The sequence below is a fragment of the Artemia franciscana genome, chromosome 12 (assembly GCF_032884065.1).
Source record: "Artemia franciscana chromosome 12, ASM3288406v1, whole genome shotgun sequence".
Taxonomy (NCBI): domain Eukaryota; kingdom Metazoa; phylum Arthropoda; class Branchiopoda; order Anostraca; family Artemiidae; genus Artemia; species Artemia franciscana.
Window position 1 is genome coordinate 29,113,817 of NC_088874.1, and position 59,941 is coordinate 29,173,757.

At 36.1% G+C, this 59,941-nt stretch overlaps 1 protein-coding gene across 1 annotated transcript; it reads left to right on the forward strand.

The window, feature by feature from the left end:
- Positions 1 to 12,769: 12,769 nt before the first annotated feature.
- Positions 12,770 to 57,292, forward strand: LOC136033964 (transmembrane protein 120 homolog). The gene is made up of 7 exons (XM_065714991.1): positions 12,770 to 12,972; positions 24,374 to 24,492; positions 30,061 to 30,234; positions 33,820 to 33,912; positions 42,305 to 42,522; positions 44,549 to 44,772; positions 54,267 to 57,292. Exons 1-7 carry the CDS (start codon positions 12,898 to 12,900, stop codon positions 54,663 to 54,665), a joined length of 1,302 nt encoding a protein of 433 aa, XP_065571063.1. The 5' UTR covers positions 12,770 to 12,897; the 3' UTR covers positions 54,666 to 57,292.
- Positions 57,293 to 59,941: the final 2,649 nt, after the last annotated feature.

Below are 59,941 nucleotides of genomic sequence, written 5' to 3' on the forward strand. Positions count from 1 at the left end.
TTTAAACTGAAAGTAAGGAGCGACATTAAAACTTAAAACGAACATAAATTACTCCGTATATGAAATGGGTTGTCCCCTCCGCAATCCCTCGCTTTTTACGCTAAAGATTGACTCTTTGCCACAATTCTACTTTTTAAAACAGTTAAAAACTTTAGTGTAAAGAGCGAGGCGCTGAGGAGGGGACAACCCATTTCATATACGGAGTAATTTTGTTCGTTTTAAGTTTAGCTTTAAGTATAGCTTTATTGCATTCAAAATCCAAAATCTGGGACTCATTTACGAACTGGGTATCATGTACACCGTAACAGACAACTAGATACTTGTAATTTCTAGTTTTTTCACTTCCCTTCGGATCTATTACTTCAACAACACGTACAGGCTATTCAGGGAAACCTCTAAACCTAGCCAATGCCAGCATATGAACAGTAAGTTTAGCCATCTGCTTAACTAGCCAGAAATTAAATAGAAAAATAAATAACACAAAGAAGTTCGTACCTTTTCGTTGGGTGGTTGAACCGTAGACTCAAAAGTCAGCCAAACTGTCCTTAGTAATGTGTCAAGTTGGACAAAATTGAACAATAGATCAAGTAAATCTCTCTTTAATGCATAAACTTTCATCAATTAATTTTCTCGATCCAAAATCATATTTGAACTCATTTCACAATCACTTACTGAACTTGTTATGCAATCTATCGAAGTCCGAAGCAAATGCTGTATTTAAAACCAATTCTTTATTTCAAAGGCAACAAAATGTCCGTTTTCAGATAAGTGTTATTGCTTCGAACTCTCATTCAATACTGTGACCTTATTGCTGACAGCCTTGGTAAAAGCTGAGTCCACTACTTAATTTATTTTCGTTTGATGCCTGTGATTTGTTTATTAGTGTACTTTGTAGTGTTTTGATTTTAACTGAGTAACATTGTTTTCAAAATAGTATCTTTTCTTGCTTGAAGAAAAATGTCCTATCGAAGACTTGGGAAAGTAACAGGCTCTCTTTGCTTTTTAACCGCTTGGTACACCCTCCCCCATAAGGTGGAAGGGCGCATGCACAAGTTGTCCCAGGATCAAGTTGGGCTGCTATATATTATGTATATTTATTAATTCAGTATAAGTGCGACAATATTCCTTGGCTGAGAACCAGCTTTAAAAAGCAGCAAAAAGTGGAACAAGAAGAAGAAGGTATTGACAAAATATTTGATTTTTCTTAATTCTACTTTCTCTTAATTCTACTTTTTAAAACAGTAAAAAAAAACTTTAGCGCAAAGAACGATGTGGAAGCAACCCTTTCATATACGAAATAATTTCTGTTCGTTTTAAGTTTTAATGTCGCTCCTTACTTCCCGTTAAAAAAAAACTTTTTTATATTTTATTTTATATTTAATTTCTGAACGTTTTTGAATCAATGCATGTTTTGATGTTGGCTCTCCGCAGAGGAATAATTAAAACGAAATTTGCATATATTTTTTTCTGGCTAAATGGCATTCTCTTCATTTTGATCGAATTATTTTGAGAAAAAAAGAGTGGGAGAGGAACCCTAGTTGCCCTCGGATTTTTTGGTTACTTAAAATGGCAACTAGAACATTTAAGTTTTTACGAATCTTTTTATTAGTAAAAGATATACGTAACTTATAAATTAGCTTACGTAGAGAACTTTTGTATTCTCATGCTCTTATTAAATATATGAGGGGGTTAGCCCCGTCGTCAGTAACTCACTCTTTACACTAAAGCTTAAATTTTGTCCCAATTCATTAAGAATGACCCATAAATCATAAATAGTTGAAATTACTAAAAATACTTTAGCGTAAAGAGCGAGGTATTACGAGGAGGTGAGCCCCTCATATGGGTAATAATTTGTGTTTGTTTTAAGTTTTATTATTGCTCCTTACTTCCCGCTGAAAAAAAATTTTCATATTTATTTTTTCATTGTTTTTTTTTAAATAATGCTAGTAAATCCTGCAAAAAAGTAATTTTTGTAGATAGGAGCTTGAAACTTCTACAATAGGGTTCTCTGATACGCTAAATCTGACGGTGTGATTTTTGTTAAGATTCTATGACTTTAAGGGGGTGTTTCCCCCTATTTTTTAAAATAACGCAAATTTTCTCAGGCTCGTAACTTCTGTTGGGTAAGACTAAACTTGAGAAACTTATCTATTTAAAATCAACATGAAAATGCGATTCTTTTGATGTAGATATTGGTATCAAAATTCTATTTTTTAGAGTTTTGGTTACTATTGAGCCGGGTCGCTCCTTACACAATAACAAAAAGTGAATACAATAATAACAGTGAAAGCAGCTCAACTTTGACCAAACTTATTATCAAACGTGATCCAATGAATGGTCCAGTCTCAGCTTTGGCTTATGTTTGTGAGTGGCCCTTTCAACAAAGAGACTTGAATTTCCTTAGACTAACTGGAGAAAATTAGAACAGAATCATGAGAATTTTAGTCATTTTTCAACCACATTTAGGCTAGTATTTTCCGCATGCTTTCCAACAACCCTATCCCCACAAGTTGCTTTAGAGGAGGGAGTTGAGCCCCGAACGCCCAGAATGCAGAAATTTTACGGGCGCGAATCTGAATTAAAAAATCTAACATTTAAATTCATTTTATAGTTTTTGACATTTTATCGTTAAAGCAGAGATCGCAGTTGGCAGTAAGTTTCTTACTATAATACTTATATAATAATACTTTATACTTACTGTAAGCATAAGCAAATTGAATACGCCAGAACCACCACTGCTTTCCTCTAAGGGATAGCCCTTGCCCTTTGACTATCCGGATGTATATCTCCTCTTGCCCCACCAATAAAAATCCTGGAGCTTTGCCCCTGACTACAAATCAAACTCTAAGGTCTTTGAAAGGTTTATACTAAAAAAAAATCAGTTAAGTGATATTTACATATTTTGACTTCTAGATCCTTTTCGCTGTTTAGAAAAAAGGTAAATTGACCATCCAGCGAGAATTTCTTAGAATATTCATTTCTGAATAGCGACCAGAAGTAATACCTTTCAGTTTCCACACATAAACTATCTTTCTTTTTTTTCAATTTTTGCCATTTATAAGGTTAATAATTGCTTCCTCTTCGCGGGGCAAATGATCGACGTTCTACTTCTATTCTACTACTCACATGACATGATAAAATCTCGTCGACAAATATTTCAAGGCGATTTTCTATGCATTCATCCACGCCAATTAACTCATATCAAAATAAATGAAAAGATTTAGAGATGAGTTGACTGAAGTATGAGATTCTTTAGGTGGCAAATTTACCATTTCTAGGAAAACAAATCCTAGTTCGATCTATTAATTTTTACTTTTGGTTTCATTATATTCTTTGACAAGAGTGATGTTATACGCTTCCGACCTGAGAGACACTAATGAGCGATGAGCTGTTTCTTGCCCTTTTTAAACCTTTTTCACTTTGTGGTGATTTCAATCGCTCGCCGACAGATCGCGTACCAGACCTGATATTCTGTGAAACTCTTTATTTAAAAGCCTTCCCAGAGCACTCCGTGTAGTTTAGAGGATTCAAAATCCGCAGAAACCGGTGCAATTTATTTTTTTGCCAGGAGTAATGCAGAGCGAACATTCTAGCAAACTAATAGCAGAGACCACAACCAGGCATTGACGAACGACCCCTGTAATAGTCCATTTCAAGACCCATTTGTCGTGGTCCAAGAGTAACAATATAGCAGTCAATATCAGAATACACAAATGAATTTTTATATTAGTCATCTCACTGAATGGGTAGAAAATGACATGTAATCACAGCCAAACCTGCTGTTATTGCTAGAGGATCCCCCAATTCACTTCTTAATGTTAACTGTCAGAGCTCCAACTACGAGGTGTTGACTGGAATATATTGAAGGTACTTTATACGATAGTGGCAAATTTGTTCGTAAGTGGTTTTTCATTCAAGATCTTGTAGGAGGGGGACGTTGCTATTTCCAACTCTTGATATTTCAACGAATGAAGTGTAAATAAATATACAATTTTTTGACGGGAAACCGCAGGGATAGTTGGCAAAAATAAAACAATTTATGCCAATGGTGCTTCCAACGCTTCGACCATTGATTATATTATGTTTAGAACCGAGAACATATCTCATATTATCGTCAAAAATGATCTTCTCATTGTCAATGGGAGAACTAATGTAAATCTAGCCCTATTCCATTGATTAGTTAAAGTGGAATGCATCATTCTTTTGAGCGGAGATTTTTCTATTGATAGTACAACACAAATCAGTAATAATACCACATTCCTTGTATGGTAATGTGATGAATAAATATTCACCCGAGTTCATCGATTCTATCCATTCCTCACTAACGAGTGGCCATTCATTTGGTCTCACTTTTCTATTTTATGTACGATCCTTTCTCAGGATGGAATATGTTAATTTTAAGAATACATTCGACAAGAGCAACTTCATACCTTGCCTCGAATTTGATGGCGGGGGAGAGTTTTGTCCAATAATACTGATTTTGTTCAAATCGTCATAGAACGGATCAGACACATTGCACATTAATCTATATCTATCTATATATATAAAAATAAGTTGTCTGTGTGTGTGTCTGTCAGGTGACGTCATGTTTCTGTGTCGACTGACGTCATGAAGTTAGTTGTCGTCATTTTTGCTATGACGGTGACGTCATTAAAGATATTTAAGACATATATGTTCACGTAGAAATCTATTAATGTTTAAGTTTAAAATGACTGATGAACTTACAATGGCAAAAGCCGATGAAGATGCTCAAAGAGTCTATGCCAAAAAACTTGCTGCTGATAGAGAAAGTCAAAAAAGAAAGCGTGCCGAGGAATCAAAAGAACAGCAAGGAAACAGGCTTGAGGCTAAAGAACGCAAAACCGCGCAGTTAGATGAAGGTCCACCTGGACAGCGAGAGTCAAAACATATCAAAACTGAAAATGATAGCGATGATGATTGGGTTTGGGATTTTGACTTGGATAAGGTCATCAATGCCTACCAGATTTTAGTTAAAAAAACAAAGGTTCGGCGATAATTTCTCAAAGAGAAATTACAGACCGGGACACAAATGACGACCGGGACAGAGGGTATATAAATAACGACCGGGACACTCAAAGAGAAATTACAGACTGGGATACCGGGACACAAATGACGACCGGGACACAGGGAATATAAATGACGACCAGGACACAGGTATTTAAGAATATCGTTCAAAGACAAATTTTTAATTGTAAGAAGACCGTTGAAAGAGAAATTTCTAATTGTAAAATGACTGAACAACCTACAATGGCAACACCCGAGGAAGCTACTCTGAGAGGGAAGTCGAAACCCTTTGGCAGCACATTAATATTGCTTGCGGGAGATTTCAGGCAAACATTACCTATAATACCTAGATCAACTCCTGCAGACGAAATGAATGCTTGCCTGAAAAATTCTAATTTATGGGCACACGTAAAAATATTAAAATTAACTACAAATATGCGTGTCTGATTGCAAAACGATGACTCTGGTCAAACATTTTCAGATCAATTGGTGGCAATTGGAAACGGAAAGCTCCCAGTAGACTCAATTTCAGGACGTATACAACTACCTGCTGATTTCTGTAATTTAGTGACGTCCAAAAATGAATTGATTGAAAAAGTATTTCCGAATATTCTAAAAAATTATAAAAATAATAAATGGCTAAGTGAAAGAGCGATTCTCGCACCCAAAAATATAGACGTCCACGAAATCAACAATATTGTTTTGACCAAGATTCGAGACCAGGCAGTCCTTTACAAGTCAGTCGACACAGTTTTGGAACCAAATGAAGCGGTTAATTATCCATCTGAATTTTTAAATTCCATAGATCTTTCAGGGTTTCCACCACACTTGCTACAACTAAAAATAGGCGTACCAATAATACTTTTAAGAAATATCAACCCACGAAAGCTTTGCAATGGCACGCGACTTGCCGTAAAAAAAACAATGGAAAACCTAATAGAGGCCACAATCTTGACAAGGCCTTTTGAGGGTCAGGCTGTTCTTATTCCTCGCATTCCCATGATTCCAACGGATCTGCCTTTTCAATTTAAAAGATTGCAATTCCCAATTCGATTAGCATTTGCAATCACCATTAACAAAGCTCAAGGTCAATCATTAGAAAAATGTGGTATAGATCTTAATACTGATTGTTTTTCCCAAGGACAATTGTGCGTTGCATGTTCGAGGGTCGGTAAACCTGACAATCTATTTATATGCAGCGACAATTGGACAGCGAAGAATGTTGTATATTCGCAAGTTTTACGCAGTTAATTTGTATTGTATCTATCTATCTATCTATCTATATAAAAACGAGTTGTGTGTATGCATGTTTGTTTGTTTGTAAAGAGAGCGTTTGCATATGACGTCATTTTTAGTACATACGGCTTTGTATATGCACAGACAATGGGAAAGCCAAGAATGTTGTATATTTGCAATTTTTATGTAGTTTAACTCCTGCAGACGAAATGAATGCTTGCCTGAAAAATTCTAATTTATGGGCACACGTAAAAATATTAAAATTAACTACAAATATGCGTGTCCGATTGCAAAACGATGACTCTGGTCAAACATTTTCAGATCAATTGCTTGCAATTGGAAACGGAAAGCTCCCAGTAGTGGGAAAGCCAAGAATGTTGTATATTCGCAATTTTTACGTAGTTTGAAACACATATAAATCTATCTATATTCACAGGTGGGACACAGGGACACAACTACAATGGCGCGTAACTAATATGGCGCGTAACGACTTACGCGCGCGGGGGGACTTGGGGGGCGCGAAGAGCCCCACCAACTAGGTGTTGGGGTGGCGCGAAGCGCCACCCCAACAGCTAGTATATATATATATAAATAAGTTGTCTGTGTGTGTTTGTGTGTGTGTCTGTCGAGTAACGTCATGTTTGTGTGTTGACTGACGTCATGTTTGTTGACTGACGTCATTATAAGGATTGAGCTGTATGCGTCATGAAGTTGTTTGTCGACTGACGTCATGTTTGTCAACTGATGAAATTACATACCGGGACACAAATGACGACCGGGACACAGGGAATATAAATGACGGCCGGGACACTCAAAGAGAAATTACAAACTGGGACACCGGGACACAAATGACGATTGGGACACAGGGAATATAAATGACGACCAGGACACAGGGACACAACTACAAGGGGGATGTTGGAGGCACAGGGGAATATATAAATGACGACGGGGACCCAGGGAATGTTCGATTAGCAATCACCATCAACAAAGCTCAAGGGCAATCAGTAGAATAATGAGGTATAGATCTGAATACGGATTGTTTTTCCCATGGACAATTATATGTTGCATGTTCAAGAGTCGGTAAACCTGACAATCTATTTAATTGCACAGACAATGGGACAGACAAGAATGTTGTATATTCGCATGTTTTACGTAGTTAAAAACATATGTATATATCTATCTCTATTCACAGGTGGGATACAGGGACACAACTACAATGGCGCGTAACTAATATGGCGCGTAACGACTTACGCGCGCGGGGGGCTTGGGGGGCGCGAAGCGCCTCCCCAACAGCTAGTGTCACATAAAACAACCATTAGGCATTATGAACGTCTTCAGTGGTATTCCAATAATCAAAATCAGAGTTGTATCCTAGCTGACAAACAACCAACTCTCTCAAGGTCTTGCGAGTTTGACTCTTTAATATTTCTTCAATTTGATACATTCCAGTGCTTGCAACGTTTTGCAATTCTTACTCGTAAAAAGAACCCAAGAATCTCTTCATCTTTCATATTACGTAGAAGATACGGCACAAGTCTTAGTGTTTAAGACTTTTGAAACTTTAGAAGGTTCAGTGAGCCACAAGTAATTCCTCTTTTCAAAAATACTAATTGTTTAATTGATTCAAACTGTATCACCAACATTGAATTTTTTCCTTCACAATCTTTTCATTGGAATATTGTTTAAGAAAAATGTCAATTGTGTCGTTACTGTAATGAGCTTCAAGAGGAACATGACGGGACAGGGATTGGTGAGGGCATTGATTATAAATCAACATGATTTTATCTAAATCTTCAATAAAAATAGAAGTGTTTTTTTTTAATTTACAATGTCTCGAGATTAAAATACGAATTGTTCTTATCATAAGTTCGACCCATGCTACCTTTATCGGACTATGACAAAGATAGAGCATTGTCTTATATTTTAATAAAACTTTTTTTTACATGTGGATCAAGAAATTCAAATTCCGGATCTGTTTGAGTTTTTTTATTAGAATTTTGTTCAAAGATAAATTCAAGGCCTCTAGTATCCTTGTCACTTCTCCTTGAACGCAATAGAACAGCATATGCTTAGCAACTAAAACATTGATCGCAAATATACTTGTATGGGTTATTGTGACATCTTTGAATCTCGTCTAGAGTCAAAAGATCTGCTTGAAATATTTGCAATGGGAGAAAGGCTTTGGTTTATCGCTAATAATTTTCACAAACTCTATGATTTTGAAAAAAGTGTAGCTGGGTTCATTCTTTAAATACTGTATCGCCAACTTCTTTTCAATTCCAGTGACTCGAGCAAGTGTGGTAGGAAACTTAAACTTCCTGCTTCGCCAATATTTTCATAAACATATTTGAAAACTTGAGCCATTTTGAACGTAAGCGGGGTGGAAAATGTCCACTACCCTTTTGCATGCTAAATTTGGTGGAAAGAAGCTTACGTTTGATACCTTTTAAATCATCACCCCCTTCCTTGGTGTGCTCTCCGAAAACGATGTATGTTTTGATATGTCTCCATATTCCCATAATCAATTTAAAATACGTTTATTCCCAATAAGACTTTTTGGGAAATTTGATGACTTAAAAAAATTTCCAGACTGTCATATGATTCAAGTCTTTTACGATTTGCAATCATATCTGATGCCAAATATATTAAATTTTTACTCTTGGAGAGGATTATAACTTCATTCTTTTTTTCATCAATTTGTACACGTTCACTTTCAGAGAGATATGTCGAGAGTCTTTTACTTAGCTGAAATTAAGATTGAGGCATTAAGGACGGCTCAAACAGCGTTCGTAAAGTTCGTAAAGTCGTTCGCAAAGTTCGTAAAGTTGCTTCGTTAACCTTCCTTAAACCTTTATGTGAGCAAGCATTAAAGTTAAACTTTAGTTACCTTTTTTCGTAAAGTTCATAAAGTTGACCAATAGGGAAAGAGTTCCAGAGTTCCAAGTCTTTAAACGGATTTGGAAATTTGGAATCAAGAAACTGAAGATATACTGATTTCTCTAGTCCGAGAAAAGCCTGTCATATACCAATCTTCTCAAGGAAAACACAAAGACAGGATCTGCGTTGAAAACATATTCAAAGAGATCAGCAATGTTATGTTCCATAAGTTTGGTGATCAGTTTACAGGTGAGTTGAACACTACTTTTGTTGTTTGGTTGGATTTTGTTGGCTTGAGCCTGAAAACAGAATATGTAACAATTCTTATGCCTCATTAAACTATACTCACCGCCCAAGCTCCTTATTTCTTTTAGATTTTTTCTCCGAAATATGAAATGCTTCAGAAATTTGAATAGTTTACTTCTCAAAACACACGTAAAGTCAATTACTAATAGGGAAATCCGGCTTAAAACGAACCAGCCCATAGTGACCGAAGTTATTTAAGAAACGAAGATGGACATATTTGGGTCATGTTCTAAGCATGCCCGAAAACAGACTGCCAAGACGAGTCCAACCAAAAAAACACACTGCAGAGGCAGTATAATCAGGATCTGAAAGAGGCCTACATTTCCCTCTCTAAACTATAGGAAGATATAAATGCAGCCGCACAGCTTCGTGATGAATGGAGAGGCTTTGTCGATGCCCTATGTGCTACTGATGGTGTGCTACTGATGGAGGATCTAAGGTTTAAGGTCTAAGGTAATCTTCAAAGTGCTATTTTGGCGGAAGCGCGAATTCTATTGTCACCAATTTGTAAAGTTTAGCCATCTAGAGAATAGCGTTTAGAAGTCCCGTGATTATTGGGAGTAACAATGAAAAGAAACTACCACCCACTTGAACAAGCCGTTTTCTTTTAAAATCTTTTCCGTCATTTTTACAAGCTAGGATACTTTGTCTGTTGCCTAACTACTTCTGGCAGTTGAACATTGCCAAGCAAAGCTCAGGTCCCGGTTCACTGAGATATATTTTCTTGTTTAAATATATAAGGGGACTTGAATCACGAACAAATCGATAGATGATGTAGTAAGTACAATTCATAGCAAGTGTTCTCATACATTTGCTCTGATGAAATAGATTATAGAGTGTAACGTTTATGGAAATTTTCTCATAACGAGATCCGACTGTAATCTCCTATGACTTTTCTTCGATGGATTTAGGTAAATCATGGATAATCAACCACGAGTTTGTTTCAAAAATATCATACGTCAAGTTCCCGTATGAATTTTATTTCTGCTGTAATACTCTTTAATTTATCATAGGACTCTTGCCCTACACTATTGCAATGATAGACATTTTCGGGTTTTCTTAAAACTTTTTATCACGATTTTGAATTATTTTCGATAAAAGTGTTGTTTTGTCAGACATTGAAGGTCCGCAAAGAAATGATCTGAATGGAGAATTAAATTGATACATATTACTCCTCTCGTTGTCAAGACACAACTAACCGAACTTAGTCTCAATCTGTCGAACAAATTCTTGAAAAAATAAAATACAAAGTTTCTTTGATGAAACTAAATGCATTACATATTTACATAAACACTAGTCAACAACATGAAATAAGCACTTGGAAAAAAACCACATACAATAGAAACTTGAACATATTTATTGGGGCAATAATCAACAATATAAAAAAAACACTTGGACATACCAACGGATTGGGCGGCCGGGACGGAAAACGCTGCGACCGCTGTGGGCCTGGGAAAGGGCCAGTTGCGGGTAAGACAATAGTATAATATTAAGTATTTTTAAAACAACGATTCGGCTTTGCGTAAAAAAAATATAAACACTAGAAAAGAACCAGAAAAAACACACACTACTGAGCTGGAGACTGATCGGACCCTTCTCCTACCAACTATTGAGCTTTCTCCAGACCGAGACGCCGTCTGTGCTCTACCCATATGCCTCGATCTGAAGTAAGGTAATGACCGTGTGCTAGTACCCTCAAGCCGTCCGCGCTAACAAAGATTCTAGCGGATATAAAATGATTTCAGTAAAGCGCAAATGAAGCAGTCCTGAGGGCTGTGGGGGACACTGTATACCCAGAGGCTTAGTAACAAGACTTTTTGACTGTTTTGAACAAAAACACTTTTGAAAGTCTTGATCAGTGATGAGGGAAAGGAGCATCTAAAAAGGACTATGGAGCTAGTTGCCCTTAGATATTTCTTCAACATCTCTTTAAATTTTCAACATAATACCCTCTGCCGTTCCATCGATACGTTTTTCTGACAGTCCCCACACGCAAAGTCTGTTTTATTGTGTTTGGCACATACCCCTCCCCTCTCAAAAGCTGTAGGTGGTTATATCATCCCTGTAAGCATAGTTATTTGAGCTTCTGACCATTTTGAACAAGAAGTCAAAATACTGACCGAACGTTTTTGGAGGCAGGGCGACAACAAAGGAGGATAGAGGGGCTGACAGCCTTCCAATCACTGTTAAACATCCCCTTCAATATGTCATTAACATTTCGACTCAATATCTTCGGTAATTCTTAAAATATTACAGATCCAACTTTTTGATAAACTGGTGCCATTTGATTCAGTATAATATACCCTTAAACATTATCCGAAGAATCACCTTAATGCCCTTGGCCTTTCCAGATATACCCAGAATCAAATATTTCCCCTTTTTCTAATGATAAATCCTGAATACAAACAATGGGTAAGTTGCATAATTTACAATCCTTTCACAAGAGCTATGGCAACATCACATCCCTGGAGGTATAGCTATTCGGCCTTTTTCACTAGTATTCACACGAATCCTCTTTTAATAATCTACGACTTATGGTTCAATATTGACACAATTGAAGAAGAAAAAACACACCTCCATTACAATGCTTCATTAAAAATGTAAGAAAGTTTTTATTTTGTAAATATTGGTTTCAGGCTGTCATACACCTCGTATTTCGATGCATAAATCTCCTCCAGACTGCACACCTTGTTTGGCGAATTTCATCCATATTTCCAAAATTATGCAAATTGGCATTTCGTAATACTTTCGCCTACTTCCTTACTCTGAGATTGTTACCCAGGAATATTTGAAATAATTAAAAACCTAACCGTTAAAGCTGTTCTGCGTAATTTTTGTTAGCTAAAATTTTTTGTCGAGATAAAGGGTTAGAGTGACAGACTAAAATCACTGATAAATAGAAAACAATAGATTTAGTCAATAACTTGCCTATTGTACCAAAATTGATATGCAAACCCAATAAAACCAATAACAGAGGTCAAATCCTTCGGAATGTTACTGGCCCTAAGTAACCCTAAATTCTTAATGTTGAAATCATGGTCATAATTTAAGGAGATTAGTGAAATACCAAAAAATTGCTATAACTATTCTTTCCAAGACTATACAGAACCAAAGTAAGCACTAGCCTAGGCTTATTGCAGTACGACCGTGACTTTTACGTTTTTTCTAAGTTTAATTTAGTGCGATCATCCCAATTAGTAGCAAAATGTTACCACCGAGTTTATTCTATTCTCTATTTCCTTGACTATAGCGCTACCTACAATTACTTCCAAAAATAGCCTTCTTCTATCAATTTCCCTTTGCTTGCTATGACATCTAAAAGTTTGTTTCGTCTTAGCTGTATAGATTAATTAACCACTTAAGCCCTATTCTACAGGCATTTTTGGTAATTTGCTTTGAAGATGTATTTAAATTAAGAAACTGCAGATTGATTTAAAAAAAAAACTCGAAATAATGGAAATTTTCGGAAACATCGAATCTTGTGTCAAGGAATGGACTGACCTTACTTTGGATTACAAGCAGCTGGAGGTAAATTTAAGATAGGCTACCTTTATTCCTAAATCACACCATAGCCTAGTTGTGTCTGTGGCATAGATGTATGAGCAGCTGGCCACATATAGAGGCATGTTAAGAAAACAACTCTTAATTTATGATATGCCCAATCATCCTAGTTAATATAGGCTATTTGCAGCAGCAAAATCTTTATCTTCACTCATTTCCTTGTTTTTTTCAGTTTTTCTAGAAAATTTATAAACTTCTTTGAACCTATATAGTAACCAAGTATATACCCCACCCTCCTAACATGCAAATATAAACCCAGAATTGCATTCTAAACAGCCTATAACCTTCATCTGCATTACAAATAAGCTTCATCCCCTCCCACATGACATCCAAATGTATATCCTGATTTGGATATATTTAGGTGTGTAGGTAAACTTCACTTGTGACACAAATGAAAGTTATATTGGTCAATGTTCCTATTAACTGAACAATTGTTTATTAGGGTCATGAAACTATTGTTAATAGATGCATTTTAACTTTTGGAACATCTTTTCTCTCTTGCAAAACTACTGCAAACTCACTGTTATGGAGTTATTCCAGCCTAAATATTCTTGTATTTACACATAGAATTGCAATCATTTCTGTTTTTGTTGTACTCTTAGCAAGCTTTTTGAACACCTCCTACTACCTCATATCACTAAGCTTGCTCTAAATGATGATAATCAATTTGGTTTTAGATCTGGGCTAGGCTGTCAGCATGCTCACTGTGCTTTGACTTCTTTATTAAAAGATGCCCATCTCACTTGTCACATACTTCATTTTGTAACCCTAGACTTGTCTAAAGCATTTGAAAGTATTTGTCATACTCAAGCATGGACAGCAATATGCCAGAGAGGAGTAAATCTGTCAGTAATTCATGTGCTTCATTTTTGGTACTCGCATTCTTACCTTCGCCTTAAGTCATTAGATAATGCTTATTTTGGTCATATCCCTGTTTGTTGTGGTGTAAGACAAGGGGGAGTTCTTTTGCTGTATATTTTTAATGCTTTTATTGAAAATGTATTATCAAGAATATTGACTACATGCCTACTAGGACCATCTGATATCTCATATCTGGCTTATGCAGATGACCTTCTTCTAATTAGTCAAACTGAGTCTGGTCTTGCCCGTTCAGTGAAGTCAGTTACTTCTGCTTTCTGTGATATTGGCCTGTACCTAAATATTGACAAGTGCAAGTTTCTTGTTTTCAATGGTAATAATTGTTCAGAATCACTATTCTGCAATGCTTTTAGTATTCCTTGTGTTAAATCGTTTTGTTGGCTTGGTATAACAGTTTGCGATTCTATGAATGCTCTCTAGTCTTGCACTGTCAAAGATATTAGTGATAAGCTGAGGCTTGGTTACTCTAAGATTGTAGCAAATCATGGACACTATAGGAGAAGAGTGCTAACTCAGCTTTACTCAAATTTTTGTGATCATTCTTTGCTCTTCTGTTCTGGTATTAGGCCACTTCTGTTGACTGGTGATCTGAAACGTATTTGCATATATTATTACCAGTACTGCAAATTTCTTTTATATATACCTTGTTCTTACTGGAATGCAAAACTGGTTAAAAAGTATTGTGTGACAGATATCACTGGTGCTTTCAAAAAATTATGTGCAAAGCTAGCTATTGAATTGCTTTATAGGCTAGGATATTTATATTGCCTTATCCATCTTTTTTCTGTATGTGATTGAATTTGTTTCTTTTATATTACTTTTGCTGTTTTTCTTTTGTATTTTACTCCACTTAACCTCTGTTTTGTGAAGTGGGTGATAAATAAACTATTATTATTATATTTGAAATTGCAAATCTGTAATAGTTTAGAAACAAATTTGGGCTATATATTTGCACATTAGGGGGGTGGGGGTAAAGCATAGCATATATGAAATATGTAAATTAACCATTGCTGTATTTAATATATGCTATGCTTTACCCCCCCCCCCTAATGTGCAAATATATAATAACTCCATAATGGTAAGTTTGTGGTAGTTTTGCAAGAGAGAAAAGATGTTCCAAAAGTATAAATGCATCTATTAACAATAGTTTCATGACACTAAACAATTGTTCAGGTAATAGGAACATTGACCATTATATTTAGGTTCAGAATGCAATTCTGAGTATTTATTTGCACAATTGGGGGGTATACTTTCTTGGTAAATATTTTGCAGTTGATATAATTGATCTACCAATAAGGTAAACATTCCACTAGATGCCTTTTTTATGTTCTTTGTGAATACAATAATTGCTTCTATCACAAGTTAAAATTTAAGTGCTTTTTGTACTCTTGAAAATAACCAAAATATGGAGCATAAAAAGGGCTTAAAACATTGGTCTCAAACTCTAAGACATTTGTCTCAAACTTACTGTTTCATTATAAATCCATTTTTGTAATGTTATATAATCCAGAACCAAGGATTTTTCACAATCAAGTTGGATAAATAAATTCTGTTCTGCCATTTATGGTGTTATTTCTTCCTTGGTGCTGAATTTTCAATTAAAGTATGTATTTTTGGTCAATCACCAGTTTTGGTGATAAAATAATATTAAATTTTCTCAGTGCCAAAATTATTTATAGTTAGATTAGGTTGGGTCAAAAAGTGCTTAAATTTGAATATGCAATAGAAGCAATTATTATATTTGTAAAGAACATAAAAAAGGCATCAAGTTATATGTCCACTTTATTGGTAAGTCAATTATATGAACTACAAAATATTTGCCATAGGTTCTAAGATATTCACGAACTTATTTAAAAAAAAAAAAACTTGAAGAAGAAGGAAAAAATTGAAGATAAAGGTTTTCTGCTGTAAAATACATTAACTAGGATAATTGTGCATATCATGAAGTAAGAATTGTTTTCATAACATGTCTCCCTATCTGATGGACTGTTCATACATCTATATCATGTCTGTTGATAGAAAAACGTAAGCTGTATAAATGATAGGCTATGGGTTTTCTATCGATTTTAATGTCATCCTTGCATTAAACAAGCAGAGTTGAAATGACAAGAAATTGGTTCATGAAGCTAAGGTCCAGGCTATGTCAGTATTAATTTGTAATCTGTAGGTCTACTAATGCCAGAAAATATTTAGTGGCTAATCTCTTTTGAAGGATGAACCTGGTAAATTTTTAGCCATTAGCCCTTTCCAAACAAAACATACTATAGACCCTACATGTCAAAAATGGTAGCCATACCATCAGATTCCTTAGGCCTATTCTATGATATTTCCAAATATTAGGGTCACTTTTCTGACAATGCAACCCTTCCCCCTTATGGTATCAGATAAAGCTTTTGGAGTATCTGAACATTAAAAGAAGACATACAAACAACAAAATTCTTACTTTACAGTATGGGGAATATTTGGGTAAATTTGCAGCTTACAACACAATTAAGATAGGATGTGAGGAAATACATCAATTGATACCTTTTCTTATGCTCTCTTGTAGCTCAGCAATTACTTCTGGGGAGAATTCCATTTTGAGCCCCTATTAGGGCACCAAAAGGTAGAAGAGTCCATAGTTACCAAAAGTAAATTCTAAAGAAAACTTGTGAGAAAGAATTGACATTTGCAGCTGATTTGGGAATGGTAATTATTATTTTCCTTAGTCACAATATTAAAATGATATTAACTAAAACAAAAAAGTAGACCTAAAGAGTTCCATTCAACCAAAAATCAATAGAAATGAAGTCAAATAATCTCACAACCATAAAACTACCACAAATCGCCATCAATAAATAAATAACACCCAAAACAAACAAAAATTACATAAATAACAGAGTCAAACTAAAAAAAAAGCTGAAATTAACATGAGCAGGGCTGACAAAACCCCCTGCCTTCTCAAGATCAAAACATAATAAGTTAAAAAAGTTGAAACATCAAAAATGTATTTTGTTTTAATTAAAGTGTATTTTATTGTTTGTTTTAATTGGTTATTTATTGTAGTTTCTGTGTGTTTGTAACTTATGTATTTTTTTCTCAATCCATAAAGTTTAATGTTGCCCATCAAAATTTACAAGCCAGAAAAAAATGGCCTGATTCTTAAAAAAGGGGAAAACACCCCAAACATTAAGTAATCTTAGTGAAAATATCACCATCAGAGAACCCTACTATAGAGGTTTCAAGCTCCTATATACAGAAATGTAGAATTTTTATTTATGCCAGAACCAAGATCAAAATTTTTCCCTAGGGGTGATCACAACAGACCAATGATCCTAATACATCAAAGAGGTCTCATTGGATTGGAAATCAAACCATCTACTCCCCATTTTAAGTGACCTAACACATTGGAGGGCACCTAGTTCCCCTTCCATGCCCCTTTTTCCTGAAGTCATCCAAGCCAAACTTGGAAGAATACCATTAGCATCCACAGTGCTTTGTGTTAGGTGAGGAACTGCACTGATTTAAAAGATATCATATATTTTCACTCAGCCAAGGAATTGTCTCCATAGATATTGGGTGTATGCTGTCAGTTTGAACAGCCTGTTAACTATTCCTCTAAGCTATTTTTGCCATGAAAGGAGATTTTTTACATTTTTTTTTTCATTCTTTCGAGTAAGGACATGGCAGATTGCTATTCGCAAAAAACTAGAGAAAAAACTAAAAAACTAAAGAAAAAACTAGAAGATGTCAAAATCGGATCAAGCACGAATGTAGAAGCTGCTGGCTATCCTTTTATAATAACAAATTAAAATAAAAAACTATTGCTCATTGTCTGATTCTAACCAATAAATCAATGAAAAATCATCGTTTTCTGCCGAATCTTTTTCAGTCTTCCATTTTTGCTGCTTGCCTCTTCAGAATTTCATGCTCATTTTTAATTACGACTAGAAATGACTGCTTGTTTTTGATCTATGGCCATTGTAACATATACTGGCTCTCTTATTTCTAGCCTCCTATCCATTTTTGAATCAACTATTTCAGGCAACAAGCAATCCTTCCAAAAACGGTCAAGTTTCGGAAATACTTTTGCCCAGTACTGCCTTGATTGTTCAACTATTATTATTTTCCAGTCTTATTGATTATTGTTGCCCAACAGATGACATACTCCTGATTAGTGATCTCTAGCTCGCCTTGAATTTGACTGTAGTATTTGTGGTTTAGTTTTAGCTTGAGTCCTGAACTAGTCATCTTAAGAAAGAATCCCTTTATTAGGCATTTCATATGGGCTCCGTCCTTTGCAGTTTCTCCTTGTGGTGTGTTATGTACTGTCTTTATTTCAGTTGGTATTCCATTGGGCAACATGCCGTCCAAAGACGCAGCGAAATACTGGCACGTTGGGTAGACTAAAAGCCCAATGTTATTACCCTTAGTAATTGGCTGGCCAATTCTTTTTTCATAAAGCGTAAGGGCTACTTCGTCTAATTGATTGAATAAAAAAACAAGTTTTTTTTTTAAACTGAAAGTAAGGAGAAACAATAAAATTTAAAACAAACAAAAGTTATTCCGTATATGTGAAAGGAGCTGTTACCTCCTCAACGCCCTGCTCTTTGCGCTAAAGTTTGACTCTTTCACACAACTCTACTTTTCCAGACAATAGAACACTCTAGTGTAAAGAACGGGATATTGAGGAGGGGACAGCCCCTTTTATAAATGGAATAATTTCTGATCATTTTAAGTTTTAATGTTGCTCCTTACTTTCAGTTAAAAAAAAACTTAATTTGTTTAAAATAATTAAAACAAAATTTGGATATTATTTTTTTTTTTGTCTAAATGGCTTCCTCATAGTTTTGATCAGACGATTTTGATAAAAAAGGGGTGGGAGGAGTCCTAGTTGCCCTCCAATTTTTGGCTACTTAAAAAGGCTGCTAGAACTTTTTTTATGAACGTTTTTATTAGTAATAAAAATTCGTAACTAATTAACTAATGCAACAAACTTCTTTTTGTAACTTGCAGCCCCTCCCCCGGGAACTGTGGTGGATTAAGTCCCCAAAGATATAGTTATTAGATTTTTCGACTATGCCAAACAAAATGGCTATCTTAAAGTTTTGATCTGGTGACTTTGGGAAAAAATGAGCGTGGGAGGGGGCCTTAGAGCCCTCCAATTTTCTGGTAACTTAAAAAGGGCTCTACAACTTTTAATTTCCGTTAGAATGAATGGGTCGATATGATTACTCCTGGGACAAAAAACAAATAAACGCGCATCCATGATTTGTCTTCTGGCATAAAATACAAAATTCTACATTTTTGTAGATAAGAGTTTGAAACTTCTACAGTAGGGTTCTCTGATACGCTGAATCTAATGGTGTGATTTTCGTTAAGATTCTATGACTTTTGGGGATATTTTCCCCTATTTTGTAAAATAAGGCAAATTTTCTCAGGCTTGTAACTTTTGACGAAAAAACTTTAAACTTTAACTTTTAAACTGGATGAATCTTAAATATTTACAATCAGCATAAAAATGCGATCCTTTTTATGTCACTATTGGTATCAAAATTTCGTTTTTTAGAGTTTCGGGTACTATTGAGCCCGGTTGCTCCTTACTACAGTTTGTTACCACGAACTGTTTCATATTCTTTTATAATTTTTAGCGACAATCAAACTTACCTTTAGTTTATACGTAAAATACGTAAAAATACGTAACCTAAATTAATTCAGTAATGACCTTATAAAAGAAAACTATTTTTTAGAGCCCCACCCACTAAATTACGACGTGTATGCCTTTTTCTATTGCCGCTTTTACACTATTTTTCTAGTTCCATAAACAGGACTTGAATATAATCTTAAAGATATAATCTAAAGAAGATATCTGAATAAACCCAGTAATGACCTTATAAAAAATTATGTTGATCAATTTAGAATCATCTTTCACTAAAAACATTAATATTAGACGCGACTGAGGACAGATCAAACGATATGTTTTTTTTTATGGCACTTGGTATTAACCAAGTGACATATAGCAATTCTGTCTGTCTGTCGGTCCCGGTTTTGCTACTTTAGGCACTTCCAGGTAAGCTAGGACGATGAAATTTTGCACGCGTATCAGGGACCGGACCAGATTAAATTAGAAATAGTCGTTTTTTCGATTTGACCATCTGGGGGGGGGGGGAGTGGGGGGCCTGTTAATTCGGAAAAAATAGAAAAATTGAAGTATTTTTAACTTACGAACCGTTGGTAAGATTTTAATGAAATTTGATGTTTGGAAGGATATCGTGTCTCAGAGCTGTTATTTTAAATCCTGACCGGATCTGGTGACATTGGGGGAGGGAGTTGGAAGGGGGAAACCTAAAATCTTGGAAAACACTTAGAGTGGAGGGATCGGGATGAAACTTGGTGGGAAAAATAAGCACAAGTCCTAGATACATTATTGACATAACTGGAACGGATCTGCTCTCTTTGGGGTAGTTGGGGGAGGGTTAATTCTGAAAAATTAGACAAAATGAGGTATTTTTAACTTACGAACAGGTGATAGGATCTCAATGAAATTTGATATTTAGAAGGACATCGTGTCTCAGAGCTCTTATTTTAAATCCCGACTGGATCTGGTGGTATTGGGGGGGTGGCTGGGAGGAGGAAACCTAAAACTTGGAAAACACTTAAAGAGGAGGGATCAGGATGAAACTTGGTGGGAAAAATAAGCACAAGTCCTAGATACGTGATTGACATAACCGGAACGGATCCGCTCTATTGGGGAGGGGGTTGGGGTTAATTCTGAAAAATAATAAAAAAAATACGTATTTTTAACTTGCGAAGGAGTGATCAGATCTTCATGAAACTTCATATTTAGAAGGACCTTGTAACTCAGATCTCTTATTATAGATCTCAACCGGATCAAGCGTAATTGGGGGGAGGGCAGTTTGGGAGACCGGAAATCTTAGAAAATACTTAAAGTGGTGAGACCAGGATGAAACTGGATGGGAAGAATAAAAACCTGTCTAAGATACGTGACTTACATAACCGGACCGGATCTGCTCTCTTTGGTGGAGTTGGGGGGGGGGGTAATTTTGAAAATTGAGGTATTTGTAACTTACGAAAGGGTGATCAGATCTTAATGAAATTTGATATTTAGAAGGATCTTGTTCTTTAAAGCTCTAATTTTAAATTCCGACCAGATCCTGTGACATTGGGGGGAGTTGGAGTGGGAAACCGGAATTCTTGGAAAACCTGAAAATTGGGGTATTTTTATCTTACGAATAGGTGATCGGATCTTGAAATTTGGATCGGAATGAAATTTGATATTTAGAAGGAATTCATGTCTCAGAGCTTTTATTTCGAATCCCGGCCAGATCTTTTGACATTGGGGGGAGTTGGAGGGGGAAATCTTGGAAAACACTTGGAGTGGAGGAATCGGGATGAAGCTTGTTGGATAGAATAAGCAAATGTCCTTGATACGTGATTGACGGAACCGTACTGGATTCGCTCTCTTTGGGGGAGGTGGGGGGAGGGGCTCAGTTATTTGGCGAGATTGATGCTTCTGGACGTGCTAGGACGATGAAAAGTGGTAGGCGTGTCAGGGAGCTGCACAAATTAACTTGATAAAGTCGTTTTCCCAGATTTGACCATCTGGGGGCTAAAGGGAGAGGAGAAACTAGAAAAAATTAGGCATTTATAACTTACGAGTGGGTGATCGGATCTTAGTGAATTTTGATATTTAGAAGGAAATCGTGACTCAGAGCTCTTATTTTAAATCCCAACCGGCATTAAACCTCTTACTTTCCTTTTAAATCAATCTATTGATTCATATAATTTTGTTAGAGCTCATACCATATGATCCCTTGGCTCTTAGCTCTTCTTGCCTCGTCACAAGTGCCATATGAGCTCTTAGCTCTTGTTTACGAATAAGATAACAAACAATACCCGAAGAATAGAGAGAGGAGAGAGAGATAGTGTTGATTCAGACCCGCCTTTTGCGACTAGTGACCATATAGCCATTACTTGTCGACTAAATCTGTATCCACAAACAGACAATTCTAGAAAGCATGTGTTTACAAATTACAACGAAGTCAGGCAAGATTTTGCTACCCAAGATTGGTCCTTTATTGAAAATGAAAACTTAGAGGAAGCTTGGCTTGATATGAAAAGGTGTTTGTGCAGTCAAATGCAAAATATACAACAACCACTGGGAAACGAAGACTAAGGACGCTCCCTTACATGAAACGAGAAATTAGGCCAGCAATATGAAAGAAAAAGAAACTTTGGAGACAGTACAAGAACATTCCAACACAGGCAAATTGTAACAACTTTAAACTTATGCAAAACAAAGTCCGGCAACTTACAAGAGAACTTACAAGCAATTATAAGGATTTCTTAGCATCAGTTCCAAAAACACTAATCCAAAGAAGTTTTGGAAATATGCCTCAATTCAAAAGCTTAGCAGACATTCAGTAACAGAAAGCTCAGTTAATATGAATAGCATAACCATTCCTGGAGATATTCCTGCTGACCTGAATAACCAGTTCAGGTTAGTTTTCACACCTCCAGATAATGCTCCCTTGCTAGAAATGCTGTATTACAATATTGAGAAGCCTATGTAAGTTATCGTAATCAAATGTCCTGTGGACATAGAATTGAGGCTCAAAAGATTAAATCCAAAGAAGTATGTTGGCCCTGATGGAATTCATCCCTGTAACTTAAAAGAGGCTCATTTGGAGCCTGCCAATCCCTTAACAAAACTGTTCCAAAAGTCTCTGGATACCAAAGTAGTTCTTCAGGATTGGCTAAATGCAAATATTACGCCTGTCCACAAGGATGGGGTAGGAATATTGTAACCATTTACCAGGCCATTAGCACTTCCTCAACAGTTGGCAAAATTCTTTTGGTAGGGATTGTGAATACCACAATTACAAAACATTTGTTTGACAACAATCTGCTCACAAACAGCCAGCATGGCTTCAGATCTGGGCGCTCAGTTGAGACAAGTCTTATAAATGCTTATGACTATATCACTAAGTTGCTAGATCGCAAAGCTCCAGTTGACATGGTCCTTTTAGATTTTGCCAAAGCATTTGATAAAGTCTGTCATCGCTTGCTGAAGAGAAAACTAATAGCTTTGGGTATCCCTCTTGAGGTTGTAGAAAGGGTGAGGCAGTTCCTTTCAGAAAAAAAGCAGAAAGTCAAGGTATTTGGAGACAATGGGCAAATGTTCTTCTCAGAAGTTGCAGAAGCTGACAGTGGTGTGCCTCAGGGAGCAGTGCTAGCTCCAATATTGTTCAACAATTCGTTAATAATGCTCATGAAGCTGTAAGAAACAAGTTGACCCTTTATGCTGATGATTCAAAGCTTATTGGCTCTGCAGAGTCGTCAGTAACAAGAGCTTTCATACAAGAAGACCTGAATTTGATTGCACAATGGGCAATCAATTGAGTAGAAACTCGCATGTAGCATTCAGAAGTGAAAGTCTATGCACTTCGAGAGAAAGAACATTGAGAGAAAGTGGCAGTACCATATGATAGAAGGGGACGGTTCAAGGTAATTGATTGCCTCTGGCTGAGGGGAGAGATTTGGGAATCGTTGTTGATGAGGGACTAAAACTTAATAAGCATGCTCAGACAGCAGTTGTCAAAACATCACAGACCCTTGGCATAACCAAGTGCTCTGTAAGTAGCAGATCATTCAAAGTTTTGACCAAACTGTACAATGGTCTTGTGCCATCATTCCTAAAATTTCGGATGTGTGTCGCGACACCCCTGATCAAGGGTAGCAGTAAAAAATAGAATATGTCCAAAGAAGGGCAACACAAGTTGTTGATGGATGCAAGATTCTTGAGTATCCGTCTTGATTGAATGAACTGAAGCTCCCAACAACTGTGTATAGGCGTCAAAGAGGGGATGTCATGTTGACCTAAAAACTCATGAATGCTGACTCCTTTTGTCAAAATCTGTTTCAATTTGACGAATCTTCCGGGACAAGGGGCATAGTAAGAAGTTGTCAGAGAAGAGGACATATGCTAGATTCTGCCGCCACTACTTCTCCAATAGAGTGACTACCCACTGGAACAATCTTCCTGATACTGCTGTAATTGCTCCCTCTGTTGACCCCTTTAAGATTGCTGTCGACAAGAGTTGGTCCATTAAGCCATGCAAGACAGAGTGGGATGTTATTGAGTCAATGGCTCGCCATTATCGACTCTACAGGATTTTCTTTTGCGTATTTCGCTGGAGATGCAATTTAAGGTAATATTAAGGTAAATCTCCCATGTGCTATTTATTTATTTTTCTTGTTTTTTTTTTCTTGGCCACTTTGAATAGAAGAAGATTATATATATATATATATATATATATATATATATATATATATATATATATATATATATATATATATATATATATATATATATATATATATATATATATATATATATATATATATATATCTGTATCAGTGTCTCCTCTTATTGGTAATCCAACTGTACTGTGTTAAACTTTGCTGATTATTATACTTTTTATTTCAGTCTACTCATAAAGTTTATCAGGAAAAGCTGCAGGAGCTGTCCAAATTCCAAAGCGATTGTATTTCTCAAATCCGGCATCAACGTTACCGTCTGGGTTTGATAGCCAAGGCATTAAAGAGGTTTGTTTTACCTTGTTATAATAGCCGGTCATAATAAAATCTATGCTCAGCATCACCAAGAAGGTGTCGAGTATAGGGCTGTAGACGTTGTGCATAAACGTACCCAACGGCATAAATCTGTGGCTTTATCTAAAAAGGACAGAGAGATAAACTTCGTTCCTGTAATCCTGTGTTTTTTTAATTGTGCCTTATTTCTATTTATTTGTATTAGTGAGGTAATTTCGCAAATCAACCGTGTAATTCCTGATTTCTGGTAACAAAAAAAAAAATCCCAGCTTTTAAACAGGATTAATCAAGGCTCTGGGCTAACTGCAAGAAATTGTGATTTTGCGGGGGCAAATAACTGTCTTTTTAAGACCCGTTTTTTTCTTTTTTTTTCTTTTTTTTTTAGAAAGACCATTTCAGTAAAAAGAATAAATTTTTTTAGTCACAACAGGTTAATAAGTGAACACTATTTCAGTGCGGTTTTACTTTTAATGAATTTTTATTCTACATTTATTTTGATTCCATATGTGCTTCAAGTTTCGTCTTTACAAAACTATGCTTAAATTTTGCGGTGGTTCTCTGCCCCAGAACTCCACAAAATGAACAGTAGGATGGGGACCATAAGAGGCTCCTTTAAAAAGAAAATTCGAGTCCTACTACCCTTCTTATGGTTATATTCCCTCTGAAAAATACAATTTTGCATTAATTCTACAGCTATTTATATCACCAAAAGGAAAAGCTAATTATATCAATGGGTTCATTAGTTTTAGGTCTATCCAATATGCTAGTAAAAATTACGGTATTCCTACTTTCTTGGAAAATGAGAAAATTATATCAAAACTTCGTTTTAGCATTTCAGAACGCCCTCCCCTCTCCTTATAATTTTTCCTTGTGGTGAGGAATTTTATTTCATTTTCAGAGCGTTGCAATAAAAATGCAGCAAAACGAAAAAGGAACTTGAAAAAATAAGTGTAGTATAATATAAAACTGAAGTTAGTTTATAACCTAGGATGTTGTTTCAGTGGAAAAAAATTTATATTTTCTATTTTATAACTTTCTAACGTAGTTTTGCAATTTTAGAAATACCCAATAAATAGGGTAGCTATTTTATCTGCAGTTTTGTCTAATTTGATGTAGGATACATAATAAAGACATTGGATATGTTGCAATAAGAAGAGAGGATGCCGAACACTGTCCTTGTTGGCCAACCGTCTAAGGTCACGCGAAAAGCAGATCGTCTTGTTTGGGTGGGAGTATCTTTTTAGGTGAGATTTAAGGGAAACGGTAGCTTCCTGAGAAGGTGTAAAGAGAGAGGTCACGCGAAAAGCAGCTCGTCTTGTTTGGGTGGGAGTATGTTTTTAGGTGAGATTTAAGGGAAACGGTAGCTTCCTGAGAAGGTGTAAAGAGAGAGGTCACGCGAAAAGCAGGTCGTCTTGTTTGGGTGGGAGTATGTTTTTAGGTGAGATTTAAGGGAAACGGTAGCTTCCTGAGAAGGTGTAAAGAGAGAGGTCACGCGAAAAGCAGGTCGTCTTGTTTGGGTGGGAGTATGTTTTTAGGTGAGATTTAAGGGAAACGGTAGCTTCCTGAGAAGGTGTAAAAAGAGAGGTCACGCGAAAAGCAGGTCGTCTTGTTTGGGTGGGAGTATGTTTTTAGGTGAGATTTAAGGGAAACGGTAGCTTCCTGAGAAGGTGTAAAGAGAGAGGTCACGCGAAAAGCAGGTCGTCTTGTTTGGGTGGGAGTATTTTTTTAGGTGAGATTTAAGGGAAACGGTAGCTTCCTGAGAAGGTGTAAAGAGAGAGGTCACGCGAAAAGCAGGTCGTCTTGTTTGGGTGGGAGTAAGTTTTTAGATGAGATTTAAGGGAGGTAGCTTCCTGAGAAGGTGTAAAGAGAGAGGTTTTGAATAGATTGGAAGGAAGGGGTAGAGTGTGTAGCTGTGTTGGGCTCATGAGGGTTGGTGCTGCAGTGAGTTATTATTATTAGTGGTCATAGGTCTTGATCAAGAACTTATTTATTAGATAAAACATGTGGTTTTATTATCACACTGCAAAAATCATACAGCTGTTTGTTCTGTTTAAAGAATTAAGTAAAAAAAAAAAATCAATTTCTTTTCAACTGAAAGTAAAAATTAACGTTAAAGCTTAAAACGAATAGAAATTATCATTGCTCTTTACGCTGAAGTTTTTCAGTGCTTTTAAAAAAGCTTCTTATTGTTCTAGCAAAACAACCCTTGTGTTTCAGGAGTCGTGCTTAAAGAATTGGGATAAAGTTCAAACTTTTGCGTAAAGAGCGAGGTGTTGAGGAGGGGAAATCCCCTTCAAATACGTAATAATTTCTGTTCGTTTTAAGTTTTAATGTTCCTCCTTACTTTCAGTTGAAAAAAAACTTTTTATGGCACTTGGTATTAACCAAGTGACATATAGCAATCGCCAATTCTGTCGGTCTGTCTGTCTGTCGGTCCCGGTTTTGCTACTTTAGGCACTTCCAGGTAAGCTAGGACGATGGAATTTGGCGAGCGTATCAGGGACCGGACCAGATTAAGTTAGAAATAGTTGTTTTCCCGATTTGACCATCTGGGGGGGGGGGAGTGGGGGGCCGGTTAATTCGCAAAAAATAGAAAAAATGAAGTATTTTTAACTTATGAGCGGGTAATTGGATCTTAATGAAATTTGATGTTTGGAATGATATTGTGTCTCAGAGCTCTTATTTTAAATCTCGACTGGATCTGATGCCATTGAGGGGAGTTGGAGGGGGGAAATCTAAAGTCCCGGTTTTGCTACTTTAAGCACTTTAAGCTAGGACGATGAAATTTGGCAAGCGTATCAGGGACCGGACCAGATTAAATTAGAAATAGTCATTTTCCCGATTTGACAATCTGGGGGGGGAGTAGGGGGCCGGTTAATTCGGAAAAAATAGAAAAATGAAGTATTTTTAACTTATGAGCGGGTGATTGGATCTTAATGAAATTTGATGTTTGGAATGATATTGTGTCTCAGAGCTCTTATTTTAAATCCCGACCGGATCTGATGACATTGGGGGGAGTTGGAGGGGGGAAACCTAAAATCTTGGAAAACACTTAGAGTGGAGGGATCGGGATGAAACTTGATGGGAAAAATAAGCGCAAGGCTCAGATACATGATTGACATAATCGGAACTGATTCGCTTTCTTTGGGGCAGTTGGGGGAGGGGGAGTAATTCTTAAAAATTAGAAAAAATGAACGGGTGATCGGACCTCAATGAAATTTGATTTTTAGAAGGATATCGTGTCTTAGAGCTCTTATTTTAAATCCCGACCGGATCCGGTGACATTGGGGGGGATTTGGGAGGGGGAAACCTAAAACTTGGAAAACACAGAGTGGAGGGATCGGGATGAAACTTGGTGGGAAAAATGAGCACAAGTCCTAGATACATGATTGACATAACCGGAACAGATCCGCTCTCTTTGGGGTAGTTGGGGGAGGGGTTAATTCTGAAAAATCAGAAAAAATGAGGTATTTTTAACTTACGAACGGGTGATCGGATCTCAATGAAATTTGACATTTAGAAGGATATCGTGTCTCATAGCTCTTATTTTAAATCCTGACCCGATCTGATGACATAGCGGGAAGTTTGGGGTTGGGGAACCTAAAATCATGGAAAACGCTTAGATTGGAGGGATCGGGATGAAATTTGGTGGGAAAAATAAGTAGAAGTCTTACATGCGTGATTTAAATAATTGGAACGGATCCGCTCTATTGGGAGGGGGGGGGGGTTAATTCTGAAAAATAAGAAAAAAATACGTATTTATAACTTGCGAAGGAGTGATCGGATCTTCATGAAACTTCATATTTAGAAGGACCTCGTAACTCAGATCTCTTATTATAAATCTCAACCGGATCAAGCGTAATTGGGGGGGGGGCAGTTTGGGAGGCCGGAAATCTTAGAAAATACTTAAAGTGGTGAGATCTGGATGAAACTGGATGGGAAGAATAGAAACCTGTCTAAGATACTTGACTGACATAACCGGACCGGATCTGCTCTCTTTGGTGGAATTGGGGGGAAGGGTAATTTTGAAAATAGAGGTATTTGTAACTTACGGAAGGGTGACCAGATCTTAATGAAATTTGATATTTAGAAGGATCTTGTGCTTTAAAGTTCTAATTTTAAATTCCGACCAGATCCTGTGACATTGGGGGGAGTTGGAGGAGGAAACTAGAATTCTTGGAAAATGTGAAAATTGGGGTATTTTTATCTTACGAATAGATGATCGGATCTTAATGAAATTTGATTTTTAGAAGGAATCCATGTCTCAAAGCTCTTATTTCAAATCCCGACCAGATCTTTTGACATTGGGGGGAGTTGGAGGGGAATATCTTGGAAAAACACTTGGAGTGGAGGAATCGGGATGAAGCTTGGTGGATAGAATAAACAAATGTCCTTGATACGTGATTGACAGAATCGTAGTGGATTCGCTCTCTTTGGAGGAGTTCGGGGGAGGGGTTCAGTGATTTGGCGAGTTTGGTGCTTGTGGACGTGCTAGGACGATGAAAATTGGTAGGCGTGTCAGGGAGCTGCACAATTTGACTTGATAAAGTCGTTTCCCAGATTCGACCATCTGAGGGGCTAAAGGGAGAGGAAAAATTAGAAAAATGAGGCATTTATAACTTACGAGTGGGTGATCGGATCTTAATGAATTTTGATATTTAGAAGGACATCGTGAGTCAGAGCTCTTATTTTAAATCCTGACCGGCATTAAGCCTCTTATTTTTCTTTTAAAATCAATCTATTGATTCATAGAATTTTGTTAGAGCTCATACCATATGATCTCTTGGCTCTTAGCTCTTCTCGCCTCGTCACAAGTGCCATATGAGCTCTTAGCTCTTGTTTTAATTTAATTTCTGATTGTTCTTTAAACAATGCCTGGAAATCCGACCCCAACTCCACGGAGAAATCCTCTCTCCCCACGGAAACGTCCTCTAGACATCTCAATCCCAGTGAAAATTTACCCTCTACTTTCACCCTTAACAACTCCACGCGTAAAATTGATACTGAAAAGAGAAAACAAAACATACCAAGAATTTTGTATATTAATTCTGCCAATTCTTTCAACATATCTACTGGTATTAAAATTCATTTTCTAGAGTTGCGGTTACTACTGAGCCGGGTCGCTCCTTACTTATTGGTCGTTACCACGAATTGTTTGATTAGCTGTTACTAGGCGTCAAACTGCGCTAACACCAATAAAAATATTCAAGATGCTTACAGATAAGTTAGAGAACACCTTTGGTCTTCTTTTTGTTGTTTTGCACAGGGTCTCTCCCATAGATTTATTACCTCAATTGATACCAGATAAGATAGGAAAAGCCTTCTTATACGAAAGGGGTTAAATCGCCATCGGGTATCATAACAATAACGATGGCTTATCAACTTAATGTTTCAGCTTAGTATTACCATTTTGTTTTCATCTGAGATGTTAGAGAACTTGCTTGAGTTCCTTTTAGCTGGTCTAATTTTGCTCTTTGACATTCGAGGACTGATTTCTGTTTTAAGTTGTTTTTTTTGTCTTTGCACGCATCTTAAAGATAATAAATCCTGTTTGATATTCAGACAAAAACCCGATGATGAAGATGATGAAGAGCGGCTAGAATGTCTATCAAAGGATGTTGAGAAGAGAAAATTCCAATTGAATGAGATTGAAGACGATCTTCCAAGAGAGAGTGGTCTCTACTTGAAAATTATTCTTGGAACAGTCAATGTTAATATCCTTGATAAAGCAGCTAGGTAAGCTCTATACTGGCTAAAAAGTCTACTACGTCATATTCATATCTTGTGAGGAAAGCACGTTTTGTTGTTTTGGGGACGGGGTACAATGTTAAATAAACTCTTTCTTGGTACAAATCCAGTTATTTTTCCTAGATTCTGTTATACTAAATGCCTCTCCCTCCCCGTGTTTTAAGGTTTATGGAAAACTATACAGTATTTTCGATTCTGAGTTCAGTAGAACCTTTTTTTTCTTTTTTGTCTGAAGGCAATGGCTGTAAAATACAAACGACCATGGCAATAAACAGAATAAAAAATAAATTTACGTAGAAGCTAGTCTATAATATAAGGGTGAAGGAGTAGGACATAAAATATAGATGTAAAATTCTACAGATCACAGAACTTTAGTAACTTCAAATGCTTTTTTTTCAAATTTTCAGACAGTAGCTATTTTCTGAATAGTTATCTCAGTTTATTTTTCTAATTCCATGGACTATTGTTCCTTTACAATTACCTGTTGACTGAATAAAGAAAAATCTGAAAATCGTACTTAAATCTGAACTTGTGCATAGAATGAGATGTGAAAAACCATCAGGAACAGGAAGTTTTAAGAACTTTTTTTTAACTTTTAAAGCTTAAATAACGGTTAACGCTTAGTTTTTTAGTGCTTTATTCTGAATTTATGTCTTGAATGAGATGTGACAAACCGTCAGGAACAGGTTCCTTAATTTTTAAGATCAATGTTGTGTTGTTTTTTTTTTTTACTTTTTTTTGCTTAAATAACGCTTTGTTTTTTAGTGTTTAATTCTGAATTTGTGTATAGAATGAGATGTGACAAACCGTCAGGAACAGGTTCTTGAATTTTTAAGAACAATTTTTTTTTCACTTTCAACGCTTAAATAACGCTTAATTTTTTAGTGCTTAGATCTGAATTTGTATATAGAATGGGACGTGACAATCCATCAGAAACAGGTCCCTGAAGTTTTTTTTTTTTAATTTTAACGCTTAAATAACGCTTAGTTTTTTAGTGCTTAAATCTTAATTTATGTATTGAATGAGATGTGACAAACGGTCAGGAACAGGCTCTTGAATTTTTAAGAACATTTCTTTTTTACTTTTAACGCTTAAATAGCGCTTAGTTTTTTAGTGCTTAAATCTGAATTTGTGTATAGAATGGGATCTAGCAAACCATCAGAAACAGGTCCCTGAAGTTTTAAGAACATTTTTTTTCACTTTTAACGCTTAAATAACGATTAACGCTTAGTTTTTTAATGCTTAAATCTGAATTTGTGTATAGAATGAGATGTAACAAATCGCCAGGAACAGGTTCCTGAATTTTTAACAACATTTTTTTTAACTTTTAACGCTTAAATAGCGCTTAGTTTTTTAGTGCTTAAATCTGAATTTGTGTATAGAATGAGATGTGACAAACCGTCAGGAAGAGGTTCTTGAATTTTTAAGAACAATTTTTTTTCACTTTCAACGCTTAAATAACGCTTAGCTTTTTATTGCTTAAATCTGAATTTATGTATAGAATGAGATGTAAAAAATCGCCAGGAACAGGCTCCTGAATTTTTAAGAACTTTTTTTTTTTTACTTTTAACGCTTAAATAACGCTTAGCTTTTTAGTGCTTAAATCTGAATTTGTGTATAGAATGAGATGTGACAAACCGTCTGGAACAGGTTCTTGAATTTTTAAGAACAATTTTTTTTCCACTTTCAACGCTTAGATAATGCTTAGTTTTTAGTGCTTAAATCTGAATTTGTGTATAAGAATGGGATGTGGCAAACCATCAGAAACAGGTCCCTGAAGTTTTAAGAACATTTTTGAATTTGTATATAGAATGAGATGTAACAAATCGTCAGGAACAGGCTCCTGAATTTTTAAGAACTTTTTTTTTACTTTTAATGCTTAAATAACGCTTAGTTTTTAATGCTTGAATCTGAATTTCTGTCTTGGTTGAGATGTGACAAACGGTCAGGAACAGGTTCTTGAATTTTTAAAAACATTTTTTTTTAACTTTTAACGCTTAAATAGCGCTTAGTTTTTTTAGTGCTTAAATCTGAATTTGTGTATAGAATGAGATGTGACAAACCGTCAGGAACAGGTTCTTGAATTTTTAAGAACAATTTTTTTTCACTTTCAACGCTTAGATAATGCTTAGTTTTTTAGTGCTTAAATCTGAATTTGTGTATAAGAATGGGATGTGGCAAACCATCAGAAACAGGTCCGTGAAGTTTTAAGAACATTTTTGAATTTGTATATAGAATGAGATGTAACAAATCGTCAGGAACAGGCTCCTGAATTTTTAAGAACTTTTTTTTTACTTTTAATGCTTAAATAACGCTTAGTTTTTAATGCTTGAATCTGAATTTCTGTCTTGGTTGAGATGTGACAAACTGCCAGGAACAGGGTCCTGAATTTTTAAGAACAATTTTTTTTTACCTTTAGTTCTTAAGTAACGCTTAGTTTTTTAGTGCTTAAATCTTAATTTGTGTATAGAATGAGATGTGAGAAACCATCAGAATTCAGGGACCATTCAGGTCCCTGAAGTTTTTACAACAGGTTTGTCGTCGTAATCCGAAAGGTTGCCAATTCCGAAGTCAACCGGGGCATCAATATTATGTCAGGTTAAAGCAATACTAGAATATGAATGTTATGATGTACTGTTCAACTAATTATACGTAAATTATACGTAACGGGAATTTTACGTAACGGGAACTCTCTGACTTCTCTCTCGGTTTCATCTGAAATTTTATCTAGTGCAGTAAGGAAAATAGTTTTACGTCAAAAACGCCATGCGCCACCTCCTTTAGTCTCGACAAATGTTGACGTCACAGAGAATTTTATACGTAATCATATACGGATCATATACGGAATCATATACGTAACGGGAATTTTATTCCCCAAAAGCTAAGCTGATTTATGATGTTTTCCCTCAGTCTGATAAAATTGTGCCAAAATTGTATTTCATGAAGCCTTTCAAAAGCTTGATATCGTTGGATAATTTATGATATAATAAGTTCGGGAAAACCAAAAAATAGATTTTTTTTTAATGTGGCTTATTTTGAACAGGAATATTTTGATCATTTTTTAGCCCTTGCCTTCGTTGAACTTTTCATACTTATTTTTCTCGTTACTGTAGCTCTAGGGAACCCCAAGAAGAACTCTAACAATATTGAGAACTAATATCAATTAAAACAAAAAAGGCAAACAGAAAAAAAAATTGTAAAATATTGCAACTTAAACCAAATGAAAGTCTTTCAATTTTTTTAATTATCATTATCAACTATGTCCATTCAATGAAGTGTAAAAAATTACATCTCCGTTATGTTTTGTTTTTATGTCGTTTTCTTTTCTTTATCTATCGCCCTTTGTCTGTTAAAAGAATTACACTCCGTGTTATGTTTTGTGTTTCTTTTATTTTTCTTTAAATACATCTTCTTCTTTATCTTAAAAAACTTCAAATTATATTCATTTATATTTGAAGCTCTGCCTCTGTTTTTATTTCTTGAAATAATTAGAGTATTAGATAGAAAATTTTAATTACAATATTACAGGTTGTATGATTTATTTGGCCATTTTCATGATATTTTTTTTTTTAGGTTCAAGTACAAAGATGAATATGAAAAATTTAAGCTGGTTCTGAATTTGATTGCTCTAGTCTTATCTGTTATTAATCTAATTACCAACCAAAGGTAAGTGGGTTCTATACATGAGACAAGGATTAAACAATTCGTAGAAACAAAACATAATTCAAGAGCACCCTTGTCAATACCAAGACTTTAAAAAAATACACTTTTGATTAAAATGTATGCATCAACAAACTCTATTATTGGTGCTGATAAGAAAAGGCTAATAATTCTAAATTTGCCTCCAAAGATACTAACATAGGAGAATTTGTACTATTTAGAAAAAGAGGTTTGACACCCTCCAAAAAGGTGATCTCTCTGAAAATTATACAGTGAAATCTAACACATTCTAGCAAAAGAGCCTGAAACTACCGTTTAAATATACAAAATTTATTTTCTAGAGTAGCGTTGTCTGTATGAGCGTTTTCTTTTTTATCAGTATTCCCAGAGATGTACATATCGAACTATTAGTTTTAACTAAGGCAGGACGTAATTGTCAAAATCAAAATTGTCATTTAATGACAATTGTCATAAGGCAGGACGTAATTGTCATTGATTAAACACACTGGAGTGCTTGTACCGTGCAAATCGAAATATAATCTACAGGTCCTAGCCCGCCTCTATTCAATTTTTGTAAAATATAGTCTCACAGAGCCAGTTCAGCGAGTAAAAGATAGGCGTGATCGGTTTGCGGCGGGCTTGGATGCTTATCATAGTTTATACCTTGCTATTGTGTAATTTAGTTTGTGGTGCCTCATGTGTTGAATATACTTAGTTCATGTGGATTTATTGGTTTATGTATTTGGGCTAATGTGGATTTGCTGTCTTTTCTTGCTTTCTTGTTTGTTTTATTTTTTCCTGTTCGTACTATTTTATACTCCATTTAAGACAATCTTTTTTTGTCCTACAATTGGGAAATAAATTTATCATCATCATCACTGAGTATTATTGAAAGTTTGCACAGCCTCCTAATCTCAGAAGCCCCGCTGACCAACGCTGGAACACTCATTCCTAATCATTGATTCAGTCCATAAAAATGTACTGTTATTATAGAAAAAAAAAACTTTTTTTGCATGCTGACTAATGTTCTGTGTACCGCAGATACCGATTCCCTTGATTCAATGCCTCCGGCTGGGAATGCAATGCGTGGTTAGGGAAATGATCTGACGCCTCCCACGTCTTTCCCGCAGATTTCTCTAGCTACATATTTAGTGTTGGGCTGACTTTGGCTGAGCTTACGAAGTGAAACTATTGGCCCCGGTTCCAAACCAAATAATTAGCGACACCTTGACTTGAACCCCTAGCGGTTATTGTAGATTGTCTGTTATATAAAATTAAGAGCTATAGTCAAGAATATAGTTGTGCACCAGCTATTAGGGGGGAGAGGGTAAGTAAGGCCTCAAAAAAAGATTGTTAGGATTGTAATTTCAACTTTTCTTGAGAGGTTCTCCAATTGAATGTGGTGACCACCAGATGGATATGAATTTAACCGGCAATCTCACTTTATTTGGAAGAACGGACCAATATATGATGAAGCTGTATCCAAGGGAATGAGGGCTTCCCTTTTATTTCGGAAATGGTGATTCGTTTAAAAAAACTCCATTTTATTTTGAAAGAAAATACACTAAATAAATGTTTTTTTCTCAATTCAGTTCTATGGAATAGGTAAAACTAATATAAGGAGCTGGGCCTAGCTTCTTACATTACTGTAATGTAAGTAGCTCGGTCGAGGATGTGACCATGGCTTATCTTTCATGTTTATGATAACCGTAGATATGGTATTGAAAACGGATAGAACTTACATTTTATATTACAGTGGTTGTTCGTCGTCAACCCACCGCTATGCTTTGTTCTACTAGTGCTCTATTGAAAGCGTTTTCGAGTAAAACAAATACACTTTTACCAGTTGCCTTTCAAAACATCTGAACTGGAAAGGTTATTGCTTAAAGCAAATGTGTATCTATAAGCACTTCATGTATCACTTTCCAATCGCCCTAGTTTCAAAGAAAGGTGGGGTCTGAAGGGTACTCTGATATATAGAGTAGGCTATTTTGTGTACGCTTTATTTATTTTTTTTTACATTGGTCTTTACTTTCGTTCGACGCAGTATTGTTGTATTTATTGGGTATTTTCTTTACGTCACTGCAAGATCATGCAGCAGTAGCTGAAACCTAATAAAGAGTAAACCATAGATATAAGTGATATAAGTGCAGGGTTATAAGGGATATAAACCATTATATCCCTGATATAAGTGCAAAGTTGGCCCTCATGTATGGAAGGTTGTCGGAATCAGCTTTTTATCGTTTATCGCCTCATCATCCTTTGGTCCGTCTGTTCGGTTAATCTCATTGTAGCGTAATGTTTTTTCTATTTGTAGTGTATTTCATTTTTTTTTCTTTTTGTTACTCCACAAGTGCCATAACTTGTTATGATGTGGGTTAAAAATAAATTATTATTATTATTATTATAGCCAATCTTGACGGAAAACTCTTAAACACATATTTATAGATTTTCCATCTTAAAATGAAATGAAATTAAAAAGAGGCTTGCCTTCCTTGGAACCCCGCTCTTCTCGCTAAAGTTTTTTTGTACTTTTAAAAAAGCATCTGATTTTAATTAAAAGGCCCTAATATTTCAGGAGTCTTTTTTAAAGAGTTGGGACAAAATGTCAAACTTTAGCTTAAAGAGATGGGACAAAATGTCGAACTTTAGCTTAAAGAGTAGGGTATTGACGAGGGGTCAGCCCCTCTCATATACGGAATAATTTGTGTTTGTTTCAAGTTTTAATGTTGCTCCTTACTTTCAGTCGAAATAACTTGTTTTGTTTTTTTGTTAATTTAACTTTGTTAATTTGATCGTTTTTCAAATTATGCCAGAAAATCCATTTGCTCTTTATGAATAATTCCATGGAGGGGGAAAATTTAAACCCCCGCTCTTCACGCTAAAATGTTTTAGTACTTTTAAAAGAGCTTCTGACTAATTAAAAGGCCCTTCTGTTTCAGGGGTCATTCGTAAAGAACTGGGACAGAAGGTCAAAATTTAGTGTAAAGATTTTGGTATTCAGGAGGGGGCAGCTGCTCTTATATACGGAATAATTTCTGCTCCTTATAAGTTTTAATATTGCTCCTTACTTTTTTCAGTTTTAATAATTTACTGGTTTTAATAGTTTTTCAAGTAATGCCAGAAAATCCACTTCCCCTCCATGGAAAATTTCTCCACCCCCACTGAAAACTTCTCAAAATAAAATTCCTCCCACGTGAAATAGCCTCCCCTTCCGGAAAATTCCCCCAGAAAAATTCAATCCTCATTGAAATTCCCCAAGGAAAATTTCTTGCGGATGATTCCACCTGAAAAATTCTCCTTAGCATACTTTCTTTTGAAAAAAACTTGGTTTTTTATTCAATTTCTGATTGTTTTTTAGGCCCCGGTTGAAATCCCCTTTATGTGGTGAATTTTTCCAGAAATCCCCTTCCCCCTCCAAGGAAAAGCTTCTCCCAAGAAAATTTTACGATGGAGAATTTCCCCTAGTGATAATATCTCCATGGAGAATTCATTCCGTGGAAATCCCCCCTTGTTAAAATCCTCCAGAGAATTCGAACCCTGCCGAAATTTTCCCCAAACAATTCTCCCAGAACATCTCCAGATGTAAATCGAAATCGCCAAGGAGAATGTGAGGCAAATAAAAATAATTTTGTATATGATACGTAAACAATGGGCAATTTTTTTTTAACTTGCAGCTCTTTCCATGAGGGTTGTTGGGTGGTGGGTCGACCTTTCAACTTGAACAAAATGGATGTCCTGAAATTTTAATCAGACTGCTACAGGGAAAAAGGGCCTGGGAGGGGGTTTATTGGTCTACAGGTTCGACACGATCATCCCTGGGAAGAAAAAAAGAAGCAAAAAACAACAACAAATAAACGCGCATTCTTGATCTTTCTTCTGGCAAAACATACAAAATTCCACATTTTGCAAATGGAACCTTGAAACTGAACAGTAGAGTTTTCTGATACGCTGAATATGATGGTACGATTTTCACTAAGGTTCCTTAGCTTTCGGAGATATCCTCCCCCACCCCCCTTTGCGGGAATCAAGCAAGTTTTCCCTGGCTCTTAGCTTTTGATGGTAGTATTAAACTTAATGAACCGTATATATTTGAATTTAGCATAAAAAGCCCATTCCTTTGACGTGTCTAGTGTTATCGATATTCCGTCTTATACAGTTTCGGCTACTATTGGGCCGGATCGCTCCTTACTTACAGTTCGTTACCACGAACAGGATTTTATACGGAAATCGCATCAATACCCCACTCTTTACGTTAAAATTTGACTTTTTATCCCAATTCTTTAAGAATGACTCCTGAAACACAAGGGCCGTTTAATTAGAATCAAAAGGTTTTTTTAAAAGCACTAAGAATTTCTAGCGTAAAGAGCAGGGTACGTGGCGAGGAGGGAGCATACCCTCACACCTCATATACAGAATAATTTGTGCAGTTACTGTATAAGTAGTCTGTACAGATTTTTATAATGAATCAGCTTGATTATACCAAAAATGGATGCTTGAATTATACGCTAATCCTATACTTTTAGCTTAAGGTCCACTCGTAATGAGATTTTACCAATTTACTAGGGAAATTCATTGTCTTTTAGAGACGTCAATTTTTTTCTGGTTCAGTTGTATAACTTTGTGTAACTGAAACTAACAACGCTTGTGTTGAGGAGAAAAAGAGGTGACTTAAAGTATAGCCACAATATTCTTGGCAGTTCTCTTCTCAACGAACTTCTTACCATTAACAGAAACAGCTGGAATAGGAACTTTTTGTGTGAGTCCACGGGTTTAATGCAGCCAAACGCGCAAGACAAAACTTCGTTTTAATTCGTATCCCGGATCTCTGGAATGACTCGAAAGAAGTAACTGTAGTTGCTATTTCTGCTGAGACAGTCGATAGATACTTCGATGGAGAGTGGAGTAATTAATCATAGAAGTACGACGGAGAATTATCGTAGTTAACCTTTCGTACTTGATTTTAAACTAAGGAGTGGTCAGAACAAAAAGTCCGTGTTTTCTCAAAACTGTGATTTGAAGTAACTAAAAAAAAACACGGTTTTTGGCCGAGTAATGACTCCCATATCGTTGCTATTATGCTTAAAGGTCGTATCTGCAATTTCAAACTTTTGAAACGGTTGCTGAAAACCGTTTGCTGAGCTGCATTGATAAGGAGTATCAGTAGGGCAATGTGTGATCTAACACGCTTCGCCCCTTCTGATCTCCGTTATCCTGTAAATCAGGATAGTAAATGGTTTTTGGATATTGACTCTCGTATCTGAATCAGAACTGAGTAGTGGTCAGCAGAAATAAAACGTTATTGTTTTACTCCAAGCTATAGTTTGAAGTAATTGATGGAAGCTGCATTTTTTTGCCACGGTGCCTATCTGCAGGGAAATGTGTGTTCAATCACACTTCGATCCTTCTGATCTCTATGATCCTGCGAATCACCATAGAAAACGGTTTTTGGTAACTGACTCTTGTATCTGAATCAGAACTGAGTAGTTGTCAGTAGAAATAAAACGTTATCGTTTTACTCCAAGCTATAGTTTAAAGTAATTGATGGAAGCTGCGTTTTTTCGCCATGGTGCCTATTTGCAGGGAAATGTGTGTTCAATCACACTTCGATCCTTCTGATCTCTATGATCCTGCGAATCGGCATAGCAAACGGTTTTTGGTAACTGACTCTTGTATCTGAATTAGAACTGAGGAGTGGGCAACAGAAATAAAACGTTATCGTTTTACTCCAAGCTATAGTTTAAAGTAATTGATGGAACCTGCGTTTTTTCGCCATGGTGCCTATCTGCAGGGAAATGTGTGTTCAATCACACTTCGATCCTTCTGATCTCTATGACCCTGCGAATCAGCATAGCAAACGGTTTTTGGTAACTGACTCTTGTATCTGAATTAGAACTGAGGAGTGGGCAACAGAAATAAAACGTTATCGTTTTACTCCAAGCTATAGTTTAAAGTAATTGATGGAACCTGCGTTTTTTCGCCATGGTGCCTATCTGCAGGGAAATGTGTGTTCAATCACACTTCGATCCTTCTGATCTCTATGACCCTGCGAATCAGCATAGCAAACGGTTTTTGGTAACTGACTCTTGTATCTGAATTAGAACTGAGGAGTGGGCAACAGAAATAAAACGTCATTGTTTTACTTCGAGCTATGATTTGAAGTAATTGGAGAAAGCTATGTTTTTTGCCACGGTGCATATCTGCAGGGAAATGTGTGTTCAATCGCACTTCGATCCTTCCGACCTCTATGATCCTGCGAATCAGCATAGCAAACGGTTTTTGGTAACTGACTCTTGTATCTGAATTAGAACTGAGGAGTGGGCAACAGAAATAAAACATTGTTTATTTCATTGTTTTACTTCATTGTTTTATTTAGTCATTGTTTTACTTCAAGCTATGATTTGAAGTAATTGAAGGAAGCTACGTTTTTTTTTACCACGGTGCCTATCTGTAGGGAAATGTGTGTTCAATCACACTTCGATCCTTCCGACCTATATTATCCTGTGAAACAGCATAGCAAATGGTATTCGAAACTGACTCTTGTATCTGAATTAGAACTGAGGGGTGGTCAGCAGAAATAAAATGTCATTGTTTTACTCCAAGCTATAGTTTGAAGTAATTGAAGGAAGCTACGTTTTTTTGCCTTGATGCCTATCTCCAGGGAAATGTGTGTTCAGTCGCACTTCGATCCTTCCGACCTCTATAATCCTGTGAAACAGCATAGCAAATGGTATTTGAAACTGACTCTTTTATCTGAATCAGAACTGAGGAGTGGTCAACAGAAATAAAAGTCATCGTTTTGCTCCACGCTATGATTTGAAGTTTTTTCAGGCTTTGTAGTGGTTCCAGTCAGTTTGTGATGACGAACTGAAAGTAAGAGCGAAGCGGCTCCATAGTAACCGAAACTCTAAGAAACAAAATCTTGATAACAATATATACACCAAAAGAATCAAATTTATATGCTTCTTCAAAATAAATAAAATTCTTCAAGTTTAACTTATCAAAAGTTACGAGTCTGAGAAAATTTGCCTAATTTTTGTACAAGGGGTGAAACACCCCTGAAACGTTAAGTGAATTTAATGAAAATTACGCCGTCAGATTCGGCATATCAGAGAGCCCTACTGTAGAGGTTTCAAGCTCCTATATAAGAAAACGTGGACTTTAGAATTTTTTTCTGCCAGAAGAAAGATCACGGATGCGTGTTTATTTGTTGTTTTTTTCTCCAGGGGTAATCGTATCTAGTCAGTGATTCTAGAAGATCGGGAGAGGGCTCATTTAAACGGAGATCAAAAGTTCTAGTGCCCTTTTCAAGTGACCAAAAACATTGGAGGATAGCTAGTCCCCCTCCCACGCCCCTTTTTTCCGCAAAGTCGTCCAATCAAAATTTTGAGGTACCTGTATTGTTTAACATAGCTGAAAGTTCTGAAAGCTATGTCTTTGAGGATTGCGTGACCCCCCAAAGTCCCGGGAGAAGGGCTGCAAGCTATGATCTTTGCCTATTGTTTACATATACTAATAATTATCGGGAAGTATACAGGTATTTTCGGGAGGTTTCTATGGCCGGGGGGGGGGTACGCTGGAGTATCTTTCCATGGAGAATTTTTTTATGGGGAAAGGACATTTTGCTTGGAGGGGAGCCAGATTCCCCGGCATTGCTTAAAAAAAACAATCAGAAACTAAATAAAAAAAATGTTTTTCAACTTGAACTAAGGAGCAATATTAAAGTTTAAAACTAAGAGAAATTATTATGTATATGAGGCTTTCTCCTCAATATCTCGCTTTCTACGCCATTTTTTTTTTTTTTTTTTTTTTTTACTTAAACAGCTTAATAATCTAATTAAGCGGCTCCTGTGTTTCAGGGGTCATTCATAAACAATTGGAAGACTTTAACACAAGTCACACTTTAGTGCAAGGAGGGAACAACCCGAGTCCATTGATTTGAATTAAAATCAAATAGTCGTGGGCATCCCGCCATGGCTAATTGTAGAAAAAAGCCAAGACAGATTATATAAAATGATATCATTTCATTTGGTAATAGATGAGTCTATCTATCATCCGTCCATGTGTCATTGCTAGTGCAGAACTAAGGTAGATAGTCATGGTACTAAAGGAGGAAAAATTGGATTGATTTTGGTACTCTATTGCATACCGTAATAATTTATGTTTGTTGTAAGTTTTAGCAGTTAAGTTTTACTAATTTGATACAATTATGCCCGTTGAAGTGTCGTCAACTTTGAATGAATTTTTCTAAGTAAACTTTTCGTTTTGATTCTATTTTTTCTTTCTTGAAATTTTAGCTAAAATCTCAACGTTAAGTGGTAATGTAAAAATGAGTGGCATGGTGATTGTTTTTTAAATTTTTCTCCACGAATTCTGACTTTTGTTTCTTTTTTTTCAGAGTTTTTGATTTGTTATTTATGTTCTTAACAGTGTGGTATTACTGCACTCTAACTATTAGAGAATCGATTTTGAAAGTGAACGGATCTAAAATCAAAGGGTGGTGGAGACTTCATCATTTCATCTCAACGGTTGTAGGCGGTGTTATGTTAACTTGGCCAGATGGAACTCCATACCAAGGTTTCAGGCAACAGTTGATGTGGTTTCATGTTTACATAAGTAAGTACAACTTTTCATTACTGGGTTGCCAGCTTGTTTCAATCTTTTTTAGAAAATTATTTTCTAAGGTTATTTTTGGGTTTGTGTCTTGCAAAATTTGGGTAGGCTATTCTAATAAACCCTTTAAAAGCACAGATGTAAATTACAATTTGAAATTTCCAATTTCGTTCTGTATTTGAAAAGTGATATATTCTAGGAATGTACATCCTGTTACCTACACTTTTTAAAGGTGGGGTAGTAGGGGGCTCAGCCGGTAGGAGGCTGCTATAAAAACTACCATATAGCCATCACGTGACCTAAAAAGTCATTTCTTTTATAAATTTTCTTGCTTTTTAGTGGGAGGGAAGGAACTGAATCTAAGAAACCCCCTCCTCACTTCGCCCCCCTCCTCACTTCGCCTGGTGCGAGTGCAGATTAAAAATCCTCCCTGAAAAGGTACAAAATTGTATAAAAACATGGTTTATTTCGTCGTTTAATAGTTTGTAAAGACAAAAAGGAAGGCTTTCTACAGTCATAACCCCTTCCCCCCTAAATGTTAACCCTAACTTCTGGCGAATATGTTTTGTTTCCACATGAAGAAGAAATTAGGGCTTTTTCAGTTTTTGGTTTCAGTAATTTCTATTTTTTTCAGTATCATAACATGTTATGTGAGGGGGGGGGGCTATGCCAGTTACAATCAGTCCAATGGCATTCAGCATAAAAGTTATGAGCGTAATGACATTTAGATTGACAGAAGTCCGTGGTCAAATTGCAAAATCATCATTTATAATTTAGTCAAACTAACTCAGACCTTTGTTGCTTGTCGAATACGGTGGACAAATTGAAATCTCCTTAAGAACTATTAATTAAGATAATAAAGAGAAAAATTTTTTTGATGAAATTAAAAGATGAAGTTGAAACTTAGTATGAGCATATACTTTTGCTTTGCAGCCCATGCAATGTTCATCTATAAAACTAAATGAAATAAACTGACACATTTTGTTTCCTTATATTTGTAGGAGTTTGAAAAAGTAGTGCTTTACTGAAAACACACAAATAAAATGGTTTTTATACACCAGAAACATGGAACACTAAGGGATTGTAAATTATTATCCTGTTGACTAATCTGAAGTAATGGTGTCCAGGTAGTGTTATAACTATATATTTTCTCCAGGAATTCACGTCAAATCTCCGTACTGTAGCCACAAATAACTGGTTTTATTTGTCAAAGTCGCGAGAAAAGGTATAGTTTATAAAAACAAAAAATAGATATGCATATAACTTATTTAACCAATAAAATCTTAGAAAAAACTCCTTTATATAATTTATAGAAAGTAATAGAACCAGATCAACGGTTCTCTCTTGGTAATAATCCAAATTTTAATTCGTTAAATCCCTTAGTTATATTCATCTAACTGAACAACCTGAAAATTTTGTTCGAAAACTGTTTGTTTACCTTGCTGCCTACAAAGTTAGGTTATTTATTTGGAATTAGTGATTCTTTTTTCTTCATTTTATCAGGAAAAATTTTTCATCAGACTTTACGTCTATATTTGTACACGTATACTCACACTTTAAAATAACAATCATGTGACATTTGTCAATCGGTTTTTCCAAAATTGTTAAGTTTTAAGTTTTAACAAAATTGTTAAAAAAGTGCCATATTTTTGCTAGTTTTGCCCAGATTTAACCGTGAGAACAAATAAGCAAAACCAATTAGTAAAATCTGACAACGCTTTTCGTTGGTAAAAATTCAAACCTTAACAACGTGTTGACTCCCAAAGACAACTAAACCTTCAAAAGTTTTTTGGTGTTCAGTGTTTTTAGCTATTTCTTCACCTGCTACTGACAAAAACTATAACTGTGTTTAGAGTTTTTTACTATAAATTGAATTCCTGATTTTTCTTATTTTTTTCCAAATAAGTATTGTTGCATAAGTCTCAATTTAACCAATTCAAGCAATTGGATTTCATTTTTAGTATCCTTCCTCTTGCATCCTTCAATTCCCTCCATTTTTGTTCACATTGATTCTAAGAATTTTTGACAGGTTGTTTACAATATCTCCAATTCCGGTATCAGCAGGGTTGCTTGTATCGACTCAAAGCACTTGGTGATCGTCACAATATGGACATAACTATAGAAGGATTTCACTCTTGGATGTGGAGAGGACTTACCTTTCTCCTTCCCTTTCTCTATATTGGATATGGCTTTCAGTGCTACAACAGCTATAAGCTCTATAAGCTTAGCTTTGTTGAAGGCGCGACTTGGCAGGTAAGAACTAATACAAATACTTATTGATATTGATGCTTCTAATCGTGCTTGCAGCGGTAGCAGCGAGCCGATTATATAATCAATGGTCTAAAGTAAAACAGTTCAAAATAGGGATGAAACCTTTTTATTGACAGTGAATAGATAAAAAATTTAACTGGATATTTCGAACACATATACAGTGTTTACTGCTGATGATGAACACTGTATAAGTGTTCGAAATATCCAGTTAAATTTTATATCTGTTCACTGTCAATAAAAAGGTTTCATCCCTATTTTGAACTGTTTTACTTTCGTCATGGAAAGGCAGTGTGGTCTTCGAAGTTATCTACATCAATCGTCTGAAAAACATGGGTTTTTGGAATGGTTTTACTCAATATCTTGTCGAAAATTATTATGGAAATTCAACCAAAGGAAGCTATCGACGCTAACAAATGGTCAGGTATTCATTGAAAAAGAAAAAAAAAACCATGGAGAAAACACTATAAATCATATTTTTTCATTAAGTACAAGGTGTATGCCACTCCTGCTGGAGGAGCAGTGGTAACCTTATAACGTCATCTCCGTAAAGGTATTATGTATTTGGAATTGAAAAAAAAATTGAATCAAACATAACTACAACAGATAAATCTTAATGAATCGCCCTCTTCCCCCTCCCTTAACCGTAAAACTTTTAAAGCCTTTTGCCTCATTACGTGTTTCATTGAAGACTTCATATATTTTGAACCGTGTGCACACGATGTGGTTTCAAAACATCGACGACAACTAAAAAATAAATACCTATAAATAATAAGGCCTTAGGGTAGATAGTTTTTGATAAGAGTTAGTGTGGTAATTATACAGGCATTAACTTGATACTTTTAAAAATTAAATATGCTGTGAATGAACTTTTAAGAGAAGAATAGTGGGTGTTTTTGGAAGGGGAGCGAATGAGTTACCCAGCTTTATATTCTTAGAAAAATAATTTGGATAGGCCTGAATCATCAGGCTGTTTTAGTCCTTAATTATGTAGATTGTGAACAAAAGTTTGGTCCAGCTAATAGAACTGCTCCAATGAAGTTCCTATGCTTATATGGTATACCAGATGAATAGAATTAAGTGATTATTACTATGTACGAGAGTAGTATCGCTGCGGTTATAGTGGAAATTAGATTAGTGGCTGGTTTGGTATTGAATCAGTAGCCATGGAGGGTTGTGTCCTATCCCTATTCGATTGGTTCATTTTGAAAGAATTGGTTCTAAGGAATGCCGCAAAGACTATGGGAGAGCATGGAATCAAGTGATGTGATGCATCAGACCTAGACTAGATTATACAGACTACCTGAGTGACCTTGATGAAAATGGTAGCAAATGAAGGAGGTTTTTAAGGTTGAAAGTGTAAGAATAGGTTTGAAAATTAATGGTAAGAAGATTAAGGCGCTGAAATTAGGAACAAATGAAGGGGAAGAGATGGTGTTGAGGAGCGAGAGGATCAATATAGTGGATAGCTTCATTTGTCTGAGTTGTATTGTATTGTATTATTAGTTAAAATTTTGGATGAAGTGAAAACGTAAAAAGGAGAAGAGCCAAGGCCTAGGGTGTATTTTCGTAGTTGGAAAAGGTTTGGAATAATAGGAAGGCAAATCTGTTAACCAAGACTAGAATATTGGAAGTAGTGGTGACGACAGTGGTCAATCACCACTGATTGACCACTGGAAAGCTGAAGGGGGAAAGCTGAGTATGTAAGATGACTATGAAATGGAAGAGAATTGGAAGCCTGGTGATGTTTTGAGAGCAGAAAAGTTTTCTCAATACGGAATTGTAGCTGTAGCGCTCCTGCAAACGTGTTAAAATCTATGATCTTCGATTGAAAATATTAGGAACCAAACCGTGATGCTATGCTGCAGATGAGGCCAAACCTGACTCTAGTAAAGTGTCAGGAACTTCCAGAGATCGAAGCTTTCAAAACTCCAATTAACTGTAAAAGACAATAATTACTTGTACAACTTCGGATACATATATGTCAAATCTATAAAACAAACACATATACCAAGGAAAATACAATAGCCAAGCACAGATTCACTCCAGTGAAGTGTTTCAATATAAATAATGAATGCATAATATGGCCATACCTTGACCTTAATGAAGGTAGACATGCTCTTACGGGTCTGATGAAACTAGGATTTAATTCAGAGCATTGACAACATTTTTCCAGCTAAATTACAACATTGACGAAAATTTTTAGAATATGATATTGGTGACCTAGGTCCAATAAGAGATTGTTCAATATCAGATATTATATTGGTCACATATGCTTGAAATTGGTCATGGTATTGACAATAAATTGTAGTCAAATCTCAGAATTGATAGCAATTTGTAGAATATGTTTATCACCAACATGTAGTTCAGGTAAATAAAGTTGGTAAAAGTTTGTTATGAAAACAAAGCTATGAGAATTGAAAAAGATAGCCTGGAAACCCTCAATAATGGCGTTGAATCAAAATGATAACTCTATCTTTGGAAATACCATTATTTAAAGATTCGGATAGAAAGTTCCACTTCCTCCTCCCCTCCGCTCTTTGAACTACTAGGAAATTCGCCTTTTTGTGTCAGTAGCACCGATTGACTTTTTTTTCTCTTTGATTTTGTTTTTTAGTCAATAAAGAACTATTTAAAGGAAGAACATCGAAATCTAATTACAAACGAATAAAAAGCGAAAAAAGTACTGGAGTGTTCCTCGCCTAGAGGAAGAATCCAGACTTGGGAGAATTATAGTATACCAAAAACAAGGAATACGCTAATAGAACCGCCTTGTCAGAAAACCCTATGTAGGAAACTCTGCGTATACGGCATATTTTGCTTCTTTTTTTTCCTCCACAGCTAGTGGGACACTGAAACATCATAGAGAGCTGTTTAATGGCTATTTTGAAAGGAAATTCTTCCATCTAGTGGCTTTTATAATTAAAAAAATGGTTTTAAAAATAAAATCAATGTTTACGAAAAACTGCAATTTTGTTCAATACCGTAGTCGCAAATGTTATAAACATAATCTTGCATGCGAAGATCAAAATAGGATTTTTTACTTTGTAAAAAGCATGTAAATATATTTGTATCAAATATTTATATATTGGATCGGTCTAGTTAAGTATTATGAGGTTAGTCCCTTACTGTTCCAAAGAAGAAAAGCTTAAGACTTTTTCCGTTTGTAATCCGGTATATGTAAATAGGCAAGGTGTAAACGGTAAATTTGTTGCCACAGTTATGTGAAAAAGTGGATGTTTTTTTTATTATAATAAAGAACGAACTCTAATAATAAGAAAGAAATCTAATAGCTCCTAACTCCTAAGAATGTTTTAATAAACAACAAAATCTTGCCTTACTAACTTGTATAGGCAATTCAACTATAGTACAGGCGTGTGTAGTTATATAAAGGATTTATAGTTAAGAACGAACTGTAGCCCATAGTAACTTAATTATATTAAAGAACGAGTTATAGCCAATAGTAACTCAAGTATTAGTAATATTAAGGAACAAACTCTGGCCCATAGTAACTGAAATAGTAAAATAAAATGCATTTTTTTACTTTAAAGAGTGGCTTTGACAAATGTAATTATTATATAAAATGTAGAAATATTTGTAGTGTTTCAGCAACAGTTCTTCTCTTTAAATCGACGCTACAAAAATGCCTGAAATTTTAAAAATACATCTTACTCTATTTTAGTTTTTAAGGATAAAAATATGCGTTAGGTAACAAAAAATATAGCCTGAAACCCATAAAAATTAGATAATTTGGTTTCCATTGGATGCTAAACAGAGCTTCACATCAGTCTTTTCTCTCTTTTGCCGGCTCTTTATATTTTGCAGATGAAATATTGTAAGCATGTTTAATTATCAGTTAGGATATAAGCATCTTCCCGTAGTTTCCCTTTGCGCTAGCATTTTATCAGTCTGTTCAAACATTTCAGCCTAAAAAATTAGCAAATTCTTCAAAGTGACTAAATAAATATCAGCTTGGAGAATTCAGAAGTGCTTTGATATCTCTATAACAGATTATTGCGTCTCAGTTTGATGGGCAGCTGAATCTCCTGCTCAGGTTCATTCCTGTCCTTCATGGCGATCTGGAACTGCCGTTTGGCTTTTGGAAATGGGATGTATTATCCTTGGGCATATGTAGCTTCCTACACTTGGAAGCTTCCTACTCATGCGTCAATGAGTTGTAAGTGTCAACCTGGCTTTCGTTTTTCCTATCTTGTATCTGCCTTCAACGGGTCCATTAACCGTTTGTCGTTCAGCAGAGAAAATATTTTATTGCTTCTTCTTCGAAAAAATTTCTATAGTTGGAGTTCTAAGATGAGCACCATGGCTGCCTGTACCGGCACCATGGCCGGCCCATGGGGTATTGATGTTATCAGCAGATCATGTTATGTATGGCAGTATTGGAGCGTGTAAAGAGTGAAGCTCTGGACAGATTTTGTAGGAGGAGGAGCTTGTGTGGGTTTGTTGCCCCTAGAGGCTTGGTGTTTGAAAGAGTAATTAGTTTTGGTACGGTAGTGGCAAAATGGCAAGGACTTCAGAGGTTCAGTAAAAATATGTAAGTAATTAAGAATTAAGATGGTTCTGAAAAATGTCTAAGAAAATCTGGAATACGCCGGAACAAAGAGAAAGTATTTTTGATGAATCCCTCTTCAGTATAAGAGTTAATGTAGTCTTATTTAGGGTTCATGTGTAATAGTTTTATGTTAACCAATAATTTTTAATTTTGATAGAACGTCTCTTATCTTTTTATCTAATTTAGGAAAAAGCCAAAGTAATCTATGGCAATATTTTGGGTAAAATAGATGGCCTTAACTCAGGACTCAGCGGGTGTTATAAGTAAAAAAAAATCATACAAATTGTACGCAGTAAACAAGTCAAGCAGAATTGTCGAATATATGAGGGAACCTAGTAGTAGAGATTTTAGGTCCAAATTTACAATTCTCTTTCTATCCATAGATATTTGCACAGTCTTCAGTGCTAGCATAAAGAAAAAAAAGGATAAAAAGATTTAACGTCCTTTAAACTACAATAGCTTGGTAATGAAGCTATACAATAGCTTGGTATATGGTATGATGGTATTCTTCTTACATTGAAATCAAATAAAATGAAAATATGATTGGGTGCAAAAGATATCAGGATACATTAAGTAATTGTAGCAATCAATAAAATTTAATCTTGCTTTCCTTTTAAAAGATAAAATGGTGAGTTTCATTGCACGTATTGATTTGCCATCGTCCACCGTTAATGTTATTGAAAAACACTCAATACCCGGACTTCAGCTAAACCTGGTAAGATCGATCTGGTTTTGAAAGAGATTTATAGACACAAGTGGGATGTAGTCGATCTGTCAGAGACGCACCCTTCTCGAACCGGAGAGAATCACTTTTCTATTTTCGGGAGGTACTGATGATGTTCATAAGTAGGGTTTCGGTTTCATCCTCTCTCCAACCACCAGAAGGTCAATAGTGATCTTCACTCCTGTATCGAAAAGAATAGCAATCATCCGCATGAAAGGGTCCATCAAAAATGTCTCAGCGGTCCAGATATATGCCTTGGTTTCAGCCTGAATTGAAGAGGAGTGCAACCAATTCTACTACCAGCTCAAAGCAGCACTGGCCGGATCCTCAAAAATGATTTACTTATCCTATTGGATGACTTTAATTCGATACTTGGAAATTGCCATGCTGGTCGACGAGATGTCATGGGCCCACACGGACATGGACCATCTTAATACAAGGTGAGAACAGCTTATTGACTTCTGTTGTGAGAATGAACTCTACATCACCAATACCGCCTTTAAGCAGAGACACCGCCGAAAGGTAACATGGAGATCCCCTGATGGGGTCACCGAAAACATGAATCGACTACGTTCTGATATCCAAACGATAGAAATCATCTGCAATGAACACTGTCTCACTACCCGGTGGAGATTTGGTCTCGGACCACACTCTCCTTTTGTCTAAACTCAGGTTGAGGTTAAAACGTCTCCCAAAAACTGCAAAAATACTAATAATCAAGACGGAACTCCTCCATGACCAAACCAAAAAAGCCACATACACCTCAAGTGTGTCTACTAAACTCCATCACATCCTCCATCCATGCTTGCAACTGCCGAAGAGATTCATAGATTAGCTGAAAGTGCTGCCTCTGCAATCGTTGAGACTGCAAGCGACATCCTCGGTAGAAAAGCCAAAGACGAAAAGCCTTGAATCGTTAAAGAAATAATTTGATAATGTGACCAGAAACGCCTACATAACAACAGAACTGACCGAAGCAGACAAGACACCTATAAGCATCTCGAACGGAAAGTTTAGTGTGAAATCAAGAAGGTACTCCGCAGCCATATCACCGAAAATTGAAGGACTGCGAAACCCAGTACAAGAAAGGCAACAGCCACAAGCTCTTCAAAACAGTCAGCGAGCTATCCTCCGAAAAAGACCCCTCAACGCCCATAATCCTAGACAAACAAGGGAACGACATGAATGACGCCAAGATGAAGCTCGAGTAATGGAAGGAAAACTTTGAGGAGAAACTAAACTCAGAAGTAATGACCGACCCACATATCCTTAACTCCTTCCCAATCATAAATTGAGACCCCCCTCTACCTCAACTTAGAAGCTAGACCAAAGCCGCCATAGAATCCCTGAAGCGAGAATCCTAGAATCCTGACCAAGATCCTGCTCCGCAGAATTCAAGCAATCGCCACCTCCGTTCTTTGCAAGTATCAAGCTGGCTTTCGTTCAGGACGATCAAATATCGGCCAAATCTTTACTGTGCGTCAACTGATGGAAAGGTTCATTTAGTTCAGAGACCTCTAATAGCTCTTTATTGGTTTCCGAAAGGCCTGACCTAATATGGGGGAAAGGCTCGTGACATATTTTAAGACACTATGGTGTCCCAGATGAAATAGTCAGTATCATTGAGGACATATACAACCAATTCAAAAGTCAAGTACTAACCACTGGTGGGCTCTCTGGTGAATTCTCAACAACATCTGAGTTCTGCAAGGATGCATCCTCTCACCGCACTTTTTTGACCTGTTTCCGCATGCCATCCTCTCCGTGATACCCGTCGAATATGGAGCCAGAATAGGAGGAATCCTAACTGACAAACTAGCCTACGTGGATGATATTGACCAGGTATCCACTACCGCCCAAGATCTCCAGAGACAGACTGGCTGCATCTCCCAAGCAACAAAGCCGTTTGGTATGCAGGTTAACGTAAACAAGACCAAAATCATGGTCACATTACGACAGGAGATGACACCCCCACACCCCCCGATAGTAATAGACGGTGAACAAGTGGAAACAGTCGATCAATTCCTTTACCTCAGCAATATCTTGACAGCTGACAACTGCCACAGTGTCGATATTGAACGCTACCTCGGTCTTGCCAGCTGAACCTTGTGAAAGTGCATCTATTGAACCGTCTGATCTTACCCATTGCTTTGTATTGGTGCAAAACCTGGACATTAAAAGCTGAAAACGAGCGCAACTTCCTTGCGTTCGAAATGAGATGTCTGCGCCGGATAGCCAAGATCAGTTATACCGACCATGTCACAAACGAAGAAGTCCGAAGAAGGCTGGAGTCGCAAGGCGCTATCCTCATCAAAATCCAAAGGAACAGTAACTGCGCTGGTTCGGCCATGTTAAACGAATGAATTCCGACCGCCTGCCCGAGATCGCACTTGAAGGTGCAATTAAAGGACTTCGACCACGGGGAAGACCTTGCGCAAGGTAGATTGTAAACTTTGACCGACAACGGATTTCCTAACTATCCCGAACTGCACTTGACAGAGTAGCATATCGAGCTCTAGTTCATCAGATTTTGGAAGGGGTGGCCTCAGGACATCCCACGAGGATGGATATATGAAACCAAGAAAGGAAAGGATATAATAAATGAAAAATAAAATCAAATAGGTTAGAAGAACGAGGATTTTGTCTGCCAGTAGCAAAATATAAAGACGAAACACAAGCAAATATTTCAACAAAAATCTCCGCCAAGTCGTCCTCAGTGCAAAAAAAAAGTCTAACTTTTCGAAGTGATCTTGACAAGAGGAGAAAAGATACTGAATACAAAAAAAAAACAGCCAGAAATAAATGAAAAACAATTTACCAATTGGATTGGACAGGTGTTCTTTGCTTGCAATAGATTTCGCCTGTCTGCAACCTCGTTTTTCATTAGTTATGCGGACATATTGTCTTAAATTAGACTTGGTGAAAATATTTATTGAGTCTTTTAATATCAAATTATTATAAGTTGGGCTTAAGGTAATATCTCCTGTATCTCTTTTTATAGCCAAAGTTCTGTTTATATATTTGTTGGTCTCAATTGCCTCTTCAAAAGATTGCGGTAGGCCATTTATGGTAGATATTAAAGTTGCCTTTTCAAAACTAAATGTTCAGGATTTTCTAAGATTTGGAGGGTCAAAGTAGAAACAAAACGGTAATTTTCATTTTCAAATCTCAGGGTCTTATCTATTGAAATTTTGTGTTCATGCAGTCGTTACTCCAGTTGTTGATGTGTCCTGCCGATGTAAAATTTCCCACATGAACACGGGAGTCTGTAGGCACCACTACCCAGTATAGGGTCAGTTTTATCCTTTCCCGAGTTGAAAGAATGTTCAACTTTTTGTTCAATTTTGAAAGAATTAGAGAGATTATGTTTTTATTTTTTTCAGATTGTCGCTGAGTTTCGTAATGTATAGTAATGTGGTGAAAGTTTTGAAATCAACTGCCGGAGTAACCGAATCAAAGGGGTTGGGCTCCCTATTTTTCTACTTTTCCTTTTATCCTCGTTTTTCTCACCCGTTTGATTTTATTTTTCATTTATTATATCATTTCCTTTCTTGGTTTTGTACGTCATTTATAGTCGGTGTGGTCCTAAAATGTATTTATGAGGATGGATGGGAATTAACTTAAAAAAAAAATAGTATTTTGAAATGTTTCTATCCCCCACAGTTCTAAAGGCTCTGCATTCCACAGAAAACATAAAAAAAAATCATCACGCAAAAAGGGTACTTGAGAAAAATTAAATGGTTGTTTTTTTACATTTGCCACAAAAAATAAAAATCAACAAAACTTCCTTAAATAAATCATGTTTTTATACTAAAGCATCCATAACATTCAAATTAAAAAGAAAACGCCGTGTCTATTTAACTTCCTATTTAAATATTGAGAATATTGGTCATATTTTCAGATGACCAATTACTGGTTTACTGGAATGGCATCATCATAAATAGCCGCTATGACTTTTGGTAGTTTGTATTAAAGGCAGGCGCGGTTTCGACATTAGGTTCTGGGCATTTTTTTTTCAAGAACGGCTTCCTATGTAACGGCCGTCTCATGCTGTCAACTCTAGTTTAGAAAAAAAGATATTTTTTTTTATTAGCAGGAAAACAAAAATTATTTTTACTTATAGTGCATTTGGAGATAATATCGTTTTTTTTTAGTTTTTGTTTTTTAATATTTTTTTCTTTTCAGATTCCTGCTTTATCTCTCCTATTTTTGACTCTTTTCCTAGGGAATACAATCACCACAAGCCTCGTCATTCCTCAAAAAATCAAAGATCGAGTCAAGTTAAAATACCGTTATGTACCTCTGAACAAATACCTTTGGAGTCACAGCAAAAGACGAGCAAGAAAGATTACCCATTCTGACAGCACCCGATCTTCAATAACAGGAACTGATAAGCTAACGCCAGAAGAACAGGAAATGATTGCCGAGTTGTCGAAGTTGACGTCCCAAGATCATACAAAACATGTTAGTTTTTCAGAAGAAGAAGAAATTATTGGAGGTGGAACAGATGAAGAGTCTAGAGAGAATAGTGATTGGAAGGGAGAGAATGAGAACACAGAGACTGATATGAAGAAAAACGAATAATATGTTACGGGAGATTTTATACTCTTTTAATTTTGAAGTTTAATGTTAAGTGATTTGTTTTATTATTATTTGGGATATTTTTTTTTTGTGTGATTGGGTGCAAAAAGGAACAAACATAATGACGTAAGAAAAAACTTATGCTACGCTAGATATTAAACTATTCTTTTAATTCTAAGATAGGTGAAACTAGGTCTACTGAATTTTTTTTTTTTGGGGGGGGGGGTGTATATTTTTCGTGTAATAAGGCAGAAAAAAGGAAATAACGTGGCGAAAACAAAATTTATGCCAAAGACAAAAATAGATATATAGGTTTATTTTTGTGGTGAATTTTTGTAAGCCAGTCTCATTTTCCCTCATCCCTCATATCTAATACATAAACAGCCCCACTTAAAAAAAAAAACGAATTGGTTTTAAAAGCATGTGAAGCTTTTAAATCAAGTGAACTTGTTTTGTACGATGAGCGTGTCTTATTCAAAACCTGGTCAGTTCTTTCGTATGAAATTTTAAGCCATAAAAAAGAACAATTTTCTATCATTTTGAGATATGCTATACTAAATGCAATTGAAAGGGAAGTTTGTTTTTGTGCGAAGGATATTTTTACTTACACGTTAGTCATACCCATAAAAGCGATAAAGTGATAAAATAAACTTAAAATACGATACAAATAAAGGTTTAAAATTAAATAAATGTTAAATACTAAAGTGATATGGAACAAAGAAGAAAATACAGGGTATCTGGAAAAGCTCTTCCGAATCAATAAAATTGCTGCATAGTCAGCTAATAATTATGCCAGGAAAAGCGTTATCTCTAATTGAAGCTGCGTAAAGCTTGGGGGGTCGGCTGTCCATTTCCTACTGTCATTTGTTTATTTTTGTGTTGGTTTTTCTTGTACTTGTGTGAATATTTCCAAAGCAAGAAGACAAAACACGAAACACAGATTTCTTATAGAAACACGGATTTTCAAATAGCAAATTTGTTATATTACTTTAAAAAAAAAAGTACAACGCTCATTTGACAAAATACCAATTTGGTCTCCGTTAATTTGGATTCAATTATGCAACATAAATCCTTTAAGGGGGGAGAGGGGGAAAGCTTTGCTTTTTTGTATATCTTCAGGTTCATAAAAAATAGAAAATGGCAAAAGCCAATTATGGATAAAATGTTGGTAAAAACAAACGTTTTTTAGCAGTTTCAAGTTTCTTTTTCCTTTTTTTCAACTTGGGTTTCAATTTTTAATCAGGAACATGAAACGGCCCACGAATAAGAAGATCTTGAAATGGGCTTTGGTGTCGAAAGACCCTGTTTTCTAGTGCAAAGTAGCTAAACTACGACTAAAGGTCCTGAAGTTGGGTCTAATGTCGTTTCAGTAGCCAGATATTGCCGGAGTCCGCTAAACTGCGACTAAAAGCTCTTAATGTTGGGTCTAATGTCGTTTCAATTGCCAAACTTTGCAGGGGTCCGCTAAACTGCGACTAAAAGCTCTTAACGTTGGGTCTAATGTCGTTTCAATTGCCAAATTTTACAGGTGTCCGCTAAACTGCGACTAAAAACTCTTAACGTTGGGTCTAAGGTCGTTTCAATAGCCAAACTTTGCAGGGGTCCGCTAAACTGCGACTAAAAACTCTTAACGTTGGGTCTAAGGTCGTTTCAATAGCCAAATTTTGCAGGGGTCCGCTAAACTGCGACTTAAAGCTCTTAACGTTGGGTGTAATGTCGTTTCAATTGCCAAATTTTGCAGGGGTCCGCTAAACTGCGACTAAAAGCTCTTAACGTTGGGTCTAAGGTCGTTTCAATAGCCAAATTTTGCAGGGGTCCGCTAAACTGCTACTAAAAGCTCTTAACGGTGGGTCTAATGTCGTTTCAATTGCCGAATTTTGCAGGGGTCCACTAAACTGCGACTAAAAGCTCTTAACGTTGGGTCTAATGTCGTTTCAATTGCCAAATTTTGCAGGGGTCCGCTAAACTGCGACTAAAAGCTCTTAACGTTGGGTCTAATGTCGTTTCAATTGCCAAATTTTGCAGGGGTCCGCTAAACTGCGACTAAAAGCTCTTAACGTTGGTTCTAGGGTCGTTTCAATAGCCAAATTTTGCAGGGGTCCGGTAAACTGCGACTAAAAGCTCTTAACGTTGGGTGTAATGTCGTTTCAATTGCCAAATTTTGCAGGGGTTCGCTAAACTGCGACTAAAAGCTCTTAACGTTGGGTCTAAGGTCGTTTCAATAGCCAAATTTTGCATCCTCCGATGTAAAAAGAAGTGTCTTTGCGTGGACAATTAACGTCCAATAAAATTTGTTTCCAGCACAATTTTTATCTTTATTTCAAATTCTCCTGAAATAAAAAAAAATCAGGAAATAGTGAAGTGTTCCCAACCCTGAATAAAATATGTCTTCTTATAAAAAGTTTTTGTTTCAAATCGTAGTTCTTCTTCAAACAGAAAAATGGACACCCTCTAATTTAATATAAAATACACGCCGTCCTATGATTGTCTTGCGAGTGCATCTGTGTGCTTTAACATTCAAGTTTCTTTCTCCAGGGACATATATCAAGTAAAAATCAGTTGATTTAAATTGAACTTCTTTTGTATTTGTATTTACTTAAAGAAATTCAAAATATTTAAGTTGATCATTTCTTGATTTACCTTTCCCGCTTTAAATTTGCAGTTAGGATAAAAAAAGTTAGATGTTGGTTTTCTCTTTTGGATACAGTTTTTTAGGAAATTTTTTTAAAGACCTTTCCTAAAAATGCAAAAGAATTTTGCTTTCAATCAGTCCTACTACCCAAAATTTACTCAGCAACACTGCCTGGCGCTTGACAAGTTTTATCTCCTTCAGTCAGAACTTCACCTAAGCGTTATTCTTCAGCAATTCGCTTGGAGGTTTCAGCAGCCCAATGAATTTCGATTCTTCTGATAGGGCAAATTTCGCCCAATCAGATTTCGACTCTTGTCAGATTCTTTTGTCGTCTTTTAGTGAAGTCTCAAAAACTGAATTGTATATCTGAAAACTGAATATTTCCATTTTTCTGCTAAGTTTAAATATGCTTAGCAACATTGCTATCGTTGCTTAACAACTGCAGCAATATTCCTGAGAACTGCAACAATCTTGAGCTTTCCTGATTTTTAGCCCAGTTTCTAAATGAGTCATTCTTGGAATCAGGGAAGGGGTTTTCAGATACCTGTAAATAGGGGCTATACAATCTTGTATAGTTCTTGGACATACAAAATAAGATGTAATGGAAAATTAACTTATTAAGTGTATCTTCCTGTACGATTATATAGTCAGTTTAATTAATGTTTTGTATCGCTATTGGGTATAGAAAAAACTAAATCCTCCAGTTATTGCGTTTTTACTACGAGTATTACCATTTCTTTGCTGTTTAGCTGTTTATAGTTGAAGCACTAGGTAAAAACCCCCTACCCACCCTCCTTAAAGCTTTTTCTTAAAATTCCCCCCCCCCCCAAAAAAAAATTATCTCTTCTTTTGATCCCTTGCTAATCGATTGTCCCCCACAATTTGTATCGCCATTTTTTTGGCTACTGATCTTTCCTTGGGCAAGCATGTGCAGGAGCTTGTATCGGAGAGGTGATGTCAAAGACTAAAAAAAAGACGCAAAACTATGCAAATTATTTACAAAATTCCTCAGATAGTGAGGGGAGGGGCTTAGCGGCCTAAGTTTCTGTCACCTCACCTCCTATTTACCTGTTAGGGATGAAGCCTTCCGTATGAACCATGGACCTCGAGAAAAATGGTGAAGGTAAACAGGAAGGGTTTGCAAAACCTGAGAAGGACTGGCCCTCAACCCCCCGTTGCACTTCCCGGCTGAAGTGCCATGAAACAGAGATCAGCACAGCCAGTAGGGAGTGTGAAGTCCAATGCCGTATTAGTTTTTCCTTGCCCTTCATGTGTTTCGTAAAAATAATTTTGATGCATCAGAATGAGGAAAAAAATAAGGAAGTAGCAAGAATTAGAGAAGGATGACAAATCAAGTCCACTTTTTCAATCTTTGTGTTACGTAAAAATCTATAGCCAAAAAGATCATCGAAAACGACATTTTCCACACCAGGGCGCTTTAGTTAAGAATCATAAGAGTAAACAGACCCCCAAAAAATAAAAAAGAATCTTAATTGATGGTGTTATTTAAAATGGATCAATCCTCTGGAGAAACAAAATTCAAACTTTTTCCTTACGTTTACTTGCGCACGGGTGTGATTAATCTTTTTGAAAATCTTTCAAAATGGACTTAATTATATTAGCTTCAAAAGATCATTTAATGCTCAACAAATTTTTTATGGAAGTTCCTCAACACTAATCTTCATTTTAGTTAATACACTTGTCATACAAAGCTAACAGCCAATCGAGTGCTTTGTCGCCAACTCTGGAAAAAATTACCCTGCATTTTGTTTGGTCCACCACTAAAAAGATCCTTTAACAAAAAGCTCTTCTGTTAAACCTTGCAGAAATTACGCTCCTGGAATTGTTTGATAGGCTCTCTTATGTAAAACAAAAAGACTTGATTTAATTTGATACCGAATCCTCCAAAGAGTACGTTCTAGATTCCAACTATGATAATTGTCTTGCAGGATCAATGCTTTGGTTTTGTCCGTTCTAGTTTGTCGATTTCAACTTACTACTAAGAAGTGGTCGGGGTTTAACCTGCATGGGTTTTGAAAAAATATGAACATTAGGCTGAATTTCTATAACTTTGAATTTTGAAAAGTTGGGTCTTCACGGTCTAAGGCCAAAAAGGATTTTTTTCTTCTAGTAATTGTGTCAGAGCCTACAGGGTATGAGTTAAAGTGGAATTTTTTAGTCGAGAGACTTGGAGAAAAGTTGAAGAAGACTACCTTTATTTATGTACCTTAACTTTCGTTCCATTGAGTCATGTTTCTGCTTTCAACTACAAAGCTGCATTCTAGCAGCCAGGTACAAGTTTTAAATCGAAGTGCTTAATATGTGCAAAGGTTACTTGGCCCAATCGCCAGACAATGGAACTTTCCCTTCGTCCCTATCTAAGCAGATATTATAAGGTTGGCACGCGGCAAGAATATCCACTTTTGGACCAAGGTAAATAGAATTTTTTTTGGAAGTTCTGACCAGCACTTCTTGATGGCCCCATCAAAGCTCAGTTCAGTTCCTTTTATTATTACAACAAATATTTACAAGAGCACTACCCCAATGGTCTCCATAGCCCGTAGTATAAGATAAAAAAAAAAAAAAAAAATATAGTATAAAGAAAGTATAAGAGATCTACAAGATTTATTTCATGCAAAATTATTTT

Bases quoted from the DNA above. Each gene is read 5' to 3' on its own strand.
- LOC136033964 (XM_065714991.1), top strand. From the start codon at position 12,898: ATGGAAATTTTCGGAAACATCGAATCTTGTGTCAAGGAATGGACTGAC. The intron at 30,235-33,819 runs GTAAGCTCTATA...TTTTTTTTTTAG, and splicing joins ATCCTTGATAAAGCAGCTAG to GTTCAAGTACAAAGATGAAT. The intron at 44,773-54,266 runs GTAAGAACTAAT...TTTTCTTTTCAG, and splicing joins TTGAAGGCGCGACTTGGCAG to ATTCCTGCTTTATCTCTCCT.